Source organism: Nesoenas mayeri (genome assembly GCF_963082525.1).
Source record: "Nesoenas mayeri genome assembly, chromosome: 13".
In the NCBI taxonomy this organism is placed as follows: Eukaryota; Metazoa; Chordata; class Aves; order Columbiformes; family Columbidae; genus Nesoenas; species Nesoenas mayeri.
This window is the reverse complement of record NC_137550.1, coordinates 12,325,263-12,389,708: the sequence shown is the minus strand read 5'-3', so window position 1 is coordinate 12,389,708 and position 64,446 is coordinate 12,325,263. Positions and strand designations below refer to the sequence as shown.

General features: G+C 44.5%; 3 protein-coding genes across 7 annotated transcripts; all 3 read right to left on the bottom strand.

The window, feature by feature from the left end:
• Positions 1-9,372: 9,372 nt before the first annotated feature.
• Positions 9,373-23,489, bottom strand: RLIM (ring finger protein, LIM domain interacting). Of its 5 annotated transcripts, XM_080352871.1 has the most exons (5): positions 23,352-23,445; positions 19,364-19,444; positions 13,310-13,498; positions 12,412-12,495; positions 9,373-11,579 (listed from the first exon to the last, which is right to left on the bottom strand). In XM_080352871.1, exons 2-5 carry the CDS (start codon positions 19,377-19,379, stop codon positions 10,027-10,029), a joined length of 1,842 nt encoding a protein of 613 aa, XP_080208997.1. In that variant the 5' UTR covers positions 19,380-19,444; positions 23,352-23,445; the 3' UTR covers positions 9,373-10,026. The 5 variants fall into 5 exon arrangements, with proteins under 5 accessions (XP_080208997.1, XP_080208998.1, XP_080209000.1 ...); XM_080352872.1 differs by lacking the exon at positions 19,364-19,444 and having other exon boundaries at positions 23,352-23,489; XM_080352874.1 differs by lacking the exon at positions 12,412-12,495 and having other exon boundaries at positions 9,373-11,561; positions 23,352-23,444.
• A 6,069-nt stretch (positions 23,490-29,558) lies between these two features.
• LOC308045451 (uracil phosphoribosyltransferase homolog) lies at positions 29,559-32,974 on the bottom strand (the record flags this gene model as incomplete). Its single annotated transcript, XM_080352737.1, is given in 6 exon segments — positions 29,559-29,639; positions 29,641-29,666; positions 29,698-29,796; positions 30,574-30,735; positions 31,541-31,637; positions 32,936-32,974. Coding segments are annotated over 6 exon segments (504 nt in total).
• Positions 32,975-48,814: 15,840 nt separating this feature from the next.
• On the bottom strand, positions 48,815-59,008 carry NEXMIF (neurite extension and migration factor; the record flags this gene model as incomplete). The annotated part of the gene is made up of 3 exons (XM_080352848.1): positions 48,815-49,573; positions 50,291-54,584; positions 58,933-59,008. The coding sequence occupies 3 exons, from the start codon at positions 59,006-59,008 to the stop codon at positions 49,369-49,371; spliced, it is 4,575 nt and encodes a 1,524-aa protein (XP_080208974.1). The 3' UTR covers positions 48,815-49,368.
• Between the last annotated feature and the right edge of the window lie 5,438 nt (positions 59,009-64,446).

Genomic DNA, 64,446 nt, shown 5'->3' with positions numbered 1-64,446 from the left:
GCCACACGGTGCCTCATCTGCAGGTAGCAAAAAAAGCAGCACTGGCCTAATATGACACCAATATTCTTGGGACAGCTGCAGTTTTGGAGGGGGGACATGAGAAGGAGCATGAGTGTGTGCTAAAAGTGGGCTGCACAGCCACGGGGACACCCAGTCAGGTAATGGGGGACCCTGCCCAGCAGCAGCTCATCACAACCCATCTCCACAAGTGTCATATAAATAAATAAATATACACACATACATATATATATCTCGATAAGTGGGTTTGTACACGAAAAAATGGGGAAAAAGTATTTTGGATCAGAGCAAAACCCTGAGTTTTTCAATATAAAGGCTGCAAACAAGAAAAGACGAAAACAAACGACAACAAAAGAATATTTTCATTACTGTAACATAATTGTTAAATATTCATATCTCTAATCATACATTAAAACTGAAATATTGTGCATTTAAAAGGCTGATTATGTATAATAGCTTACATTTGCACTTACATAGTGCAAAATTTACATGTATGTTATATATATTATGAACCACGGGTCAATGTTTTATATTTCACAGAATCCCAGAGTGTCAGGGGTTGAAGGGCCCTGGAAAGCTCATCCAGTGCAATCCCCCCACGGAGCAGGAACACCCAGATGAGGTTACACAGGAAGGTGTCCAGGCGGGTTGGAATGTCTGCACAGAAGGAGACTCCACAACCTCCCTGGGCAGCCTGGGCCAGGCTCTGCCACCCTCACCATGAAGAAGTTTCTTGCAAATTTAAGTGGAACCTCCTGTGTTCCAGTTTGAACCCATTGCCCCTTGTCCTATCACTGGTTGTCACCGAGAAGAGCCTGGCTCCATCCTCCTGACACTCACCCTTTACATATCTGTAAACATTAATGAGGTCACCCTCAGTTTCCTCCAAACCAAAGAGACCCAGCTCCCTCAGCCTTTTCGATGTTTTATATTAAATACTTACAAATTACATATATATTTTAGACATATAGATATGAATTACATATATGATATCTATAGTTATATTGAGGGGGTTTATATATAGATATATGTATATATATAAAAATATATAAAATGTGTACACACTGCCATTGGGTGAGGCCGACCCCCTGCAAGTGGTTAATGGGCATTTGGAGGCTGTTCCCAGCCGCTCCTTCGCTACCCTCCCTGGGGGCTCTGGGCTGAGCTTGTTTTCTTTCATTGTCTTCTCCATCTGTTTTCTTTTTGCAGGACTTCAATATTGTAATGCTTAAAAAAAACAACCCACACCACCACCACCACACAAAAAGCCAATACAACTCCATCTGCAAATGCCTTTGAAGGACTTGAAGGATGCGCTGATGAGTGGCAGAAGCTTCTTTTTTAAATCATCTTTGCCTCTAAATGCAACTATTTCCTAGAGCTGTTGCTTTGGTTATTTGAAGCAATAATTCAGGAAAGATCCCAGCCCCAGGCTGTCCAGCCGTATCCAGCTCGGCAGAGCTGTGGGGCTTTGCTCTCTGCCCAAGAGTGGGTGCCGCATATATATAGATATACTTAGATCTGAGGCAAACATAGTGCAAGGGTGGGGGAAAGAATGAGGAGAAGGGAAAAGCAGAGCAAGATGTGTGAGGCTGGGAGGGAGAGGAGAGACCAGGCTCCCCATGGTCCCAGAGCCAGGGACCGGCTGACACCCGCACAGGCTGAGCCTGAGCCCACCCCACCAGGGAGGGGATGCAGCAACACCATGGGCTGCAAGAAGCACCGATTGCTTTTGGACCCGTTTGCTTGTGCGTGCTTTATCCTGGCCGAGGCTTCAGGGGATGCTTTTGTTATCTTTTTTTTTTGGCACGAGAGCTACATCAAACAAGTCCCTCACAAACACCTGTAGCCCCGCTCCATCCCACGCTGGAAACACAAGCAGCATTCAGGGGCTTTTTCAGCAGGTTGTGTAAACAGCGCAAGTGAGGGATCTGGAGGGTTCAGCTTGGAGAACAGGAGGTGGGGGAGACCTTCTGATCTCTGAACTGCCTGAAAGGAGGTTGAAATGGGGAGGGGGGTGTTGGTCTCTTCTCCCAGGTAACAAGTGACAGGATGAGAGGAAATGGCCCCAAGTTGCACCAGAGGATGTTTAGGTTGGATACGGGCAGTGGTGGAGTTACCATCCCTGGAGGGGCTGGTTTAACAGACACATAGATGAGGTTCTTAGGGACATGGGTTAGAAGTGGACTTCGTAGTGCCAAGTTAATGGTTAGACTCGATGATCTTAAAGGTCTTTTCCAACCTAAACAATTCAATGATTCAATGACCCTAAATAGCCCCTCTCACGGCTGCAGGGTGGGGTGCAAGTGGGGTCCCACGTGTGTGTCCCCCTCCTAGACCTCGCAGGCTCCAGCTACTGTTCTGGCACACACCTGGTCTGCCCAGAATCGGGATTTTACCGTTATGAAGCTGTTGTGATCTCATCTGGAGCATCGTTCAGGCTGGGCCAGCCCTGGTGCACATGGCCAAGGCCACATGTCCCCAGCAGCACCTGCTCTCCTGCCGCTTGGCCCCCAGACCACGGTCCCCAGGTCTCTTCTTCTGGACCTGCTCTGTGTCCTCGCAGCCAGACTCTGAGAACCTCCGTGGTTTTGCTCCCACCCGTATTCTTCTTCCACCTGTGTTGATGTTTTACCAGCCCCACTCAGATGAGCACAGTTCAAAAGCCTTTTATTTTTTTACCCCTCCTTAGTTTTCCTTCAGTTTAACTCACCTCCTGTTTCCCTTCCCCTCCTTTGTCCTTCATCCCTTTCCATCATGTCCCACCTCCCCTCCTTCCCCAGGGAAGATGGACGAGCGGCACTGCTGACGCCAGCCGACAGCAATCATCTTTCAGGGCAGTTCCCAGCTTTTCCGCCCTCCCACAAGTATTTCAGTTTCTTTAGATCCATCTTGACAACCTAAAGCAAGATCACTCCAAAGGTGCCAGTAGCAAAGGCCGAGTCATTTCCAAGTTTATCTAGGATTTATTTCGTGTATTTAGAAGTCAGCGCTAAATAAAGAGATTAAACTATTTCTTCCACTGCGTATTTTCCTGCCTTTCACCTGCCTGGCGCTGCCTTCCCCTGGGCTGGCAGCGAGCGGTGCTCACAGCAGCAGTCCCACCTCCGTGTCTCAGCACAGATCCTGGCTGTGGGCTCAGGAGATGAACCCCGTGGGCTCCTGAAATAGCTTTGTTTCAAGAGCTTTCAAATCAATCACTCTCTCCAATACCCACACAACCACCAGCCAGCCTGCGGGCAAGGTCTGGCTTCACAGACACAGGGCAAAATGTGGAGTTTCTGTCCGTGGGGTTTCTGTACAAGACCCATCACAATGGGCAGAGCTGTTGCTCCAGAGCAAAATAACCCATCGGCCTCAAACTTTCAGTCTGAAGAAATCACATTCTGCAAATCCTTCCTGAGAAATCCAACCAGTGCAAAAATAATCTACAAAAATCATCTCTGCTGGCAAGCAGGAGCCCAGCCAGCTCCCATCTGGCACTGCACAGGGCATCGGGGGCTTTTTCCTTGAGAAAAATGGACCTTGAGGGCGTAGGGTGCCCAAACTCCAGGAACTCTCAGCAAATATGGGATGACTCCTATTTGATGAAGTAATCACTGCTGAGGGGACTTGACGGCTGGATTTTCATATGCTCGGCTTGACAGGGGATGTATTCAGGGGAATAGCTGGAGCATGCAGCGTCAGCATCTCATTAGTGTCAGAGACAATGCCCCAGTTTAAGACTAAAAAGTGGGGTTAGTTTTCCCTATATAACTTTACTGTAAGGGTTTAGGGAGCCACAACAGAGCTGAGTTTAGATTCATCATATTAAAAGCCCCAAAACAGGTTCAACCACACTTAGAACAGCTGGGAAGGTCAAGCAAGCAGGAGCAGCCTGTGCTTCCCTCCCTGCCTCTCGGTTCCCAAACACTCAATCCCACCACCAAGCAGTCAGCAGAGCCCTTTTGGAGGGAAGAAGCCTCTCAATACATGGTTATTTCTGCACCCCCATCGCTCCGGGATGGACGGGTTCATCAAAAACAACCTTTCTTTTAGCACAGCAGCCAAACACATTCCCCTGTGAAGGTCTGGATCTGCCACAGAAACATACCCCGAAGGGAGGAGTAGGACAGTGCAAAAGGTTACAGGGTTTAAGCACCAAGAGGGAGGAACAAGGTTATATAAAGTTTTGCAGGCCAGAACAAAGACCTCGAATATATTAAAGAAAACAAACACGGGGGTGAAGTCAGCCACACGTGCTCCAAGGTTGGTTTAGACTCCTTAAGCAATTTGGGGGCTGATCAACAGCTTTGAAGGAACAAATACAGGGCTGCCCAAACCGAAGAGCTTCCTACGGGGCTGGAGTTGGCAACCTGGCCAAGAGCTCCTGGTGCCAAAGTGTGGGAAACACTTTGTGAATTAAGTCACCAAAATAAACGTTAACATGTATGTTAAATACTCAATTTCAGATTGACCTGTACACCTGCAGAGCAAGAGAGGACACAGAGCTCAAGAAGCAGCTTTTGGGAATGGGGGCAAAAAAACGCTCTTATCCAAGAGCTCTGCCCACGGAGAGTGAAGCCGGAGCAGAATCCCGACTCAATGCATCCCTGAAGAATTCCATGACTTTCCTCCTCGCCGAGCAAGAGCATCACTCACAGGGCTGCCAAGCACCGACCTGCTGCCGAGACACCCAAAACATGGGGCACATCACCTTCCTACCCCTGCTTTTGTTTCCATTTCAGCACACCCCTTCGGGCAGCTCGAGGAATGGAGTTGAGGTGAGGGAAGTGTCGGTAATACAGAGCTTCCCACTCAAGCAAGCATTCGCACGTACATCAGCTACTGATTCTAGGAAGAAGCTTTTAGCCACATGTGGGAGCTTCCCGTGAAAGCCACTCAATTCTGCAAGGTGTATTTCTAGAGAGACTCAGCCCTGCCAGCACCGACCACCAGGCCCTGGTACTGACAGGCATCTGGAAAATTCACAGCTACTATTTGAAAGAACCTGCAGACCTTCAGTAACCCACATTATCCACTGATAGATTTACACAAGTCTAGGACAGATTTATTTCTTCAGTTTTACGTACTAAGGAGCAATAAATTCTTCTGAGAACTCTGTACCATGCCAGCTCTTTCCTTTCTGCCCAGCCTCAAAGAAAAAGGTGTACTGAGGAAAAAAACTCCTGTCACATCCACCATCATTTCTGCTCCAGTGCATTCCCTCTGTAAGAATAAACCCAAGGAGTGACGATCAAGCACAGAATGAACACTTCATGCATTTTATTGAGTCTATTTAAATTTGCATTATGACATCTTACATAGGGAACAAATGCCTCCTTAAACGCTAGCTATCAATCAAATCCAGTCAAACTGTCATCCAATGACCTCAGAGTACCATTTGGTATTAAGCCAGTCCAGTATAGATAGATGTAAAGCACTGTAAAAAACAATCAAAAAAACCAAAACAAACAAACAAAAAAAAACCCCAATAACTACAAAAATCAGATACATTCTCAGTTAAATTCAGGGCTTCCCAACCAACAGCCTTACTAGCAGACTGACATTCAGGAAGAGGTCTCAGTTAGTTTAGCTTAAGGGAACAAAACCAGAGAAAACAATCAAAACAAATTCAGTGGTATGTTTCCCCATAAGAAAAAGAAGGAAACAAAAAAAAGGAGATACCTCATATGAGAAATAGGTTGGGAAGCCCTGGTGTAACAGATGCAAACTTCTTTTTTAACACAGCACAACCTATATGTACTTTGGGTAAGTTACTGTTGATTCTGTCTCTTTACCCTCCTTCTTCCCTCCCTAGTCAAGGATAAACAAACAAAAAGCCTGGTGTATGTAAAGGTTGGAAACATTCCTTAATTTGTTATAAATTCCCCACACATGGCTCCAAGCCAACCCTGAGCCAAAGCACCTCCTGCTGGGAGCAGACGGACATTTCCACAGCGACCGGCCACCCCATCAGCTCCAGCACTCGCTTCCATACCCTGAACAAAGCGACACAAGCTCCTGCGGTAGGAGCGAGTTTGAGCAAACTGAGACATGGGACAGTGACACGAATGGACACGTTAATCAAAAGGATCCCAAACTAAAGAGAAGGCTGCGGCTTAAGCTGACAAGACAAAGCTTTGTATTGCAGCGTGACAGTAAGGATCACACCGGGCAATTCAGAAGGGCCCTCACGGCGCTGCTAAAAGTCAGAGCCCGACAGTCCGCCTTCACCGCCGTTCCTGTCACAGCTTTACATGAAACCCTCGTTACTACGAGACCACTGGGAAGCTTCTCTTTGTGTAGGCACCAATTCAAGATAAATACCAAGGAAACGGTCCCTTGGACTCTGTGCATTTGCATAATGCAGACAAGTGACAGGAGACGGGAGTGACAGTCATTATGGTCTATTGTGGAAAGTCCGGTGGGAAACTGCGTTCGTTTGCGAGTTGACACAATGGACAATTATGGCTCCTTCAAAATGGGGTATATCATGTCAGTGCAGCTGCTGTGCCTGCACATCAATACTTCCTACAAAACGTCTTGAAACTTTTAATGAGTAATTTCTATGCATGCAGTACCTACACTAATCAAATAATTCTTAAAACAAGTCAATTAACTGCCCTGAAGGTCTTCGCAAAAAACCCAACTTGTTCAAAGAAATAAAAAAGCGCACGTGAAAGGGAAATCTAACAAATCCCAGGAATAACTCTTCACAGTCTTTTAATGGATAAAGCCTCAATTAAAAAACCATGAAGTCAGCACCCACAACTCTGTATCAGTTCATAATCTGAGTTAAACTATCAAACACACTCCTTAAATAAAAAAGAAACTGAGCTCACACACCAGATATTCACAGCAGGAGCCTGGGTGGTTTGTGGTTTGAAAACATCCAACACGATAACTGCTGAGGCAGGCAACAGGGAACCTCCTTCAGAAAGAAAAGCAAGCAACAACCTTCAATGCCCCAGAGAGCACCTGCTCACAGCGTGGAGGCCACAGCTGTCCTGGCTGTGGGGACATGGAGGCTCCCAGGAGGTGGCACTGTGACCCAGGCGGCTGATGGCAGGGCCTCGCTGCCTCCTCCAACTCATTTCTGTACAACCAGCCTGTGACAGTGACAAACCCAGCCAGCATCTGGCTACAAGAAGTTGAGCGGTTGTATCCCTCCTGTAGCACCAAGCAAGTGTAGGTGCGCACAAGCGCTCAATACCAAAACGATTCACGAACTGTAAATTAGGCTAATTGTGAACCTCAGAGCGTCTTTCGCTCTTTGTTAGCAACCGAAGCGTTAATATTGGCTTTTGCTAATCTCAATCTAACCGTAAAAGAATAGAAACTGAATAACCAGAGGCTGACAGATGACTCAGCCATTTCAACAGGTCTTTGCTGTACCAGCAATTTCAGTTCAGCCAACTCCTCCAGACGTCAGGCAATGAACCCCCAGCACCTTCCGCACGCTCAGTGTTGGAAAAGGTGTGTATTAATAAAACATTGAGAACATTTAAGGTCTCCTGAACTCAGGTTAAATTATTTGTTCTTGGTACCATTTGGGAAACCTCCAACATTTTATTAGTTGCTCTTGTTACAGAAAGATATAATGTTAAGGCATGCCACTATTAAGCTATAACAAAACCGTAAAGTTGATTCCACCAACGTGAACAGTTACTGGAAACTCAGAACATTCAAAAGAAAGCGATGCTGAATGACACGTATCGCAGCCGTGCTTCACGTTAATTAGCACTAGTGGGCTCCTTTCTCGCTGGTCACCAGCGTTAGTCCTCAGAGATGTCAGACTTTCAGAGTCTAACACAGTATTAATGTAGAAAGGGTTTTTCTCCTCCTAATTCTATGCTCCAGTAAGTCAGTAAAGCTCCTGGAAACTGCAACTGCTAGCATGTATTTGCCATGCGAATGCGACTGGAAGAAACTCAGCACTGTGATTTTGTCAAGGAAATTTTGGCATAGAGATTCCAGCACCTGAAATTAAGAGCTACCTTCCAATTTGAGAGTGATGTGTGCGAGAGGGAAAAGCAAAAAAACATGAGCTTATTTATTCTTCTGTCGAAAAAGAATACACGTATTCCCTCGGCCACAACGGCGTGTCCCACCAGGAGGAAAGTGAGCTCAACAGCCAGTCAGGCTTTCCCACTGAACCAAACACCACAAAACGCACACATAGAAAATAATGTGGAATTTGGGGACATTGTGGAATCCTTAACTAGCTGATGAGATGTTAAAAAGGGCTCAGAGCAGAGACTAGAGCTTATGCAACCACCACTATAAAACACCCAAAATGTGTTTTAATTAGGAAAAAGAGATAGGCCGGCTTTGGTTTTGTCATCTGAGGAACAAGCCACATTTCCCACATAGCCAGCAAGAGCAGTTCATATCCCTTCATAACTACTGCCCCGGTGCTGAAATAAATATTGCTGTCCTTGTTGCACACATGAGCTAGGAAAAAAAAAATAAAGAACAAACCAAAGAATTGGTCATTGAGGTTGAAGGATTTTTCCCCTGACACGGATGAGTCAAGGTACATTCTCTGATTCTTGATTTTGATATGTCACACACATAATTTTAGAAGTAAATTCAACTCATTTTAATCTGTGCAATACAAGCATAAAGAGTTTGATGGGTTTTTTAAACGCTATTCTTAGAATTTGCTACATTTCAAGTGTGCTCCCATAATCAATTGTAATTTTAAAAGTTAACCTAACACTCTACTAATCTGTTTTTCAGTAAATACTTAAGTTATTGTCCAGTGGCACTTGAGCCACAGGCTACTAACACCGGCTAGAGCAGCATGTTCACTCACCAGGGCCAGAGGTTACTCATATAGTTAAAGTTGGTGGGGAAGAAAATAGAAACTCAAACCTGTCAATACCTGTCTGCTGAATAGTTATAGAGTTGCTGCAAAAATTGAAAGTAAAATTTGATAGAAAAATTGGGCATAAACTTCACTGAATTGGTACATACGGGTTTGTATTATTACATATTAGCAACCATACCAAGAAGTAACCAGCCATTAGTGCAGTTTCTAATTTTTATCACCTTTTTTGGTGGCATTACCGAGCCAAAACACTGCAATTATAACATTTCATTTCTGATTTTGTTTTGTTTTGTTTTTTAATGCAATTCAGATGTCTGATTCAACTGTTTTTATATTACAGTAGCTGTTCACATAAATAGTACAGATATGCACTGCTCTTGACAGGTACACAGTTACAAAAGCAGCTCTCTCGTATTTGCGCTCTGTGTGGTGGGTTTTGTATGAAAAGCGTTCTTGATTTCTAAGCATGGTACAATTTTAATTCTTAATGCGTTAGTACAACAGTGCATTGGAAAAGTACTGAGCTTCTACAAAAAAGCTTTACAATTTTAAAACAGATTTTTTTTTTTATTTCAACAAGCATAGGCAATTCTTATATTTCCACAACAAGATAAATATCCCAATTAAGCTAACAGCTCATCCTACAGCGTGCCATAGTGATGGGGAAAGGGCTAACATTAGTGTTATTTACACAGCCATGTCCAATATTAACCCAGTATGAAAATTAAAAGTATGTTCAAGTGTGCAATTAAGTTCAGATTCTTCTTCCAGATAGTTGGATTTCTTGCAAAAATTCCTCTATGACTCATGTACGTTTAGTCAGGATGACTTCTCAAAGAACTCCTCATAAGCACAATCTTGAGGACAAAACGTTTATTAGACTGCAATGGCGGGGGCTGGGTGAGGGAAAGAACTTAATACTCTTCACAAAGAAAAACAAAATATTTTTAAGTGGGTAGATGTCTTTGGGACAAGTGGAATTTAACATCCAAACTGACTAGAACTTGAAAACTCTAATTAAAGAAATTTTCCAATTTTAAAAGCTTGAATCCAGAGAAAAGGCTTTCATGATGGAAGATTCACTCCAAGTCATTACTATACATTGAGGTACCACTCAAAAAGTGGCCATAAAGGAAGTGACTTCTTTGCCCATCACTATCACACTAGCTGCTTGGCCGAAATTCCAATCGCATTTAGACAACACTCTCTCTGTTACCAGAAGCTAAGACTGCTCTGCGACAAATGGGACAAGTGGAATTTTCTGATAACCAGCGATCAATGCAGTGGACATGATACTCATGCGAACAAGGCAATTTACGGAGCTTGTTGCCTTCCGTGTACTCTGTGATACACACACTACAGGTTTTCAGAGCATCGCTCTCACCAAAATTCCTCATCGCTAGGTTGTCAATTTGTTCTTTGGTGAGTCCTCTTGGTTGGTCATCGTCATCTTCATTTAGTAGGAAAAATTGTGCTAGGCTAAGGAATGGCAGAGAACCACTTTCTTCAAACGTGACTGATCCCCTCGTATTCCGACCTTCCCGTCTGGCACCAGATGTTGAACCACTGTCATTACCACCTTCATACACCTCCCCTGAGCTAGCATCTGTACTTTCATTGCTTGAAGTACCACCACCTCCATTCTGGGGCTCAGAAGCATCCACGTTCTGATTTGGAGTTGGGCCACTCGGATCTGCATCACTATCGCTATACATAAAGTAACTCAGCTCTCCAAAGCCTGTCATTATCTGCCTGAGCATAGTCTGAATAGCAACTGATGTAGTCTCGCTCAAGCCTGTGTTTAAGATCCTACGGATCGGAATCCTAATAGTACTGACGTAAGTTCTCACTCCAGCCCGTTCTGAACGTGAAAATGTGCGCCTAAACCCTCCTCGTTCACTTTCGTATGTGACGGTGTTGTTGGGTGTCTGGGACCTGGACCGTGTTCTGTTGGCTATGCTGTCTCTTTGCCGATACTCTCCTGGCCGAACTCTTCTCACCTGAAGATCAAGTACTATGGTAGGAGGCCTCTGCCCAGGAGCTGCGGTCTCACTGGTGCCATTGGTTTCTGAAGAACCTGCCGCTTGAGGAACAGGTCTTGTTTCAGGGGTTGAAAACAGAACTGCATTTTCACTTGGCACCTCAGTTCCCACTGTGTGCTGCCTTAATGTCACGTGCTGCCTAGTTCTAGAGCTTCCCTCAGCTTCATTCACTGAGGAGTGGTCAAGCGTTTGAGATGATGTATTGTGATGAGACCTGCGAGGAGTCTCACTCACTGGATTAATAGGTGACCTACTTCTATCAGTCCTAGCCCGTGTTCTCCGCTGTTCTGGACTCCTGCTTCTCGCTCTCCTCTGCCCTCTAGGAGGGGAAGCTTCCTCAGTTGTCAGCTCCTCCGAAGTGCTCCTTTCTGATCCAGGCTGCCTTACAGATGGTGATTCAGACCTTGGAATTTCAGAGTCACTTTGGCTGTTTTCCAAATCCTCCCCACCGGAAGGCTCTACAGATGGCTCATTCTCAGTTTCTGGATTTGTGTTCCCATTATTACGGTTGACATTTATTTCCAAACTGAATCTGAAGTCACCACTATTTGGGTTAGTCCTGCTCACTGCTCTCCAAGACTGGTTTCCTCGTTGCCCACTTCGTGTTGTATTTCCAGTCTGTCGGACTGAATTAAGCCAGTCTATTATAGAATCTCCATTTGAAACATCTTCTGCGGACTCTGCACCTGCAAAACGACAGGGAACTACCAAAATTAGAGTACTGAGCTAATTTTGGAGTGATCTCTTCCAAGAACATAATTGCTTAGTTTAACAGGTGACAATCTAGAAGTGCTTAATCCTACCAAGCGCTATTGTGGTTTCACGCATAGCATCACCATTCTTATCTACCAGAGCTCTTTTAAGGGAGTGGGAGTGGACATTTTTCTAATATGTACAGATAGACTGCATCCATCATGTAGCAAACAAGTCATCAAAAGAACAAATATTGTTTATCGTAAGTAAATGGAAAGTCACATTTCAGGTGTCATAACACATCAATAATTTGTGTTTTCCTTTGCAAACAATTAAGTGATCTATTGAGTGCTAAACAGAGAACTAAGTTTGTCCTGACCCTTCACTTGAGGAACACCTTTGTAGCAAATTTACCTCACTAAAGAATGAACCCCAGTGGCAAGCTCCAAGCATCCTCCACCAATCTCTATAGAAGGGTAATAACAAAAGAAATATAGCATCTTTGAAAGGGAAGAATGGTGAATAAAAAAAGAGGGATTCCAAAAAGCATCCCAGAAGGGAGCAGGCAGAATGGCACCTTAAATTAAAAAAACAAACAAACAAAAAAACCCCCACCACACACCACTCTAAATTTGACTTTATCTTGATGCAAGTATCAGATTTGTTATGAGTGAAATCTGTCCCAAACTGACCTCTGCAGCAGATATCAGATATAATGTTCGCTTAGTTTTGAAACAAAGCTCACCTTGCACCTGCCTAGGCTTAACTTGTTCCACTCCTGCACTCAACTTAAGGTCCGTATGGGGTGCTAAAGTTAAGAGTTTTCACAAATACTGTATATACCTCTATTCTCATCACTGTTTTGCTGTGGCGGACCTTCTTTAACTTGGTGTAGCCTTCTCAGCAACTCTTCTTCAGTAATTTCACCTTAGAAAATAAGCAAAATTTTCCAAAAATATTTCCAAATCACTTGTATGGCAAGCATTACTAAAAGCTTCTAGAGAAGGTACAAGCCACTGCTTGTCTTATTTACTAATGAAATCCTGCCATAAAGAGACTGTCAAACAGGTTGCTAAGGGGAAGTTCGGACACTTCAGCAACACTGCCCCAAGTAAGTTTTACTGAAGCTGAAAGATGCCAACAGTTTCAACCTATTCAAGACAGATATGCTTTCTGGTTCTATAACCTCTACAGCTTATCAGCAATTTTCATCATCCTATACCAATTAAATAGCTGTCCAGAGTGAAATATTTAAGGTAACCCCTTCACAAGCATGAAAAAGGTTTAAATTAGTTGGAGTCACGTTTTAAATTAGAACTAGTTTGAATTAGGTATCAACCTATAGTCAATTTAAAGTATTAAGTCAATTGAAAACTGATATAAAAATGCCCATGCAGAATCTTGCACCAGACTATTTATTCTAGTTACAAACTCTTAACCTCACCAGCACAAAATTTTCACAGAGATGCTTAAGGGAGGTTTACTTTTCAATCAGAAGTGTCTAAGGACCCATAACTGGAACTGGGTCAACTCTGGGTGCACATCATCCTAGTTACTTCTCTACTAGTCAGGGGACTGCTCAAATTTGAGTATGCACAAATGAGCAAGAAGCTACTTCCTACCATGGAGCACAACTGCAGCACACAAACTATATGGGGAAAACAGCTTCAGGAGTACAGAAAATGACACAAATTGCCTACAAGCAATTTGAGTAAGCTGTACATACCCAAGCATTACCTACCTGGTGTTCCTAGCAAATTGTTATCTCTCATAAGCCTGTATTCCTCTTCACTCAGGTTGTTTACAAACTGATAGAAAGCTTCTTCTCGATCTAACCGATCTAGTTGACTCTGACGTTGTGCTTCTGATTGATCAATATTTCCTTTATCGCTAGAATCTGAGCTTTCCATCTTGATGTGTGGAAGAGTACCTAAAAGGAAGAAAACAAACACTTCATCCAGCATAGTGAAACATGGCATGAAATACAGGCATGTTTGACCTGCATGACATTCTTCATTGTTATCCTTAAATTTGGCGAGGGGTAATAAGTTTGCTGATGAAGCTTCAGTTAAGATAAGCTGCATAACCACAGGGATCACAAATGAAATCATTCTCAAAGCATGAACCTCTAAGAAGTGCAAACAGAATCTATACCTATTATCAAATACTCAACAAAGCGGCAAGTACGAGCACGTAGAATACTATCAGTCATAACTCTTCATCCATCTTTACATTGTTGATGTGTCCATGACTACCTGCTTTTTAGTGTAAAACATTCCTAATACTTGCACACAGCATGCCTTGGCAGTGCCACACAACAGCGTGGAACAAGGCAGAAAAGCAAACCGGCCTGGATCATGCTCTCTAACTCTAAACAAGCAAGGGATTAAGTGTCCATCACTTCTTCCTGCCCTGTGCTACAGTAAGGAAAGCAGGAATCAACTTAATTTACTGCCTGCTATGAGAAACACCCTCTTCAAAATCCCAGTGAATTTTAACAGAATGAAACGTTACAAAGAATTCAAACATATAAAACAGAAGATGCCACGGATACCATGCGTGAGGAAAGAAAAAAACAAAATGAAAACCATATTATTAGTTTCCTAAAGAAAAAAAAAAAATGGTTTGTAAAATCAAATTTGTAGTTTTATGTCAAGAGAAGAATTTGCTTGCAAATTTCAGCATTTACTGAATTACTGACGGTGAGGACTGGAATTTCCAGGACAAAACTCCACAGTGTATACCAGGTATAACTTCTGCTATAAAATGCAGTCTTGTATCTTGTGTATTTTTTAGTATAATCTTCTCATATTGTTTTTCATTTGCATGACTTCCCTGAGGATGTCTCTCTCTCAAAAAACCAAATTATCCATGAATGCCATGTCTATATAAATATTATAACAAAATACATGCAAATGTGGGAGACGTTCTAGAACTAGTTGTGTCATGCAAATATATCAAATGAAGTTAAAATAATAACTAGTTTCCTTAATCACTATGCCTTGCTATTCACAACATCAAGAATTTTCCTGTACAACTGGTAGAATTTACTCAGAGAGGTGATTAGCAAGCTAATTCCCTGCATGCTAAAAAGCTCTGCAATAATATTCCCCATCAGAAAACATTCCTTTCATTTAAACCATACTTCATGTGACATGAAAATACTGGAAGAATAAAGCTTTTCTGCTTCTCACTGGAAAGTTTCCAACACTTAGACATCTGTCTAGTGCAAAAAGCATCTTCTTTTGGTTTGTCAGCACAGCTGTCAAGTCAAGACTGCCCACAGTTTACATTAGTGCAGCCCCACAGAAAAGCAGCATTGCGTGATCTCTGGAGGTAGTTTAGTTCAGCTGCTATTGTGAAAATTAAAGTGCGCTGACAACCTCAGTGTGTAACAGCAGAAAATTCCACAGGATAGGACATCCCATATTGCAGACTTGCAGCTACTCCAGCCCTCTTTGTTTTGAATTGTGACACAGCAGAGCTTGTTTTTAAGTTAGTCACATTAAGACACAAATTACTTGTTGCCGCTCAGTAATACAGTATGCAAGGCTACTGGTATTATTTGGCTCTGTGAATTTCTGCCATTTTACCAGAGAAATTAGGCTTATCTTCCACCTTTTCATCAGTAAGCAGCAGCCATCGCCAGGGTTACTACCATCTCTAATGGAAGCCTATCAGCTTTCTCTGCATTGCTAAATCTCTGGTGCAATCTAAAGACTGCATGGCCTGTCTGAAGACTTGCATGTGACATGTTGTCAAATACAGCAATAAACAAACCCATTCAAAGTAAGAGTTGTGCAATGGCTTCAGCAGATACATTCAGCTCAGGCCGGGCTCAGTTATGAAATCTGTATGTCCTTTAAACCTCAGACATATTTCTAATGAGAACATAGCGTTGTTTGAAACTCAAACAACTTTTAACAAGCTTTCTGTAGCAGAATGACGACTCCAAGTAACTTCACTTAAAGATATATTTCTGGTATCTTCTCTAGAATATAAAGACAGTTGCTTATAAGAGAAACATCTGAATAAAGCCTCAAGCAGAACAAGAGACTTGCACCCAAAACAAAACCTTGAAAGATACATTAGTTCTCTGGGGATACACAGCAAAACTCCAACCACCACTCCATTTTTTAGGACAACAATGAAACAAACTTGACAGTAAGATTAAGAAAATAAAGGATTGGAATAAGATGTTAAGGGACAGGTGCAGCATAAAGTTTTGTAAAATATTTTTCCCTAAACAACCTGCCACCTTGGTATTTAGTGACTTTAAAACACATAGAATGTCTTCATAATGGTAATATTAACATTAGACTAATTCTACAACAGCTTTTAAAAAAGAAAACTGCACTATGCATACAGAGCATGATATTTGTTTACTGCTTATGCTTTGAAATTTTCCTTTTAACTGCAAATGCCAGTGCTTGCAGGCACCTTAGCTATATAATACCTATTTGATTCAAAGACATTTGCCCATTCAATTTCAGAAGATGAAGGGACATCATTCGTGGTCAGGGAAAGAGGGAGCGTCAAAACAAGTGGAGAAAAAAAAATAAATAAAAATAAATAACCTCTTCTTTGACAATAGACTGATATACACTTGGAGAGGGGATCCTTTAAGAAATAATCAGAATTATTTCCAGGTTTGCTCCTCTTTTCTCTTCCATCATTTCATATCTTCCCTCCCAAACCATAAAGTCAGTTACTGGTCAAGACTCAAGGGATGTTAGTGCTAAGAAGAAAGCCTCAGAGCATTAATATTTTAGCTGACATTAGGACTATTTCTACCAGTGACAAACTTGCTGTATTTTCCTATCGCAAGCTACTGTAACAGATTACACTAGCCTGTTGTACCCCAATTTCAGGCTGTGTAGCTTCAGTGTCCTAGAAATGCTATATATCTAGATGGGATGTTTACACTGATGGAAATACAGACGGCAAAGAAATGCATAAACGCACATCGACACATTCTCCCTGCCTTATGGTTGACAGAAAGTGGGACAATACTCTTCAAACTAGAGCTCTGATATCATAACCAGTACATGGAAAACAGCATTTATACTCCAAGGCTCCTGTTACTTTTGTCTCTTCACTGTGCACTCAGCTCATTGTCCACATTGTCCATTTTAAGCTTCACCTCCCACACTACTGCAGAGCGCTACACATTACCAGGCTGAACTTACTAGAATATTTAGACTACGACTGCCTCAGCACAACTACATAGGTCCCACCTGGCTGTACAACAGGATTCCCATGGTAGCTACTACGTCACCTCACTCCTATTTCAGCATGGTAGAATGTTGTAGAAATAATTTGCAAACCTGTTCCCCATGCAGGATCCTGCTATGAGCTCATACACTGCAGGAAATTAAGACCGGTTTAAGGAAGCTGACTACAGTAACACAGGGACACCTAATGAGAGAAAACCAAGAGGTTTACTATTCAGTTACAACAAAATAACCCATATTTGATTATCTAATAAACAGGTATGCTTCAACTCCGTTAAAAGATTCAGAATTTCCTTCTTTAGTGTCCTCCCTTGCCAGCACTGACTTGACAAAGGGTGGGGAAGGTGACATCTATGAGCAGGAAGTTCAAATCTCTTGATTAACACCAACTTCAGCTGAGATATACAACAATTAAAATATCTCTATGGGAAAATGAGGCAGGGGGAATCACCTGAAGGTTGCACAAAACAACAGAATAAGAGATAGAATAAATCACTTTCTCCTAAAAAAAGAAAAAAAAATATTCTTCAGCAGCTGAATATCCAGACACGATAACTACAGTGAATTCTTAATTGGTGTTCCCATCCTTCCACAAGTCACCGAAATATCTTCCCTGCAGTTATGCTTCAACAAGCTCAGAGATTTCAGAGCACAAGTGATGAGCTGTCTCTCCACTGCTGCTAGAGACTGCAGGAGCAAAAACCGTAAGCTCACAAAAAGTACCGTTTGTTACATTATTTTATTCAAGAGGAAGTAATATTATGCTTCTTTGGATAGGAACAATTTAAGAGTACTAGGTATTCCCTCAACAACGCAAAGTTATCGTTCTTGCGGTGAAAGATACATTTTACATTTTCTCTTTTGCCAAGTCGTGTGCAAACAAAATCTAATCAGTCAGGAATGTACTACTGCTTAAAAACAACCTAGTGGGACAGCAGCTAGCAGTGATAAAACACTTGCATTGTCCATTTACCTTCAGCAATAACACTGTGTATCTCCATACTGCTTAGCACTTACGAACTACAGGAGTATTCCCAGAAAAAGTACTAATGGACCATAAGGCACAGTGATAAATCACCAGCTCTTCCTCCTTCACAAATGCGTAGTATCTCCTGACATTAGTTATCTGTATTGAACACCAAGAGACACCTTAGCCTGAATTCCTGAATTTTTTAAATTAAAAAATACATAAAACATTAGAACTCTCATTAAACTAAGTAAAACATAGATCTGACAAATTCAGAAATCATTCATTTGCAGGGTTAAAAGAAAATAAATACCTTAAAGTTATAATAATCTTCATTAGATTTATGGGGCAAGTCTCAGATTTTCACAGGAGAAAGGCACTGAATTAGTTAAACTGCAGAAACAACAGATGCTCATGAGCTAGCTGTGCAGTAAAAATTTCCTCAAAAATTCCCCCCACTCAGGTGTTACCGGTATTTCAACATTATATGAGAATGTAGTGCCCTGTATGTTAGGAACATTTCCTGAACTAACTCACGTCCCAGCAACATAATTAATACCTCTGCACAAACAAAAAAGGTGATGGCAACATGAATAAGTGTTCCATAGATGTGCTCAGCAGAAGGCTAATTTCTCATTTATGATTCATAACCTCACCTTAATTAGGTACTTCGACCGGTAGAGCACCTAGCTTACTTCCAGTCTGCAAAAATTATCAAAGCCTTCAACTACAAGAAGTGACTCAGTAGTGGAAGCCAGAAATACTTATTTTCTGGTTTGAGTCGTTACAGACTAACTATTTTTTCCTCCCCTACTTTCACTGATCATACCTCAAAGACATTTTAGCCCTACAGCAGCAGTACAACACAGCTGTCTGTTCAAAGAGCTTTCCACGAACTCTGACTTGAGCAGCCCCAACACACCACCCCGTTTGGCAGGACCAGTCCCAGCCACGGTCTCTCCCATTCCATTTCTCAAATGACACAGGAACAGCAGCCAGAACAGGCAGTTCTGTTACTCCGGGTTCTTTAGGCACAAACAGAACCAGCTTCACATGCGGTATTCATCTGACCCATCCCCACCTCCCAATCACCAGATTTTCCTAGAAGAATTAAAAGCAGAAAAATAGTTTCCATGCCAGTCAGTATCCATCTTCTCAATACTCAAAATTAGCAGAAAGACATAACAGAAGCTACATTTTCTTCTTAAATATTTCATCATTCAAGTCTGCAAGCTCAAAAGCAGAAGCGAGAACTGTCAGTGAATCCTGTCATTAAAGGAAAAAGACCATAAAATAGTGAAATGCCACAGGTCTCTGCATTATACATGGAGCTTCATTATGTCAAGTTTGGTATTTTTTCCTTTTTATCCAGGTGCACACGTTTCCTTTTGTGATCACCCCGAAGGCTTTGATAGCAATGGTACAAATCACTCATCTACATCTTAGAGATGGTAACAAGTAACAAACTTTACTAGTTTTCAAAGTTGTTTCATGAATTTTGGATATACTCTTTTTTTATCTGCTATCCTTGCTTTCTATTGACACTCTGAGCAACAACCAATCTACGCTCTTAATAGATTTCTACTAAACTTACCAGAAATTTTAAGCATCCAAGAACTCTGTAGGTCCTCTTTGCCTCAAAAAATATCATGGAAAACATATGACTTTTGGAAAGCTGAAAGAAAATTTTGGCTTCTATGAAGCGTTACGTGTAAACTGGTATAAAATTTATATGCCAGCTTAACAAGGAGTGTTAAACATCAATTCTGCTATTTCACTATCCCAGCACATTTCAAAGCAAAGTCTGTAAAACAAGATGTCATTCTGAACATACATTTTAAACAATAGAAAGCAGATTAATACTTTTGCAGAACAGCTGCAGAAAATTCAATGGAATTTAAAAAAAAAAAAAAAAGAGGAAAACATTCTAACAGAACCAACTGGTGAGATGGAGAAATATCATTAGATGTACTATCGACTCCTGTGAAGCCAGAGAGAAGTGAAGGGTACACAATCTCTGCAATTTCCAAAAGCCCTACAGTATCTAAGGCAAAGTAACCATCTTACAGTATAAATTCTCAACTCAAAGAGATCTAATTAAAAAAGAGGCAAAACTAATTAGTTTTCCAATGTTATCTTCCATATGAAAGAGCAGAGCTTAGCAAGTCCAGAATACTGAGAGCATGTGGAATGAAGACAGAGCTCTGAAAATAAAATGCAGTAAGAACTGCCAAAACCCAAGGCTCCACATTTTATCATCTGCACTTACTAAAACAACGGTTTTTACATACAAGTTGAGAAGAAACGTAAGACAGTACTGCCTTTTGCCCTCAAATTCAGATATCCCAGAAAAGAAAGCTTAGCATATACAAGGTGCAACAAATTTCCAGCATTAGAGTCCCATGGAATTATGCTTTTTTCCCCTAAGCATTGAGGTTGCTGGTGGGTCAGCAAGCACAAAGTGCACTCTGAAGCTCAAAGGAAGAAGTAAAGCTGTATGCAAGTAACCAGTATTGACACTGAAAAGACAGCAGTATAAACAGGATTGATATTCAAGAAGTTGTACCCGCAAAACTACAGGATGACCATGAAGAAACAGAACTTTTGGCTAGTGAAAGCACTAAGCCAATCATAACTCAATGAATTTCAATGAAGAAAGAAAAACATCTTCAAATTTACTACCAAATCTCACTGTCTATGCTAAACTGCTGCTAATACAGCAACTACTGAAAGCAAAAGGCCAACGCAACAGTAACAATCATTACAACCACAACCCACGCAGGAATTCTGCTACACGGATTTTTGTCGTTTATGTCTAGTGCCTAACAAATATAGAAGTGGAGAATAAAATCAAGTAACATTTATCTGAACATAAATAGATATCTGTTAGACTAGAATTCCATTTCTGATGATATACCAAAGCAGGCAAGCTCAAGCATTTTAACAAGACTATGTGCACATACATCTTGCATATTGAATTTAAGAGTGCTCTAAGCAAAATGCTTTCAAGTTGCTAAATTAAGAGAAAATGTGTGCTGGCTTCTCCTATATATTCAATTATCATTAGATGGTTTTATGAGACAGTTCAGCTCTGCAGACCACCTTGAGTAAGAAGCTGAGCTTGAATACAGCACATCAGCAAAATTTATTAATGAGTACCTCATTAATATAAACCTGAACACTTGGAGAGAGACACAGGCTTGTGTGTTTCTATGGTCTTCAGTGCAGCCAGGAACCTGTGCAAAAGCGAAATGGAGTCTCTGTGATGCTGCTGGACATGCCTGCTCACCACACCAAGGCCCTGGCTCAGAGTTATTACACTCCTATGCTGTTTAGAAGTACTGGTTTTGAGATAAATGAGATCACCATAAAAATACTTCATGTTTGGTTCATGTTTGGTTTTATCCCTTCAAAATTAATTTTTCTAAGCTCAAAAGCTGATGAGTTTTCATCAAGACTGAGATTAAGTCACAAAAACTTGGATAAATACCCAATAATCTTGTTTGAATTCAAGCGTTTTAATATATGGAAACTGAGTTCTCTATAAAAAAAACAAAACAAAACAAAAGCCAGAACAGCCTAGTAACGTGTTAAGCTACATTAAATTGAACTTAAATGCAATCTTTAGACTCAAGTACATGAAATCATAACATTATGTTATGGCTATAAAAACAACAACCAACCAATCAAACACCACGTACAACACCTCCACTGCAACTAGAAACATTCTACTAAGATCAAGGAATTTATTTTGATACATTCTCATAGGGAAGAAGAATAAAGAAACAAGCTAGGCACATATATCGATATAGAGATGTTTTAAAAACATTTCCACTTAAGGATCACATTATCCATTCCCCTAAAAATACCAGTAATAATACTAATATAAAAAGACACGGAGCAGAGACCAGTCACTTGCAGTGCTGTTTTCCAGTATACTCTGGCACATTTAGTAATTCAGTAATACGGAAAATAAACATGATACAGATGACAACCACTACTTGTTTGAAAAATGCTGGTGCGGTTATTTCAGCGACAGCGTTACATAGTCAGAACTGCTGGTGAGCTGTTATGCTTTAGTGGTCTAACATAACAAGAAGCCCTTAATTTTATAATGTGTGGTCTGTTTCCCCTTCTCGGGAACAGGCAAGACAAAATTCCAAGCTATAATTCTTTTAATTCCAAAAGGGTAGACCTGGAGAGGGAATACAGTAGTTTAACTGCTACTTGACCACTACAACAAAACTAAGCATCTGACTCTCAATTAGCATAATTAACTGCTCAAGAAGCGGCCAAGTGTTTATTTTTTAAAAAGACTTGACAAGTCACTGCAATTAAAATTCAGGGACAAATTGGTGTCAGAGCTTCTTTAGCATTTTGACAACGATTTTCAACTTGAAATTAACCCATACTGCCAAAATGGACAGGGAAAACAATTATATGTGTGCCAGTACCGTTGGGTAAAACCAAGTCTGAATTCTTGTTTACAAGCTTCTCTGTATAGACTCCACCTTCCTGAAAAATGGTGAAACAAACAAAACTATTGTAAATAAAAAATAAAATCTGAATATTTTGCTGTGAAACGTTTTAGAAGGCTCCTTCTACTACACACTAAAATTAAGACACAGAACAAATCTTAATAACTACATTATATATATATACACTACTATATACAACCTGATATTGCTCCTCCTTTAAAGCAGATCACTGAACATAAAATAATAAATACATCTAGCTGGACTTGACAATGGTTTTGAAACACAGGAAACATAAACCTTAAATGCCGAACAAACAGTATGAAAAAGGGAAGGAAGAATTTGCACAGGAAACTAAGGTGACAGAGCAACGATGACGTGATTAACTAGAGAAAAACTAACAGGATAGGAATGGCAACCATCACCGGTTTTAACAGGTCACAAGCTGATTAAGACCCTTGCAATAGACACAGCAAGATGTAAAGAGTTCCTCTTGCCTATCTGCCACAACTGGGCTTCTTGTCGCAACAGCCTCAAAACACAGTCCTAAGAGCTGCGACTACTTAAGCAGGCACTAAACTGTATGGCGAGGCTCAAGATAAGGGCTACAATTCCCCACGCTCCACTACTCCAAAAAGGGGCTGGTTTCAACCCCTTCTCTAGCCCAACCGGACACCTGAAGGGTGAGGGGCCCGAGGGGGAAGCACAAACCCTTCTCCAGCTCCAAATGGAGGAACAGGTTCGCCCCGCTCCGGCGGGAGAAAGGGGAAAAGGCCCCCGGCTGACAGAGCCCGGCCCATCCGGGGGCCGAGGATCCCCGCAGTGCCCCGGGCACACCCGCCCGCCATCACCGCCCGCAGCTCCATCACGGCACCCGCTCCGCCTCTGCCGCGGGGCGGCTGCGGCCTCCCGGCCTCCGCGGAGCCAGGAGCCGCCCTGCCCTCCCCGGGACCCCGCACTCCGCACGGCGGAGGCCCAGAGCAGGGGCAGAGCGACCTCCGGCCGCCCCCGGTTTCGGGCGGGGGCCGCAGCCGCCGCCTCCCCTGGGCCTGGGCCTCTCCCTTCTCCGGGCCATTTTGAGAGTCCGCCTTCGGCCTCGATACTCACCGCCCGCCGCCTGCCGCCGCCTCCCCAGCTCTCGCTCCGCTGCTCTCCTCGCTCCTCAGGGGACTCGGTCCCGGCTCGCCCCGCTCCGTCCGTCCCCAAACAGCCGCAGCGTCGCCCTCCCTCCCCTCTCAGGCGGCCATTTTCTGCTCCATTGTTACCAAGGAACGGGGGCCCGGAAGCGGCCGCCGACAAGCGGAAGTGTAGGCGCACACGCCTCTGCGCAGGCGCCGCCACCCCCTGCGGGGTAGGCGGGGAGCGGGGGGAGCGCGGCCCAACGAGATGAGTGTGGAGGACCCGGCGGGTAGAGCGGCCCCGGCGCGAGGGGGCGCCGCCATTTTGAAGCGGGGCAAAGGCCGAGGGCCGTGGGCGGGTGTCGTGGAGACGGGGCGGCCCCCGGGGCCTTCCCGGCCCCTCCTCTGCCTCCTGCGGCCCCGCGGGGGTGCCGAGGGTCCCGAGACTCAGCAGGGCCTGTCCGCGGTGCTCCCCAGTGGAGCCCGGCCTGGCAGCGCGGGGGCCATTTCGTGTCACCTCACAGAGTGTCCCAGGCGGAGGTGCCCGCGCTTGAGGCCGACAATGGCCAGCGTTCCCGAAGGCTGAGGAAGAAACTGTCAGTGAGGAGCCGTGTCTGACGTTCGCTCTCCTCCCCTTTGAACTGTGGCTGCATTTCGCCTCATGCTGGGTTTTTGCTGCTGCTTAACCCAGTGTCGTGTATTAAAGACAACTGGCACATTGTATAAAACGTAAGATGCACCCCTTTTCCAATATGAGCCTTAATTAATTGAACAGTGTTGTCCAAGTCCTGTTCCCAGGTTAAACTTCAGGGAAGCCGTGCCAGACTGAGGATCAGCGTAGAGGGGTTTCCTTCAGGGTTTGGAAAGATCCCACTGAAGAGTCTCCCTTGAAAAAGACTTTAAGGAAAACAGAGGTGATTTTCAAGAAAGTCATCTTCATTTTCAAGCAAGATCCCGTATTTAGAGAAATAACATATTTCTGAGGGTTTACGTGGTTTCAGGAAGTCCACAAGACACCTTTGCTTCTCATTTTGGCTCTTTATTATCATATTAGTGAGATTACCGTCAAGCTAAGGGTGTGTTGCTTTTAAAGTTTGTTGAACCATAAATGATACAAGCCTAACTTTAAATGTAAATGAAGTGTTTTCAGATATTCGCAGTTTAAATGTCCTTCAGACTTCAGAACTTAAAGGCAGCTACAGTGTTCATGCTGGAGAGAATGGAGGGCACAGGGCATATTTCTCATCAGTTTTACTTGCTACAGCACGGGACCAGAAACGGCAGAGGGTTAGAAACTCACTGAGCTGAAGGCCATGATACCAAAATAATGAGTAATGCAGAGCTACCATAGTTTACCTGTATATTCCCCACTTTTTTATTGGTGCAGCTACAGTATTTTACCCGTATGTTCACCACATTTTTAGTAGTGCGTGTACAGTATTTTACCTGTATAGTCACCACGTTTTATAGCGGTACAACTACTGTATATTACCTGTATATTTGTCACAGTTTTAGCGGTGCAGGTACCATTTTTTTCCTATATATTCACCATATTTTTAGCGGTGTAACTACTGTATTTTTCCCGTACATTCACCAAATTTTTAGCGGTGCAGCTACTGTTTATTACCTGTATATTTTCACATTTTTAGTGGTGAAGATACCATATTTTTCCTGTATATTTGCCACATTTTCAGCGGTACAGCTGCCTTACTTTACCCATATATTTGCCACATTTCTGGCGGTGTAACTTCTGTATTTTTCCTGGATGTTCGGCACATTTTTAACACTACAGCTACCATTTTTTGCCTGTATATTTGTCATAATTTTAGTGGTTAACGTACCGTATTTTTCCTATATATTCGCTGCATTTTTAGTGGTGCAGCTTCTATATATTACCTGCATATTTTCACATTTTTAGTCTTGCAGTTACCATATTTTACCTGTATGTTCCCCATTTTTTATTGGTGCAGCTACGGTATCTTACCTGTATGTTCACCACATTTTTAGTAGTGCAGCTACCGTATATTACCTGTATATTCACCATATTTTTAGCGGTGCAACTATCCTGTTTTACTTGTATATTTTCATATTTTTAGTGGTTTTAGCAGTTTTTTCTGGAGGAGATGTAGGTTCCCAACAATATTTTGGTTGAATTACCCAGAACATAAAACACACAAGTTTATTCCAGCTGCAGAAGGACTGATGATACAGCATATAGTTGGAGTGACGGAGAGGTGATACCTAATCCCACATAAAACTTGCTTGCAGAAGGTTAACTGTTATGTTTTTAAAAGCAAATTGGGAGTTGGGAGGGTGAGTTTAAATCAGGTCAGTCCTTTGCATCATTACTGCAATACAGATCCTGCATTGCGGTTGGTTTTACTGTAGGGTCAAAGCATGACCTAACATCTGGTTTGAGTGCTCAATGTGAGTAAAACTTAAAAAGAAAAATCGGGGAGGGTAGATTTAGTGTCACAAAGGACTTTTGTGGTTTTAATGAAGCAAAATATTTGTCATTGGGAAAAGTCGCCTCGTTCTTGACCCACAACAAACAAACCGCTCCCACTTCTGACAGATTCCAGAGGCTGGAGAAGGTTTTTCCCCCAAAGAGAGAGACCCTGTGGCTGATGGTGTTTGTATGTTGCGTCTTGGAAGCAGGCAAAAAATTCTGCTGCCAAAAGTCAATAACTGGGGAGGCAGATGACTGGCGCACAGTTGATCCAGTTCATCATGGAAAGCCTTGTGCCAACAATTGGTGATACGGCTGTTGAGTGTGAATGTTGGCAATTAGTAAATGAGCGGGATGTCCGTTGGGGTGCTCCGGTGGCAGATCTCAGAGAACTGAAGAAACAGGAGATGGTGTGACTGCGACAGAGTGATTTATGCACCAAAGTGAGTCCTGGTTTTTCTCCCAGCCGTTTGTGAATACCAGGCAAGAATAAAAGTGGCTTTGTTATACACCAGTAACCTGAGCAGGGGTTATTGAGCAAATGGGAGGTGCAGCATATTCTACTATTTGAACGGAGGGATAAGATGATGGCCTGTGCTCCTGGAACAACTTCTCGGTATTTTATCACATCTGACAATAATTGTGTTTGTTCATCTCTTTCTTTTCCCCTCAATAAAATACTTTTATTTGCTTATTCTTCCCAAAAGTCTGTAAGATTATCACATGGCAAGCAACAGAGGAATTAAAACGTTATTCTTTACCTCTGTGGGTGAGTTCAGGCTCTTCAGGCAGCTATTTGCTATTTTGTTGGGAGATGAACATCCAACGATGTGCAGATGGCAGCGGGTTCTGCTGATTCATGCTTTCCTTCGGTGGGAAAAACCTGTAGCTGAGGAAAAGTTCCTCCCTCCGTGTAATTTGATGGAGTTTCTTTGCAAATGCCCTCACAGCATCGATCAGCGGCAGAATAAGCTCCGATTTTCCCAAATGACTTAGTGGATTTCAGTATCCAGTTGACATTAATAGCGATTAATGGCCTGTGCACACATATCTCCTTAACAGCTTTGAAAAAATTAGGATCGGTGTAGCAGTGTATTTCAAAAAGCTCGTAGGAGAAAATATATTTGCATAGAGAACTTGGCAATATAGGGAAAAACATCCAAAATCTATAGCAAAAGCATAGTGTAATTCATACTTAAGTGTTTTCAGTTTGCTAATGTTTGTATAGCTAAGGAGAATTATAACACCTTTCCATGGTAAGTTTAATGTCATTTCTTTCAATGAAGGTAAATAAATTTGCTTTAAAACCTCCAGGGTTGTAAAAAGTGGTTATTTGGTAGGCAGTGATAGATGACAAAAATATTGGTGGTTTTGGCTTTCTAAAAAGATATTAAAAGAATTTATTCACAATATAGATAAGTAATAATCCAAATGCAGTGGCGTGAGAAAAATCTGAACCTCTTGGGAGAGCTTCTAAACCTGAAGCAATAAAATACAATTTAAAAAATAAAATTAAAAAAAATACCTGATAAACTCAAATCCTTATATACTCAAAGTATTAGCAGAGCCAGGTACTGAGCAGGCAAATGAAGGTAATTTGCACTCCTGTGCCAGCCTGGAACAAACTTAAGAGGAAACCTAAGGATAAAACCATTCCTAACAGCCTGACTTTGCTCTTTTCCCCGTCTCAGTTCTGTGCCGACGCTGTACTGCCTCTTCTCTTGTGCTGCGGAGAGAAGCCCAGATTTACGTCTCACCCAACCAAGTGTTTTGCATTCAAACAGTATCTCAGGAGGTTATTCCAGATGGTTATTTTTAAATCAGCAGGTCTGGTCTGCTGGAGTTTTAAACAGATGGAGAAGAATATTGCAGCTTCAAGAGGCGTTTTTAATAGTGTGCAGTAATTTGCTAAATTTGAGCTTGATCTTGTTTGTCTGTCGGTGCTGTGCTCCTGGGAGAACTTACATTCTCATGTACTGTCCCTCCACATCCGAGCTTTTAAATTCTCAGACTGCTTGGGGAGCAGGCAGAATCCTAGAATCATTTTGGTTGGAGAAGACCCTCCAGATCATTGGGTCCAACTGTTACCCCACCCCTGGCACTACCCTATGTCCCTGAGAACCTCATCTCTCTATCTGTTCAACCTGTCCAGGGATGGTGACTCCACCACTGCCCTGGGCAACCTGGATCTGGATCTGGAGAGGAAGGCGGCAACAAAACACAGCAGGAGATGTACAGGAATTCAGCACCAACAGAGGTGCTGTTGGTGCCTTTGAAAACTCTGAGTTGCTTGTTTGTGAAGCCAGGGAGCTGATTTGGTGACTCCGTGTGGCTCTGCCCGCTGAGCTGTGTGTCTGAGCCGGGGGCGGCAGAGCTGTGTCTGAGCCGTGGGGGTTTACAGGAGTTTTCTGAGCAGGCTCTTGGCTCTGTGCTGGATTTGGTTGTTCCCAGCCCGGTGGGTCTCTCGGTGCCGTTTCTCTGCCGAGCGGCAGCAGCAGCAGAGCTGCCGAGCAGATGTGCAGGCAGCGTCCTGCCGGCTGCAGCGCCGCGCCTGGGGTGGCATGGAAAATCAGGCTTTGTCTTCTAATGATTGTTAAAACACGTTTTTATGATAACACAGCTCTCCAGCTCAGATTTAGAACCAGCTTTAAACGTTTCCAAGTAACTTACTCAGTAACTTCTCGTGTGATTAATTATGGCTGATGTTTTCTTTTCTCGAAGCAGCTCAGCCTCACTTGGTTACACCAAACTCTTGCCCAGGTAGAAGCAATAAATAGTTTGAGCGCTTCTGAACCACTTCAAATCGATGTTCACACGTCAGGTTTTTGAGAGCTTCGGAATGAAACAAATACAAAAGTTGTGTAAAAACGAGGCAGAACAAAACATGGACAAAATGCGTGTCTGATGCCTGAACGAGCTCCATTTTGTTCCCATCTGGTTACTTGAAAGAGATTTCCCTGCGCTGCACCGGCACTTGTCCTGTTGGTGTTCAGGGCAGTCAGAGGTTCCTCCACACCCTGTGAGCAATGTGGGTGCAGGAGCCGCGGTGCAGGGGGTGTCCGCGCTCTTAACTAAGGATCTGGGCAGCATAAAAGCAGTAATTTACTTTAAAAACTGTTCTTTTAAACCTAGACTGCTATTTACTATTTAAATTGACTTTTTTCCTTAGCTCCTGAAAGAAAGTTGCATACAAGGCACGTGATAAATGCAGGATGCACATAATTCTGTCAAACATGCTGGGGAAATGGACTGGAAAACAGCAATTCCTCAGGCTGGCTGTGGCCACTGCTGAAGGTACCAAAAGAGATAAAGTTTTCAGCCAAGTGCAGAGTCGTTGTTTTAACGTGCAAATAGTTCCTTAAGGGGTAAAATCCATTTCCACTTTCACTGGTGCAGGATGGGTCTGTATGGTGCATTGTGGAAAAGGCCCATAGGGTTTCTCTCATGATGTTTACTGCCAGCCTCTGCCTAGTTAGGTGCTGTAAATCCAGTTGCAAATTCAGGCTATCAAAGGATTAATAAATTAAAGCAGAGAGTGTTGAGATGCTTGACCGTGCGCTGACAGCTTTGTTACTGTACCCGATTCAGTGGTCAGGCAGTGACGAACCAGAGCTAATCTAAGTCAAGTATTTCACCCTTTGGCCAAAAAGATTTTTAAACATGCCCTTGATCAACTCAACAGTAATAAAACGTATTAAAAAGCTCTCTTGTAACATCATATAGTCATATCTGTTTGTTCCGAGTGTGTCAGTCTGTTCCAAAATACTTCTGTCCAAACTGTGTTGGTGCAACAGGATGAACTTCTGTGGTTAAAATGATAATTTTTGAGGAATTCCTGAATGATCGATTTGGCACCTTTGGAGAGAGGGCAAAGGCCTCGACTCACCGTGAGGTGTGGAGAACAGGCTCAGCAGGATGATGACGCTGGGTTGGACGCCGTGTTCTACAAGAACTTTAACAGCCTCAATGACAGTGTTACCAGTACCTAAAAGGGGTAAATCTGAGATTTTAACTGTTTTTTTTCACTCCCTTGGTTGAAGAACCTGTCCTGGGCCACCCGAGAATACCCGTGTTAACGTTGGTGTGTGACTGAATGGTGGTCCGGTCCTTTCCCACTGGGAAACGATCATCTCTGTGGGTATTAATTGTAGAAAACTTTGGTCTCCCGATGAAGGAATTTCATCTCTACTCTGAAACAGCCAGCGCTGCCGGGTTGTAAAGCACTGGAGTCGGTGCATTTTATTAAAGCCCTGAGGCAAGAAAGCTCATCTCAAGTAGTAAAATGGCAATTAAGAGCCGCATGTGTAGAACCAGAATTAAACCTTACACTGGAAAAGTTACTTCATCCTGACAAACTCCTTACCACGCTTAACAGATTATTTATTTTTTTTGTAATATTAACGGTATTTAATTTTAAAATAATTTACTTCTGCAATTTAGTATTAACAAAAAAAGAGTCTTTTAAGAGGTTGAGAAAAATACTGAGTCTTTTCCCATGGCAAAATTTTAAAAATTAAATTTATATCAAGTCTTAATGCTTCAGCCTTTCTCACAGCCGCAGGCTGCCCAAATGAATTGCTCTGCATTTGTGCTTGTGCCGGCTGACTAATACGTGTTCTGGCACAGCCTGATAAATGCCCTGTGACACCTAAATCAAGGAAAAAACCTAATCAAAGGCCCTGAAATTTGGAAATTTTCCTTTAAATTCAGTGCACTCCCTATTCAGATGGGCCGAATGGTACATAAAATGAAAGACACTTACTGAGTATTGGGTACATAAGAAGAACTTTTCTCCTGTAAACGTCTGGAGGAAACTTGGCATAGTAGACTTTCGCTCTTTGCGTCTCCTCGTCACTCTGGATCAGGATTTTTCCTATGCGGATGGACCGGCAGCAGTCTCGTAAACCTTGTTCCATTGCCTCTCCTCAAAATGAGCAGCAAAAGAAGCCAATGACAAAGTGTTACACGCTAAGAAATGGCACAATCAAATAGACAGTCCCCAGTTACTGTGTTGGTGAGGAGTTCTGAAATGGACTTTTTTTTTTTCTCAGTTCTAAGTGTTAAAAACTTGTGAAGCTGTTTTCCTTTTTCATCTGTTTAGACAGAAAAATGAGTCTGCCTGGTATAACAGGTTATTGTTCCCACACACCAGTGCTGAGCTCTCAAAGGCGAGAGCTGGACACAACAAAACGAACTTGTGGGGCTTGGGGAACATCTCTGAGCTCTGCCCAGAGACACCCCGGTGCAAAATGCAGCACGAGAAAAGCTGTGGAGCCGCTGATTTTACATCACAGACACAAAGGTTTCCGCAGAATTGGGCAAAATGAACAGAGACTCTACCACCACTGAGCATTTTGCAATAAAGCCAGGCCCCACAAAAGATGCAACTAAATGCTGAGCCCATCGGGATGGGAGCAAAGTGTGGTATTTACTGGAGCAAACGTGATGCCTCTGTCATGCTGACCACAATGGCAAGCGAAATAATATAGAGTAAGGTAAGTAAGAAGTCTCACTAATAAATCATTTCAAGAAGATGCTGTAACATTATGAAAAGTGGGCTTTGTTGTGTTAACCGGATACTTTCCTTAATGTCATGGTTTAAAGTAGTAGTGGCAATAGAATAAACCTTCAGTTAGTGAGACATCTGCTTCTCGTCTTTCACAGTATTTTTGATTGAGAAAGAGGAACGATATAAGTCTATATGACTATTAATTGGACTGAAAACTCACTGACAGGTCTCCAACTGTAATTGTAAGCAGAAGCAGAAGCATCGTCTCCCTTCCCGTTGGTTCTTGACCCCACATCGCTTAATGTGTGATCAGTGACCTACAAGAAAATATAAAATCATTACTGGTGATCTGTGGGTGCACAGAAGTTGGGGCAGGCCACTGATGCCAGACCTAATCTGGATCACTTAATGAGCTGAGCTTAAGTAAACAACATGTTTTTCCGTGCCACCAGATGTAAAGTCATCAGCCTAAAAACAGAGTGGCAGCTGGACTATGGGGCGGGTGACAAAGTCATAGAAAACAGTGATTCGGAAGAGGAATAATCAGCTGAACATGAGCTCCTAATGAGATGCTCTGGCAAGAGGAGCTAATGCTTCTGTGGAACCAAAAAAGGAGACACCAAGGAAGACAAGGAAGGTTTTATTACCTCAGTTGTGAGCCCTAGGAAGACATCCCCGAGGACTGGAATACACACCTTCATGGGAAATGCCCAAGGAACACAGTTAATTAAGAAATAAAAGGTTAAAGGACACTTTAAATGTGGTCTCTAGGAAGGCACATGGCAGATTTAACTGGCAAAGTGGTGTTTGGGAGCTGGACCTCAAAACTAGGTTGCTGTGTATTTTTAGCAGTGGGGAAAGTTGTCCCCTGAAACAGTCCACCCACAATTTGCTGAGTGCCCATCACTGAGGGATCACTGGAATTACTTAATGTGGTTTTTATTTGTTTGGTTTCCAAAGGAAACACTCTATTTTGAACAAGAATTAATTCAGAGGATTCCGGTGGCCTCCATTAGGTTGGAATTGGGAGTAGGTTATTAGAACAGCTCCTGCTAGATTTCTTCTGAATAAAACCAGAAAGGCTGCGGCTGCAGGCAGGGGTGAGGGGAAGAGGCAGGTGCAGGCAGTTGCACGTGTGCTCCCAGTTAGGTGCAAAGGCCATTTTGGGTAATTTCTCCTCCCTTTTCAGGTTTAGGCCACATCTGTAACAAGCTGCAGCTTTCCAACACTTTATTTTTGCCAGTGTAATGTTACATGTGAGCCACAGCTGCCCCAAGCAGCACCAGCTGCAGGGCAACCAGCATATGCAAAAAGCTACCAAAATGTGCCTCTAACAGTGTTATTGCCTTGTTATTGTTTAGGAGAAGCAAGGACCCTGGGCAGGCTTTGTTATTATCATTTGTGTTGAAAAACTAGAATGGAGGGTCAAAGTCCTTAAGAGAAAAATAGGGCAAAGAGAAAGCGGAAAACTGAGGATGGGGTTGGAGGGAAGGGAGATCGTTCGAGGACATTTTCTTGTTCAGTGTTGATGGTCGCCCCCTTATTTACATCCCAAACAGAGTCTTGGTGGTCACTCACCAATCCTTATCTTCAGGTGTCATTTCTCACATCTCACCTGCAGCTGGAGCGTGTCGGTGACTTTGGGTGCTGACATCTGGTTAATCACAGGGCTAGAGGGGGGACCTGCAGTGGGTTTCTGCATATTCCTTTTTTTCTTTTTTTCCTGCAGCTGTTTCAACAGCAAATGCTAATTCCTCTCTCTTTCTGGGAATTTAAAAATAACTTGCCTAATGAAGCAGTGCTGAGCAGCTCATATGTCCAGACAGATAGGAGTGAAACACTTCAGTTCAGAAAGCAAAGGCGTCCGTGGTGGCAGTGCCTTTGAACAAGTCCCCCAAGGCCCTTTTTCAAATAATCTCAGGACTGGCTGAAATTAATGCAGGAAGAAATTCAGAGAAAGGGGGGAGAATCACGTCAAAGGGCCTGGGACCTGGGAAGACGTTTCTAGGCGAGCTGTAATCAGTCCCATCCTATGACATCCCTTTAGCAGTGCCGTTTAATTACTCCATTACGGGCAGGGTTTGATATATGTGTTCTATAGCAGGGACATCCAAAACATGAAAGGAAAATGTGCTTACAGAATGCTTTACAGAGATCAATGAAGTTCCCTGTCCCTTGTTAGAGCAACGAGAAGCTTAGCACAGTGACAAAACTGCCTGTCCAAGGGCAGCCACCAAAGCACAAGCAGAGATACTTACAGGCTATGGCAGTTTACAGTTTCTCCCTCCAAATCACCTTGCATTGTTACTCATCTTTGGTTTTCTGTCCTCTGGACCCAGGGTTCAGCATCCCCATTTAAGTTGACTCTGCTATGAGCACATCTGCCTCATAGGGCAGGACATGTGAGAACCACAAAGGGTGAACGTCCATATATTTCCAAGCATAGCTGCAAGAGTTATTACAAAAAGCAGTTGGGCACGGTACCCTGGGCAGCAAAATTGCTATGGAAAGGCAGCCAGATACCTGGCTTCTTACTTTGGGCCAAAGCTGGAGTCAGAAAGCCTTCCCCTACCCACTTCTAGCTTTCTTAGCCTCCTGGATTGATTTGCAACATTATTGTGTTCTTGTTCTTTAGGATTAAATCATTTACAGTGCAAGTCCTTGAGGTTTCTTCTGTGGGTGCCATAATGCTTATCAGAGAGCAAATGTTACTCTTTCTAATTTATCAGCTACATTTTTTTTTTCCCAGCTAGATGGATGATTATCGTGTTCTTCAAATCAATTACAATTTTTCTTTAATTGCTTCCGATGCCCTTGGCACTGTGGAGTGACAGGGTCTGCACTCCAGCCCAGGAGGCTACGGGGGTAACTCAGCGACCTCACCTGCATGAGAGGAGATTATTGATCCTCAAAGGCTGGTGGTTTCATGTGGGGCACAGTGTTTGAGGAAAGCATTTGTCAGAAGAGTTTGCCCGGCAGACACTCCTGCTACTACCTATGTTAAGCCTACAAAGAATGTAAGAGCTCTATCATATCCAGAATGTCCACATGTTTTTATTGAATTGTCCAGCTGTAGAATGCAATTCATCATTCCCTTGAACCTTGCATCAAAGATGCCGTACTGTAAAAGGATGAAATGAAGCCAAAGTGGGAAGACTGTGTGTTACTTGGGCTCTGTGCTTGTGTCAGGGAAATGGAAGACTTCCACCACTGGGATGCAGCTTCTAAAAACCCGGGAGCTTCTCTCCCTCTGTACAGACTAATGAATTTCATCACCACTGTTCATCCTTCAGCCAAGAATGTGGCCTGTGCCATGTCCAGAACAACCCGGGCAACAGCATCTTTCCTGTAGGTTAATAGACTTTCCAGACTTGACAATAACGGAGAGATTTGCACGTTTCTGTTCTCAAATCCTAGCCCTAACTTCAAGCGACCTTGACCAAAACTCAAGAAGCAGGAGCTCCTGGGACTTTCAGATTCATGATAAAACTTAAACTCTTGTTTTCAATAATCCCGACATCATAACCCAACTGAGACTGGAATTTCCCACCCTCCAAGAGAGAAACTCTCTTCCCCTCTACCCCAAAATCCCTGAGGGTGTTGAGCCTGTTCATAGAGTGGGTCTATAATAGTACAGCCCGTCCCTGTTGCATCAGGGCGCATTGCAGAGGGGTCATGCCACGCACCCCCCTTCAAACAGAGCCAAGGCCAAACCAGCAAAGCCAGGACCCATCTCACAGCCAGGAGCAGACGATGTCCTTGAGGGACTCGGGTCAGTGCTAAACCTCTGACACAGCTCCAGGTGCTGCCGGACAGACTCTTGCTGAACACCACGCCAGGGGCTCATTTCAGAAAGAAAGATCTTAAATAGTCTCCTTAGCCAATGCCAGCATTTTGCAGCATTATCCAGCAGGAGATGAAGGAGGGATAAATTCCTTAAAAATAATCCTCATGGTGTTAAGTAGTGTGATTAAGCAGGCTGGCTAATTCTCCTTCTTGGTGTTAAACTGTCCTGTTTGTCACTGGTTCCAGCTCGGCCGCTCCTGCCCTGTCCTGTGCCCCCTCCTCTGCTGCAGCGCGGGGCTGGTGTCACACACCACTGCATTAGCAGCTGCCCGCCCTAAAAATGGGCCCGTACCTCTCAGTCTGCACTTTATGCTCAGTCTCTTTACTTTCCTTCAAGTACATCAGACATTTCTGCGTTTCGTCATGATAAATAGCACACTGTTGAATCTCTGGGGCTGCCAAGAAATGCATCTCAGCATAGCACAAATAGAGCTGCCTTTTTTTTTTAATTCCTCCCTTTAGTTTAACTGCTACTGTTGTCCTTAGAAGGATAAATAGGGCTGCATCTTGCTAGCAAGTTGCTCCAAATACATTAGATGAAAGAAAAATATAACATGATGTACTGGCGGCTGTGAAGACTAAATATGTTATATTGAGATAGTCAAGCAAAGGATGCGATAATGTGCTGTTCATTATACAGGTGCACCAGTGCTCACTACAGGATAAAATGAGATTGACTCGTGTGTAGGTCATGTACCTTACACTGCTCAAAACTGGCAGAGATTTTCTTCTCTCTGTGCATCCAAACAGGAGCATGGCAGCCATACCCCACACTCCAAATAAAGGTTTCCCTGATCACACTGGATTGTAGAGGAAGGCACAAAGGATCCTGGTCATCACAGCTTTGGTACCACATCTGAAGACATCTTTTCCATTTCCATTTTTTAAATGCCATAAGTTTCCCTTTCCCCTCCTCTCAAAGAGGAAGAGAGATGTGCAGGTTGTGAAAAGATAAGAAAGACATGACATCTGATAGACGGGTTGGTTTGTCAAGCATTACCCAGGTTGTTTGCTCTAGATCATCATCTGAAGGTACGTTTGGTGATGCTGAGGGACTCTCTGAAGTGGCAATAATTTGATAGGCAAAACCAACTCGCACGAACCATCTCTGCTGCTGCAGCAGCTCATGCTGTGGTTTCAGATGGCAGCACAGGCTGAGCTCAGTGTGGTTCTGTGTTTCCTCTTTTCCTTGATTCCCACACTGCCACTGTTTTGGAGACACTTCTGCCACACAAACTAGCTATAAAATGCCTTCTGCGCCAGAGAACACATCCCTTGAGTGCTTTTCTCTTTGCAAGTGGGTTTGCTGTCTGAAGCTGCCTTTATAGCCACCCACCCCTATTGTTATTTCCATTTGAAGGCTGGAAGCCTAAACTTGCATAATCATGCAGACTAGAAGATCCCTAAATGAATTCCGATGGCAAAGAAAAAGAAAAGGTGTGGGTATAGACAAGAAGAGGTAGAAGTGTCTATGCTTTGTGCAGGAAACAGAGGGATGCCAGATTCAGCATTCCACAGAAACTCACTTGTGTCTAAGTCTTTCTGTCCTCCACGTTCAGGCACTGCGCTGAATGCTCCTGCAGCTAATTGTGGTCACTACAGGTAATTATGGGCTGGCCGTGAAGCCCTGCCACCCTGTCCCAGCAGGACCAGTTGGCTGGAGCACACCATGATCATTTCCATGGGGCAGCACCCAAAGCCGTGGCAGGCTGTGCTCTCCATCTCAGCTACCTGCTCACAGCCAGAGCCATCTTCGCTGTCCATAAGCAGCAGCTATGGGTAACATACATCTTCTTTGCTTGTTTGTTGCCTGCTACCAGCAAAAAGACATAGCTGTCGTTCTGTGAGGATTCTGTGTGGCACAAAAAACCCTCCATGTCCTTAAACACAGAAATGGATGCAGAGCAGATTAGAGACATTTAGGAGAGCAGTGTTACAGCTGCTGGTCCTCTCATAGGGCACCCAGTGGGACACCTCTAGGGTAGGACTGAAATGAGATAAAGCAGATGACATTTTAAGGGATGCTGCAGAATAAACATGTTTTGTGTGGCTTGGATTAGTCACCCCAAACAGCCAGGAGCCCAAAGAGAAGATATAAGAGGGGGTTGGAGGTGTGCATGGACTGGGCAAGAGGATGAGTCGAGATGGCAGACAGTGTGGGGATGGGCAAGAAGCCGCAGGTGTGTGGATGGTGGGCAGGGATGGATGGGACCAACGTCCCGGTCCTCCCACAGCCGGGAGCAGCGCTGTGGAAAACAAAACTTCACTAAGCAGGGCAAGTGGAAAAGGTGAGCTCGTATGGCAAGGGATGAGGCAAAGGTGGGAAGTGAGGACAGCCTTGAGGTAGCGATAGCCAGGTGGGATGAAGATCAAAAGGGAGGAGGGCAAATGGCTGGTCCAGGCCCTGGTACCTTTCAGACATAACAACTATTACTGTTTTGGGAGATGTGTTGAGTACCACCAAACACTGAAAGACAACCTTTCTCGCATTGCTAGGACTTAGGATCCTTCCTTTTTCTTAATTTCCTTCAACCCTTCTGAGTCTTGGCTCCTTCTCTCACCTTTGCATGTGTTTATCTCTTCCAAACGCTTGTAGACAGCTACCACATCTTCCCTCGCATTGCCAACGACTAGCTAGGGACAGTAAAATGACCAAAAAACTGCAAACAAAAAGGCAAAGAAACGAGAAGGGTGTTTTGCTGCCTTGAGCAGTAAAGCACAGTGACTCCTGTACTTCTGAGCTGTGTCACTATTGCATGTTTAAATCAGACATACTTTCCAGGCATGCGGTAGAATAAACATCCTCACAAATAATTCAGATAAGGTTGCAGACCTGTATGTCTTCTGAGCTTCAGAGCACCATGAGACATCAGGGGTGCAGGAAAAGCAGGAGCAAAGTGTCAGTCCCATGGCAAGGTGGGCACCATCCATCTTCAAACCTCAGCAGCCGTCCTACCTCTGTCCCAGCACCGGGATGGAGAGAGCTCTGGAGAAACAGAAAACCAGTCACTTGTTTGCATTAAACTTGTTGAAGCTTGGTATCTTCTATTTTTTTTTTTTTCCCCAATTAGATTAAATTTATCAGAGAGTTCAAAAGTTATGGAAATGGCCCAAAAGACAGGCTGGCAATGCAATTGCAGAAGCTTGCTTTCCTTAGGAAATCAGCTTACAACCCTAATGACTGGAGAAATGGCCTCGCAGCCCATTATTTGGTGGCCATTTACATTTCAAGGTCCCTGTCTCCAATGAGAGAGAGGATGTCTGAATCTTTCCTTTCTCATAATTAAAGCTTATGAGCTGGAGACTCATTTTTAAGCTGTCCCTTTCTCTTGATCTTTAATGCCACTTTAGAGGTTATAACTAATAATATTAGATTTTAATCAACTCAGATTTGGTTGTGGATGCTACTTTCAACTGGAGGAATTGAGTTAACTGCTTCTTGCCTTTTTCCTACTTATATTTTAACTGCATTGTACAAGAATAATGCAGCATCTTCATTCAGATATAGAATTACTCATTTGCTTTGTGTAGAAATCTTCAGCACGTAGTAATCTCACCCATATTCAGCTGAACAGGTAAGCACATACTGAAGTCTACAATTAAAATCCTTAATTAAATCCTTAAATTAAGCACATACTTAAATGCTTTGCTAAAGAGGGATGTAATCTCTGACATGCTTAAGATAAAGTGTGTGTTTAAGTGCTTTATTGAACCAAGGCTTTCACTGCAACACAAACTATAATACATTTGTGAAGCAAAAGCTGCTATAGGTGTAATCCCACAAAAAAACCCCAGTAATTCGATGGGGTGAGTGTGTGTGCATTTATCAACTTAAACCACATGTCACCCATTCTGGCAGTTCGCACCTGGCATTTGATGATGCGTAAGAAAGGACGGTCCCAGTCTGGGTGACTGGCTGAGTTTCGCACAGCTCGGTGGGCTGGGGAGGTGCCGCTGACATCTGAGATTTGGGACAGGTTTGGTCTCTCTGTTGACTTTGGGCGAGTGCGAGGGCAGGAAACAGAAGGCAAACCTGCTCTGCTGCACCAGTCATAGAATGGTTGAATCATTTCAGTTGGAAGAGACCCTCAGGATCATTGAGTCCAACCATAGCACCGTATCAAGCACCGGCACCAGGACACTGGTGGAAAAGGGGATTTATGGGGCGGGAGAAGAGACAGGCTTTGGAGATGGCTTCAGGGCTAGGGCTGGGCCTTTCTGCCAGGGTTTCTGAACGGGATGAGCTGAAGAGTGTACCTGCTTTATCTGCTCACAGGGTGAAGGTGATTGATTTTCGTATGAAATGGCTCTTGTTTCAGGGCCAGGATCTGTTAGCTGGCTGCTGTGAAAGCTAAGTGAAGTTAGGTTTAAAGCTGAGCTCAGGATTGAGTGGCTTTGCTTCATAACTGGGGCCAGAGTGAGCCCCGATGCCTTGAGTGCACCTGGGTCTCCTCCATCCCACCAAAAAATCTGCCAATAGCCCCAGTGCCAGCCTGGATCTGCTCCAGGAGTCTCAGCAGATGTGACATTTGGGGATTGTCAGAGCTACGGCAGGACATTAGCTGGGGAGGTCGGGCTCTTCTGGCAGCAGCTGACAGCAGAAAGGGAAAGCAAAAGGAGGAAAAGCAGTTTTTGTTGTTCAGAGAATAAGGGAAAAGGGGCTGGATCACCCAAATCTCCTCACCCTGTCTTTTGTCCACAGGTGGGTCTGGCACTTACCCAGCTTCAGGTTGGAAGCAGCCGGGTAGGAGCAGCCTGGGCAAGCTCAATCTTGGGCCAAAAAGGAGACAGACACATCCTTAGGCCACAGTCAGGTCCTTTCCCTGCAGACTGGGCTTCGCTAGACCTGGCCAGGGGTCAAACTCAGCAGCAAGACTCTGCGAATATATCTCATTTGTGCCAGAAATGGTATTAAAAGAATATTATGCATTGCAATTACCGTGGCACACGCTATTCCTGCTTCAGCTCCCAGCATCACTTGGTGCCCAGAACAGATGCTGCCCAGCTGATGAGCAGCAATTTGGTATTTTGGTTAAACCTCATGGCCAGTATGGGACTTTGGGCTTTATTTACTGCCTGCTATCCAAACTGAGCTCCAAAGACGAGGTTATTAGTTTCCTCACGCACTTTTCTACCAGAGTTCATCACACCAATACCCAGGAGTGACATACATATTAACGAATTTAGCATTGTGGAAGGGTGGGGGAAGGATTATTTCCATGTTTTAGATTTGGAGTTTAAGTGCACTCACTTGAAACAACCTCTCATTTTGGCTACGTGATTTGCAAAGCCCGAGACTTTGTTTTAATTCCATTTGCAGCAAACCTGCGATGCTGTAGAATTGTAAATCATCATGAAATCAGAAAAGCCTGACTCTGTAGCATATGGGTGTTAGCACTCCAAATCCTTCTGAGAAACAATTGCTCCAGTGGGCAGAGCTTGGAAGTTTAACACAGAATGCATGTGTAATATCTGAGTTTATTAGCCATACCCCCAGTTCCTGCTCCAGATGGGGTAATGCTGCCTGCGTATGGCACAAGGCGTTGCCTGCGGTTTGGCTCTGACTTTGCTGAGATGGGATCCTGGCACCGCCTCCATTCGGGCATCGGTGCAGGGACGGCCGCGTTTACACTGTGTGCAGCTGGTCAGAAAGCCCACAGACACTGTCACAGCACTGCAACAGTCCAGAAACACTGTCATTTCTAGCTTGAAGTACATTTAAGAGATGCGCTTACCAATACCTGACACAAAGCAGTTCCCAGGGTTTTTTATTTGTATCGACTTTGTTTGCATGGAGAAAAATACATCCACAATTTAAACTCATTACCTGACACCCTCTAGAGGCCTCCAGCCTGCAAACGCTTCAGCACGAGCTCATTTTATGAGAATATTCCCACCTGTTCTAACTCGTTTTTGCTAATGAACCCAGGAGGGCCAGCGGCATGCGTGCCCCGGGCTGGTGGCACAGGTTCTATTAGTGAGACAGACACCAGCCCATAGGCATGGGACTGGAAAAAATAGAGTTTTGAGTCCTCGAGATGTGATGTTACCAACTCAGGGAAAGGCTCAGCAGAGGGAACAAATGGTGCTGCAGCCCACCCAGCCTTTTTTCTATTGGAAATGTGGGTAAGGAATCCAGCAAAGGTGCCAGCACAGCATATGAACGGAAACGCTCAGAGCTCAGGCTGCACGCTCTCTCTGGTGTCTGTCCCTCTGTGCAAGACCCTTCAGACTGGATCTACATGGTCCCTATGTGCTATGGAAAGTGAGCCCTTGGGATGCAGCCCAGTGCCCAGTTGGCTGGCACTTCTGAGCCTTTTGGAGTGGTTTTTACTAAGCTCACTGGGCAGTTAAGCAAAGTTTAGGTCGGATTATTTTTCCCAGCGCTGCTTCTCTCACACTCCAGCTTCTCAGGTTTTCAGCACATTGCACATCTTCCCCCGGCATGCTCGGCAGCAAGAGGTGGGTTATATCAAAGGAAAAACCAAGGAAGAAAACATAGAGTGAAAGCTCAGCTTCCACATGTAATTCAACCCATGCCATTCCCCAGTGTGTGAATACCCACATGTGGCCACCCGTGCGTTGCCTGTCATGGGGGAGCCAATGTGGGGGCCCCCAGTGCGCCCATAGGACGGGCCTTTCCATCAAGCCACTCCTGGCATGGCTGGCTCTGGTTGCCAAAGTGAAGCAGGGAAACGGGCTGGCGCAATTTTGGGGAGGCAGAGATTGTGTGAAAGCAGCCCATGGCCATAGGCAGCGTGTAGAGGTGCCAGGTCTGCTTTTGGGGGTTCATTTCCCAACGCCTCACTAAGGGATCTGGGAGCCACTGCAGTTGCTGAACACGACACCAGATTAATTCTCCTCTTATTGTTCCTATAAATGTTAAGCACTAATGAAAGAAATGTTAATTAAAAAAAAAAAATCTATATATTTTTAAGGCATTTTCCACAAGAAAATGCAGAGCATCTCACCGTACCCACCTGCTCTTTCCCAGGAAAAAGCTGCACCGGGGGCTGCCAGGCACTGCTGGGACACCGAGGGGTTGGGGACACAGCTGGACCCAAGGTCCCCACTGTCCCCTTGGCCAGCGTGGCTGTGCCACCTGCCCCATCCCTCCCTGGCAAGGCAAACCAGTAACTCCATCAATTTGAGAAAATACCCATTTTACAATTAAAAATATCCATGTACTTACAAAGCAGAAGCAATCCAAGCACTTTCTCCCACTTCTTCCCATCAGCAGTGGCCCCTCCGCCTCTAATTGGCTTAAGGGTAACGAGCATCAGCCCAATTAAACCGTGATTGGGAGCATGTGTGGAGGGGGCAGCCAGCTCCTCATCTATAGTAGTGATTTGTTTAAAGAAACAATTCCTAATATTCAGTAAATGGCAGTTTTAATTTCTTCTTCATATATGATCTTAAAATGAGATTTTAAATTTTTTTATTTATTCCATAAACAATATAACAAAACTCAGCAAGTTAACAATATGACATTTTCACCATACAGAGTCAGTCACAAATATTTAAAACCTTTGCAACAAGAACAACAAAACCCAAAATATTACAAGAATAATTTACAAGAGGATCTATAAAACAGCAAAGCGCTCACAAATTTTCCAGTTTCCTTTACACAATATCACTACACTCTTTCACAACATCTCTTTTTATTACAAAATTCCCAACAAAAGTTTAATTTTTTTCTTTGTATTTTGGTTTTTAAAACCAGAAACTTTTAAGTATACATCCTTTTATTAACACCCGAAGGTGCAAAAAAAGGGAAACCTCACACATACAAACACTTCACAGCACTTTTCTAAGAAAAATATACACTTACAAAATATTTTACAAATTGGCACACTTAAAAATATACAAGATTTTGTAGGCGTCTTAGAGTGATCCTTAAGAATTATACTTCAATTGACTCTACAGAATATTTATAAAGCTTATTCTAAAAGAAAAAAGGCAAATCATTTCCAAACATGTTAAAATCGCAGTGTAAAATGTGGAACAGAAATGGATATGTTACATTCATAAAAAGGGCCATTTAATAGTTCTTAAATGCTCGAGGTGGGGGAGGGGGGAATAAAAGTTTTCTTTAGCACCATAAAACAGGAGCAACTTCCTAACGAGGTGCCTCTAGTTCTATGGAAGGGAACTCAAGGAGCAGTACATTCACATCTCTGGAGGCAGCAGTCGAAACGCCCCGGCCGGGGCGGCAGAACAGAGCAGCTCCTTGGATTTCTACCCTGCTTCCCACTGGGAGTGAAGAGACAAAAGGAGTTTCACTGGTACCTTTCCTGTGTGTGTGGGGGTGGGTGTGTGTGGTTTAGGTTCTGTGGTAAGTCTTCCCTTTGTGCTTTTGAAATGGACGTTTGTCTATCTAGCGAAGGGTAGTGGCGAATATCAATTTTATTTCTCGTTTCCTTTTGCACCAAGTGTTCAAAGGCTCAGTAAACGTGTCTGGCAACCCAAGCGTCCTGCGAGATGGAGGGCATCCTCCTGCTTTAGATCCCAATTCCCTTAGATGGCTGTTACTCCACTGTCATTAGTGTCACTTGTTTACCTGAGAAACAGATTTGAAAAGCCTTGCTTCTACCACAGACATTGTACTTTGTTTATTTTATATATTTTTCTTTTTTTTTCTTTTTTTTTTTCTTTTTTTTTGCATTATTTCACACGCTGAAGAGATAAAGAGGCACATTCTCACACAGATATCAGCGGCTTGAACCATGCAACTTCCACTGGACCCCCCGGGAGCTGCACAGGCAAAGTCCAACACACCAAGTTGAGAAAGTTAAGACCGAGGGCCTGATCCTGCACCAACTGAAGCCCACGCACCTGATCCCCTTCTCACCTACGCTGACTTCAAAGGAGTTTTTTTTCTGACTTAACGCCAATGGCCGGCTGCCATCCGGGTGAGCAGGAGCCCGGAGACAAGCTCCCACCCAAGTGCTTTGCTAGATTGGGACCTTAGGGAAAGAGGAATATGGTCCAGCAGGTGAAGGATGAAAATGCTTAAAACATCTTTATTTTGGTTAGTGGCTCATTCGAGCTTTAATGCTGAAAAGAAAATAACAGCGATCCTGACTATTTAAAAAGCAAGCCTTGGCTTTTTGTCTCTGCTCAGACCTGGCCTTGGCAGGACAGTGCAGTGCCAGCGAGGGACAGCCCTGCGTCCTCCTCCTCCCGCAACGCCTGCCTAGATCTGGTCCGTAAATCATTGTTCTTGAGCCATTTTTTTAAAATAAAACCCTCTTAGGCTTATAAAAAGAAAAGCAAGATGTAAACCTGGTTTTTGTTTTTTAAAAAAACAATTACTTGAATCCCCATCATGGATATTTTTCTATTTACAAAACCTCTATATGCAAGTACCTCCAGCAAAACTATGGCCATTGGGGTGGGCTGTAGGGTTTCTTTCTGCAAGATGTCCCCTGCATGATGCAGTCACCGCTGGGAAACGGCTGCTTTCCCCAGACCATGGCAGACCTGCGCTGCTGCTTCCCTGCCCGCAGGGACCTCCTGCCTCCAGCCCACAGTGGGCTGAGCGCCAGGGGTTCACGCTGAACTGCCCCGCGTTGTGCTCCTCTCGGACAGATTTTGTGACCCTCCTTTGCAAGGAGATGCTTTCTGCTTTCTAATTTTGCTACTGGTTATAAATTGCCCAAACCGCGGTGTGTCAGCACAGAGCAGCTTAGGAGAGCAGCATCACTGACACTAGTCCTCTCATAGGGCACCCGGTGGGACGCCTCTAGGGTAGGACTGAAACGAGATAAAGCAGAAAGGACATTTTAAGGGATGCTGCAGAATAAACGTCTTTCGTGTGGCTTGGATTAGTCACCCCAAGCAGCCAGGAGCCCAAAGAGAAGAAGCAAGAGGAGGCTGGAAGTGTGTGGGGACTGGGCAAGGGGATGAGCGGAGTGGCAGCCAGTGTGGGGATGGGCACGCAGATGGTGGGCAGGGATGGATGGGACCAACGTCCTGGTCCTCCCACAGCTGGGAACAGCGCTGTGAAAAACAGAGAGTTCACCAATACTGACAAGAAGGGTAAGTGGAAAAGGTGAGCTCGTATGGCAAGGCATGAGGCAAACGTGGAAAGTGATGACAACCTTGAGGTAGCGATAGGCAGGTGGGATGAATTTTAGGAAAGCCAAATTCCAGCTCTTCATGGAATCAGTCAACAAGACCCCCTGGGAAACTGCCCCCAGGGATAAGGAGCAGAACAGAGCGGACAGATCTTTAAGGATGCTTTCCATTGAGCATAAGGGCTCTCGATCCCCAGGTGTAAGAAATCAGGTGAGGAGGGCTGAGTCAAGACCTGCTGGTCAAACTAAAGGCCAAGAAGGAAATGCAAAGAATAACAAGAAGGGCTGTACAGGTATGTCAACCAGAAAAGGAAGGTCAAAGAAAGCATGTCCCTCCTGATGAGCAAGACTGGCAAACGGGTAACAAGACGAGGAGAAGGCTGAGGTACTCACTGCCTCCATCTTCATAGGCAAGCTCTCTTCCCACACATCTTGAGTGGAAAATGAACTGCACAACAGGGACTGGGAGAGCAAAGTCCCTCCCATTGTGAGGATCTGGTTCATGACCACCTACAGAACCTGAACACACACAAGTCCACGGGACCTGATGAGATGCATCCCAGAGTCCTGAGGGAACTTTCTGATGTAGTTGCCAAGCCACTCTCCATGATATCAGAGAAGTCATGGCAGTCTGGTGAAGTCTGGTGGCAACATTGGACCTGTTTTTAAAAAGGGTAGAAAGGAGGATCCTGGGAACTGTCAACCTATCAGTCTCACTCTGTGCCTGGAAAGATCACGAAACAGATCCTCCTAGAAGCTCTGCTAAGGCACATGGAGGACAGGGAGGTGAATCAGGTCAGCCAGCACAGCTTCACCAAGGGCAAGTCCTGCCTGACCAACCTAGTGGCCTTCTACAATGGAGAAACTACATCAGTGGACAAAGGAAGGGCTATGGATGTTGTTTATCTGGACTTCTGTAAAGCCTTTGACACGGTCCCCCACAACATCCTTCTCTCTAAATTGGTGAGATACAGATTTGATGGATGGACTGTTCAGTGGATAAGGAATTGGTTGGATGGTCCCATCCAGAGAGCAGCAGTCAATGGCACAATGTCTGGATGGACACAGGTGACAAGGGGTGTCCCTCAGGGGTCCGTACTGGGACCAGTACTGTTTAATATCTTCATCAATTACTTAGACAGTGGGATCGAGTGCACCCTTAGCAAGTTTGCAGATGACACCAAGCTAAGCGGTGCAGTTGACACATCTGAGGCACGGGATGCCAGCCAGAGGGACCTGGACAAGCTTGAGAAGTGGGTCCATGAGAACATCATGAGGTTCAACAAGGCCAAGTGCAAGGTCCTACACCCGGCTCAGGGCAACCTCTGCTATCAATACAGGCTGGTGGACGAAGGAATGGAGAGCAGCCCTGCAGAGAAGGACTTAAGGAAGAAATTTTTTACACTGAGGGTGGTGAAACACTGGCCCAGATTGCTCAGAGAGGTGGTGGATACCCCATCCCTGAAGACATCCCAGGCCAGGCTGGTCAGGGCTCTGAGCAACCTGATCTGAATGAAGATGTCCCTGCTCATGGCAGGGGGCATTGGACTAGATGAGATTTGAAGGTCCCTTCCAACCCAAACCATTCTATGATTCTATGAAGATCAAAAGGGAGGAGCTGGCTCAAGGCAATTTCCAAATTTTGGGGTCTGTCAGCAGAGAGATCACCTTTTCAGACACAGAGATGGGCCAGTGCCAGACCGTGAGGGATCTGGCTCTCTAACATCTCCCCAGTCAGAGATTTTTGGGGAGGATGTGGGATGACCACAGAAGATGGCAACAAAATCAGAGCAACGGAAGGACTGAAAGAGAGAGCAACAAGGCAGCTGGTATTTGTGATTAACACTGTCCTGAAACACCTAGCTGGGTATTCATGGATTTCCAACATATAATAAAATAGTCAATAGGTTTTATGCCTTATCTTTACGCCCTATTGCACATTTCTCAAATGCAATAAATATTGCTATCTGGTTCCATACAAGATATTTTGAGATCTATATTCATAGTATTAAGCATAATGAAGCACATCCGAAAGAAGGGAGCCAGCAGCCCCTCGTCCTGCAGCACAGGTGGGGACTGCTGAAAAAATAGGGTACGCCAACACCACAGCACTGACCAGAGCTTGTGGTATCTGATGACCCTACGAATAGAAAAGACAGCTGCTGGGGAAACAGGGGAGAGCACAGTGGCTGCAGGCAAGCCAGACACCCAGGGATGGAGCCCTGGCACAGCTCTCCTCCCCAAAATAAACCCTGAGCATCTTCTGGATCTCCCTCCCGCAGCCAGAGCCAGGGTGGGATGCTGCACCCCAATCCTGCTGCTGCAATGCGCGGGCAACTCACTCCAGGCAATGCCAGCGTTTCATTTTATCATGAGATAATGAACTTATAGGATGGATTTCTGAATTACTATTTTTCCAGAGTTCCTTCTTTCATCTGTTAAATAAAATGCAACGCAATTACCGTGCTGTTCTCTGCGGGACTGCAGAGCTGAGCCTAAGCTATACCTGAAGATCTGCAAACGCTAAGAACGTTTTGATTCTAAATTGACACTCTGCAACTCCAGTTCAAGTGTTCAGTCTGCTTTTTTACTAAATTAACTCAAAACCAATTCTGCTGTTCTGCCTGACGTGTAAGTAAAAAGAAACCTGCTTGTAAGGAAACGCGAGTCTAGTCCTGTCCACTGCAAAACGCCACCTCTGTGCTCACCACCGCGTCGAGAACGAGATCTGTCCCGCTGCTATTAAGGCTCCTCTTCCTCACTGTTTGCTATTGCATAACCGTGTCCAAGCCTCGTGCCCCTCTGCTCCCAACAGCTCCCAGTCAGCAGGGCTCTTGCATATCAAGGTTTCATGAGAAATCAGCAGCAAAATGCACAGGCTCTCAGTTGCACAAGGAAAATAGATATTTGTTGGGTTTGTTATTCTCTTGGAGGGCGAGGGTGTGGTGAGTAGGGTTACAAATAAGGCCTTTAGAAAATACATTTAGCATTCAATACTTAGCACTGTCTTAATAAAGTCCAGGCATGTATGATCCGGCCCTGATCAGTGAGATCACAAATAGCTCCATTTATTTATTTGTTTTTTCTTATCTTACAAACTGAATCAAAGAAAAGGTTCAGAGTTGTATTTAAAACTAAAGAATTCGCTTTTGAAAGTTCAAACTATATTGGCATCGCAAGGTTAGACATTTAGGAAACACCAAAGCTATGATAGGAGAGCAATTTGACAGGCTCAGCATTGGAAATGTTTAAGAAACTACTCAAAGGAAAAGTAAATAGCAATAAATGTATGAAATGTATTAGTCCTGTTTTTATAACTATTTTAGAATTTATCCCAGGTTCTTATAAAATATATAAAACTGAGATACAAAGAATTAGCAACGTAACTTTGCATTTCAAATGATCCTCAGCTACAGGTTTTGCTTTAAGAAAACAGACACTTGAAAAGCAGCTGTTCTGTAGTCTCTAGATGCAGACACTTGAGTTCCTGGCAAACTTACCGTCAGTGGTTTTCTCAACTCCTCCACCATTTCAGCTCTCTCCTATAACGAAACTCAACATTACACCATTAAGATTTCTGCTCATGGTTTCAAAGAGAGGACATTAGCATTTCCCAGCATTGCTTTCAAAGTTCCTTTTTTTTGTGTGTGTTTTAATCCTTTTTTCATTTTTTTTTTCATTTTTTTTTCATTTTTTTTTTCCCTTTATGAGCTTTAAACCACAGGGTGAATCCATGAAATGAGGTAAGTAAATTTGGCACACTTTTAGTCATGTCCATAAAACTTTTGGTAAGTTGTATAAGTGAACAATATCATTTTCATCGTGAGTTACAGGTGCTTTCAAGGGGGGGTGGTTAGTACTTAACAACTGGAATGTTTCTAGTCAAACCAAAAGGCATAGCTGAAGGAAACACTCACAACCCAATGTTGATAGAGAAGTAAAAATATATACAATACAGTCACTTGTTCATAGTTTGGCACAATTTTTTGTTGTTGTGGGTAATAGTGCATAAACTACTGTACAACAGTATGACTTTTTAAAACAGTCTTTCACAGAGAATACCAGATTAGGTTTGCTTTCAAAGAATAAAATTCCCACAATTTCAAACTCTTCATTTCAGCACTTACATTTCAACATAGCACAAGGCAGATTTCGAAAAGGAACCGATGGGAAATAAAAACCCCAACCAAAAAAAGAAAGAAAAAGGATAAAGAACAAAAGAAAAGAAACAAACATCAACCGTCTTTCTAGAAAAGGGAGTCTCTTCTTCAAATACAGGAAAACCCAAAAATGTTGTTTCTGCTTTAAGAAGAATGAAGTCTGATTCCCTGCAGGAGAAAAATCAAACATTTGATGCCATCTTAGTTAGCTCGTCTGGAGTCACCACGACGGAGCGACGCGCTAAAGGCAGGCGGGCACAGAAGATGCAGCTTTAGATGATGCAGGTTAGGAGATAAAACAGCAGAGGGGGCCAGAAAGCACTCAACATTGCCACGTGAAGCTCAATTAGGAACGAGTTCTCATTTGCAAAGTAAGGAGCCTTTAAGTTTCGAGATCTTGGCTTTTGGATGCATAATCTCTTTTTGTTTTTGTTTTTTTTTTTTCTTTTGTGGTTTATTTTTTACAAAACGTTCCAAAAAAAAAAAAAAAAAAAAGTCTTTCCTTGTCAAAATCATTAAAAACTGTGTAATCATGGTGTGTTTTTTTTTTTTTTTCCCAATAAATAATTAAAAACTGAAGAAGCCAAACAGCAGAAAAGAGTAGCCTTGTTAGTTTTTTAACCCCAGCCAAGCCAGAAAATCGGTCATTCTTTTAGGTAGCTTGCAAGTTATAAGTGTTTTCATGCATTAAAAAAAAAAAAACAAAAAAGAAAAAAAAGACAAACCCAAACGGAAAAACAACCCCCAAACCAACCAAAACTGTAAAAGGGGAATGTCTTGTACTCATGCAACTTTTGCTTTCAGGAAGGAAAAACTGAGGAGCAGCGGGCTTAGCAGGTGAGAGGGAGGTTAAGGGGCATTCCAGCCAGTTTGGTGCAGCATTACCTCAGTTTCTCAAAAGCAGCTGTCACGGGGGGGTCCTTGTGGGGCTGTTCGCGGTCCATTCGCTTTATTTTACAGTTCTCATCCCGCAGCGATTTTGAACTGGATTTGTGACGGTAGAGTTTTTTATGGGTAGGTCCGTTATTGCCTAAAGTGCTCAGGTTACTATAGTTTTTATCAAAAAAGGGAGCGTGAATGTCCGTGGCGTACCCGGTTGAGCAGTTGGGGCGACCAGGGTCGCAGGTTGCGGCTTTGCTGTTTTTGCTCGAGCCCTTGTTGTTCGACTTGTGGTTCTTCGCCGTCCCTGGCGAGCCGCCGTTCGCCTTCTTCTTTGCCTCTTGGGACGTCCCTGCCAAAATTTTAAGAGTTTTCAGTTTCAGGCTGTTGGATTCTGGTGACCGGAATATGTCTGGAACACTGTTGTGGCCAACAGGACCCCACAAGGGCTCGATGGAGGCCATCATAAACCTCTGGACGTCTGCCATTCCCGACGCGATGTTGGACAGGATGTTGGAAGGTTCCTCGAACTCCCTCTGATCGTCGTCCAGGAGGCTGGTGGCATTGCCCAGGCTGGCTTCCGACCAGCCCGTGCCCCCCTCTTTGCCCAGCGCCCACTCTCCAGAGAGCCCGTTGTGCTTGCCCAGCTTCACCCCGGCCGGGCTGCAGTGCTGGGTGCCCTCGGCAAGGCCCTTGGTGGCGGTGACCGCGTTGCTCAACTGGTTGACCACCCTGCCACCAACCACAGGAGCCTTCTCGCCGTTGACTCCCACCGCGTTTTTCCCTTTCCTGGCAGTTTTGGGCGCCTGCCTGGAGTTTTTCCCTTGCGGCTTATCGGTTCCTTTGTTGGTTTTGGGCGATTTTTTCCGTGTGGGTTTCTGGGAAGAGCTTTGGTTTGTACCCACATTCTTGCTGGATGAACTTTTCCTCTTTGATTTTGACACTTTGCTATTGGTGCTAATTTGACCAGATGGCTCATTAAATGTTGACAAGCATGGACTCTTTTCGAGAAGGCTGACAGAATCTTCATCATTGAACATATGGAACTGGAATTGGTGATTATTTAAAGCAAACCCATTATCTGCCTGATCCTCGGTCTGCAGGACCCCGCAGTTCCACTTGACCTTCTCGGAGCTGTTGAGGGTGGCCTGAGGGTTCTCCTGAAAGCCCTTCAGGGCGCCCAGGGGCTTGGTGTCAGAGCCAGCGATCTGTGGGGACAGGTTGGGAGTGTCCGGAGGGGACATCTCCGAAAGCGATGACTGGCGGAACTTATCAGGCGTGAAGTTGGAAATGTCTAAAAGGTCCGTGGACTCCTTCAAAGGGGTGATTTCATCTATGCTCTGCTGGATCACTAGCTTGGGACTGCAGTGGGCCAAGAAGTCATCATTAATATCATCCTCGCCGTCCTTTTCACAAGACTTTAAACTTAAAGAACTGTAATTGCTAGAACTAACTGACAATGAACCCACTGAATCAAAACTAATGAGCCTGCCATCATCTGTACTTAGTGTACCTCGCTGGAAATGAAAGCGCCCCTCTCCATTATTAAAATGACATGACTGATAAGAATCATCAGACTGCACTTGTTGGCTATCCGGCATGTAATTTTTTTGGTATAGCAATTTGCTGCTATTCAGATTGACTTGAGTGTATCCAGAGGCGGGGAGACCGTCTGCACCCGTGGCACCGCCAAACTCGCTCGGCAGCCCAGCCGCCTCCCGCATGTCACCGGGGAAGTCTTGGCGGTTGCCACCGGCAGCCTTGCTGGCCGGCCACATGCTACCGAAGCTGCTCTGCTCCATCTCCAGGTGGCCAGGTGACTGCTGCAGCTCCGACTCGGAGGGCGGGGAGAGGACGCAGCTCTGCGCCGGCTGCAGAGCCGGGAAGGGCTTTTCCGCCGGGACAATGCTGGGGAGCGGGTGCTGCTGCTGCTCAGAGGGGTGCTGGGCGAAGTATGAGATACCGGTGTTGCTCGACAAATCAGAAGCATCTAACAACGTCTGCAGATACCCTCCGGGGATCAGGGGTACATTGGTGGTGATATTAGCAGATGGCAGAGGCTTGTCTGAAGAGGAGGTGGATGGTAGGAAAGGAGAATTTTTAGCAACCTTATCCTCACGGCACTCCGGGAGATGGGAGCTGTCTGAAGCACAAGGAACGTTTTCGTCCTTCAGACGCGCTGCAGAGTCCTGGTTTTCCAGCAACGGGGAGCCCTCCGCCGTACTGGTAGCAGCTTTGATCTTCTTGCACTTCAACCTGGCTTCACTTTTGAATTTGATTCTGCGGAGCACTTTCCTCTCCGTCCCCTTGTGCTCCCGTTCCTGCGATTTGCATTTCACGGCGGCAATGCCTGTGATGTCATTTACGTGTAATCCGTTGGCACAGCTGGGGGTGGCGATGGCTAACGCCGGCAGCCCTTTCAGGCCCGCGTCCTCTTTACTGCTGCAAGGCTGCTTGTGATCAGACGAGCAAGAGCCCAGCTTGTTCACTGATTGCTCGATGGCTTTAATTCTTTGAATCCGGTGCCTGTTTGCTAGCTTGCATTTTCGCTTCCGTGGGTGAGGGAGGAACGAAGCATCTGAGCCATTAAGATAGAAATTCTGCTTGTGGTAGAGAGACGATCTGAGCAAATCCAGCCGGCTCTGCTGCCTCTCTTGCCAGAAGCCCTTCAGTGGGGCCAGCTTCTCGTATTTGCTGAGCAGCTCCTCGTTTAGGGTAACAGTTGTCTCGTTGGCATCCACTTTGCTCAGCTTCACCAGCATATGCTTCTCCCCTTTAAACCTGTTAATGATGATGTACTTGATGATAACGGGGGGCTCCTTGCGAGAGACTTTTCGCCGTTTCTTCGGGCACCACTCGTCGTCATCCTCTTCCTTGGGCCCGTCCGGGAGCCACTCCTTCTTGTCCAAGATCTTCTCGTTCTCGATGGAGTCCACATCATACAGGTAGTCGTCGCTGTATCGCACTTTCCTCTTTGCCCGCAACCCATAGTTCTGCTGAATGAAGGAGCCAGAGTGGTCCCGGGACAGGTACCGGCTGCAGTCCTTGATATCCCTCAGCACGTCGTAGGAGGACTCTGTGCAAGTGCTGTCGTCGCTGAACTCCCCGGAGTCCTCCGTGGAATTCACCGAGTCCAAGAAGTGGCTCCTCTTGGAGCCCACGTACTGCACCATCTCCGTGCTGTTGCAAGATTTATTTAAGGCAGCTTTCTCCTCCTCCTCACCGTCCTCTTCCTCGCCATCCTCCTCCTCCTCCCCCCAGATGATGCCTTCCTCAGATTTGAATTGAGAAGGGTCAGCAGCACCACTGGGCCCCCTTTTCAGGGTGCTCCTGCTGTCTCTTTTGGTGCAGTTGCCGAACACGCTGGGGAAGAAGTTGAACTGGGCATCCTCTTGTAGTGTGGTGGTCTTCTCCCGCACGTTGTCCTGGAAAGATTCATATCTAATCTTCAGGGAGCAGACATCACTTCCCAAGGTGGAATCGTCGTCATCAAACATGTAATTATCCACGTCTTCCTCAGAAAACAGATTTACAGAAAGCTCATTTTTGGAGCAGAGGTCAAGCAGCTCAATTTTACTTTCACTAATGAAAGATTCAAAATAGCCCCATTCCTGGTTGGGATTTGTTAGTAAAGGTTCCTCACCATTGCATTTGTCTAATAGTAATCCCTCATAATAATTTTTCTGAGTGGGGTCCTCTGAATCACTGTCAGATTTTTCTGCATCTCTTTTGTCCGCTGCCCTCGATTTATGCATAGGGAAGCTTAAAAGCTGGTCTGAAAGCAGTTGATCCCCATATCTCATGGTTTCTCCTGTGCTCATGCAGTGAATCCCTATATCAGAGACCGAACAGGTGTCATAATCCCTATTTATATCCCCCACTTTCAAGCTTATTCCCGGCTCTGCATCAATGCCGTCCTTTGATTCAATAAAGCAGCCCAGACAGGTCCGACTCGGCTGCATCAAGCAGTCGCCCGTCAGCGCCGACATGCCCCCGGGCTCCATCATGGTGAAGGGAGCCTTCTCGCAGTCACCCGGCAGCGACCAGGAGCTCATGCCCTTTGTCACGCAGGACGTGAGGGAGATGGCGTGGGCGGAGGAGTCATCCGAGGCGTGCTCGGGTACATCCGTGAGCCTCAGCGGCGACGGGGGGCTCAGCAAGCAGGGCTTCTTGGAAGTCAGGGGAGGCAGCGCCCGGTGGCACCCGTGGTTCTCCTTCGGAGCTGTCGTCAAGGCTGAGAACGTGACTGCGGCCTCAGAGGTGGTGCAAGGCCTCTCATCACCGTCCAGGGAGTGTGATTCTGGTGGAGATTAAGGGAGAGGGAGGGAGAAGAGAAAGAGAAAGAGAAACAGAGAGGGTTTACAACCCTTGTGGTTCTGCTCAGGCTCGCTACCCCACTCCTCTTCTTCCCAGAGTTTGGTGGGGACTTTTTCCAACCACTTCTTTGGGAAGCAGCAAACGCCCTTCCTGTGAGAGCGGGATCACAGAATTATAGAAGCATTTTAATTGGAAAAGACCCTCAAGATCATTGAGTCCAACCATTAACCTCACACCAGCACTAACCCATGTCTCTAAGATCCTCATCTCCATCTGTTCAGGCCCTCCAGGGATGGTGACTCCAGCACTGCCCTGGGCAGCCTGTTCCAATGCCCCCAGCCCTTTGGGGAAGAAATTGTTACCCAAATCCAATCTCAACCTCCCCTGGTGCAACTTGAGGCCATTTCCTCTGCTCCTGGCGCTTGTTCCTGGGGCGCAGAGCCCGACTCCCCCTGTCTCCAAGCTCCTTTCAGGCAGTTCAGAGATCAGAAGGTCTCCCCCTCAGCTCCTGTTCTCCAGCTGAACCCCCCAGGTCCCTCAGCCGCTCCCATCACACTTGTGCTCCAGCCCCTCACCAGCTCCGTTCCCTTCTCTCAACTCACTCCAGCACCTCAAGGGCTTTATTGTCATGAGGGGCCCAAAACTGACCCCAGGATTCAAGGTTTGGCCTCCCCAGTGCCCAGCACAGGGGGAATCTGGATTCAGTTAATGTGGGGATGTGCAATGAAGGGAGATGGAAACACTCTCCCCCATGCAGCCAGCTGAAAGAGGTACAAGAGTGCCTTTGAAAAAATAAAACCATCCGTTCTTTCCTCCTCATATTCATAGCGTTACCTGGATACTGCCTTTCAAATCTGACAAGGTTATTAAAAACAAAACAAGCCTAATAAAAATGTTCCCATTAACATTGAAAAAATTAACGGAAAAATACGATTCTTAAAGAGACAAAGCATCCCCCACCCCATGGTGTCTGCAGCTTAAACACACCTGGACTGCATTGCTGCTCAAGAGTCAGAAAGTTATGGCTATTTTTAAAAACCCAGTAGTTTTTTTGTCACTGTCCATGTTGAGGGAAAGTAGAAGGTAGCACAGAGTTTAAAGCAATTATTGTTAGAATTACTGTGGGTTTTGCTCTTTTTCTCTAATCCCTAAAAATGCCTTTTTAACAATGTAAAGATTTTTTTCTTTTTTCAACCTAAGGATTTTTTTATTTTTACCTCATCAGACTTTTATGGCAGAATAACATTACGAATATACTTTCATCTGACTTCTGGCTCAATGGACGATACGACCCTTGAAATTTAAATATGATGTCTTTTCATCCACGAATACTCTTTGATATCTCTTTATTAAAAAAAAAAATATAGCAATGTGTGCATTCACACCAGCTGGAGACACCAGAGCTGAGCCCAGTGCTTTTGTGGTGCCTCACATCTTACCTTTCTGGTGGCCCCACTGAAGGCCGGGGAGGTGAGAGAAGAAGCTGCGCAGGCTTTCCAAGGAGGGACAAGTCCTTTAAAACGCAGCTGGAGCCCCAAGCTGTTGCAAGAAATGGGGCATCTGAAGGGATCTGGCACCTGCATGGTTGTTGCGACCATCCGCAACAAGTGTTTTTATTCAAAACCAGTAGCATCGTGAAACACCCGCCGTGCCACCACACTCTGCTGAGTAGATAGGAAAAGGAGTGGGGTGGGATAGGATGAGGTGGGTTAGGATGGGTTGGGATGGGGTAGGATGGAGTGAGAAGGGTTGGGATGGGATAGGATGGATTGGGATGGGATAGGATGGGTAGGGATGGGATAGGATGGGTTGGGATGGGGTGGGGTGAAGTGGGTTGGAATGGGTTGGGGTGGGATAGGATGGATTGGGACGGGGTAGGATGGATTGGGACGGGGTAGGATGGGGTGGGGTGGGATGGGGTAGGATGGGTTGGGATGGGATGGGGTGGGATGGGGTTGCCTGCCCATGCGAAGTGTAAAACAAAGAGAAGGTCAAAATCTCCCGAATCTCATCCCAAAAGCTCCCAACTCCTTTGTGCTACTGGGGACCTTTGGTGGCAGAACCCTTGATGAAGCCACTCAGTGCTCTAAGGACTTTAAACAACGTTCCGAACACTATATAAATCAAACCAGCGGTGCAATGCAGTGCCTGTAAACATCTTCAACACGCGTGGCTTGGAAAAGACCAGACTGACTTGCTTGAAATCTCAGAATGGGTTAAAAATTTCAAAATGCGTTAAAAATAAATAGATAAATAAATAAGTTGATTTTTGAGTCCCTCCCACCAGTTTTTAGATCAGAAATGCAGGGGTGGTCTCTTTTTCCTTAAGCACCAAAACAAATTAACCAGTGCGGTTCCATTTCAGAAGGAAAATGAAATAAAAATCAGCTTGGAGCTGACAGGAAGCGTGGAAAATTTGAGGATAAAAGAAGCATGTCTGTGAATACTGTAAAACTCAAAAAAAGGGGGAAGTAGAAAGCTGAAATTCAATCTCAAATGCCATATTCAATACACAGAGATGCTATTATATAAAATAAACTGTTTCTAGGAGTTTTTTGAGGTTTATACTTGTATAAGTGCACTTTAATCCTGTGAAATACAAATGCCAAAACTTGATTTTCTAAGGGTGTTTATCATCCGAAAATCAGGCGCACCTTCGATTGATGTTCTAAAGTAAACGATACTCCAAAAAACTCCAGCTGAAAAAGAAAACGCTGGAGAAACAAAACCCCCTTTCCCATTTCAACTCAACAGCCATCAACGGTTTAACTCAACAGTTTAACTCAACAGCACATGGGGAAAAATACTGACCCATCCTGCTGTTCATCAGGTCTGAAGGGAGACCAGTCCCCAACTGGGCACTGCAGGAGCCCAAGGACCAGCACTCACGTAGAGTTGGGGTGAAAAGATGTAAAAAGCATGAGCCCAATCTCCAGTGCCATCAACGGGGAGGTGGTGGCATCAGAGCTACTTGCCGGCTCACCGCTTTGGATTCAGCAGCAACTCCTACACAACAGCATTTAATTAAAGCACTTTTTAAGCCCTGTTTCATTTCGCAGAAGCAGTATCAGGTTCTAGAAATTGTCCATCTCTCCTGAGGAGGTAAGCACTGATTTTACCACCTATCCCACTAGATGGGGAGACCACGGCTAGAAAACATCTTTGCAGCTCCAGCAGCTGGCATCAGCTGTGGCTTTACCACATGTAGTCATGAAGGAGATGGACTGACAAAGATAGATACCTCCAAAATTACATTGTAGGGGCGAGTGTAAGCGTTACGCTTCACCTACCACCAGCATATATTGCGGGGATCTCATGGGCCTGGAGTTGCTCCAGGTTTTTGGTCGTGAAGAAGAACAACATTTGCCTCTACGGACTTTTGCTAGAGTAAGCCTTGTTTTGAGGAGATGGAAGGATTTGAACATACAAGATATCAGAGGACCAAGTCCTTGACATCTAGCAGGGTCAAATTTATACAAATATATACATATATCAAGATTTATAGGCCCATACACAATGTAAAAAGCCATGAAATTAAACATAAAACCGTGCTGAAGAAGGAAAATGTCACGCTCTGGCCCAACACCGGACTGCTGTTGCATTTACCGTGGCTCACAACTAAAGCCCAACCGACTTGAGAAAATGCTGAGAGGAATATTTATTTCAATCAGGTTTTCAGGCAGAAGAGCGCTGTTACTCCTAATGAGCTATTGCTTTTGAAAGCGAGTATGGAACAGATTAAACAGATAGAGCCCAAGTTAGGTATTTTGGCTGATCCTTCCCTGGATGAGTTGGTGGCTCCCAGGAGCAGGACTGTGGCCAGCAGTGTGTGCCACAGGCCAGGGGATCCCCGTGCTGGCAGAAAAGCCAATAACGAGCTAACACGTCCGACCTTCCCACATGTGCTAATCTGGGGTTTCCTTCTTACACCTATTCCCTAATTTTTTCCCCAGTTTGTAGGGACTAAGTATCCTTCAGTCAAATTTTGCTGAGATTGGATAAGTAATTGAAAAGAGAGGCAAAGATGGAGGGGCTACACAGTCTTCTATGACTTTTCTCCCTAAGAAAGCAAACTAAAATCTGTAACTCAAACTGCGTGTGCACATAAACATCTCCAACCATGCATGGGGAAAAGCGGTACTTGTTCAGACCTAAAAAGGTGTACATTCATTGCTGGAGTGTCACCTGTGCAGAAAATATACAGTTACCCTACTGCTCCACATTGCAGATACCTGCAAACTGCTAAAATTAAATACACGAAAGGAATTAGGAAAATAAGTTGGCTTGCAAGTTGTCACTGCTCCCTCATGTACTGTAATTAAGTTCCTTACCATTTTCCTTCACCCCATTAATCAGGATAGTTTCTTGGTCTTCTGAGGCACAATCCTGATCTTGTTGGTCATCCATCAATTTAACCTCTTTCTGTTCACTCCATGCCCCACTGCATCTGGCCAACCTGCACATTTCCAGAAACATAACCACAGTCAGTACCATTCCCAGCATCAGCTCAAGGAACTGTGAATAAGAAAGCACAATAACAAAAAAACCCCGCACAGCCTCACGTGCAGCCCTTACCCTGCTTAAGAGAACAAATACCATTTACTTTTCCACTCCGAAAGTCCAAGGTATTTCAGCAAGGTTAAATACTATATATCACCATCTCCTTCCCCAAAGTCCTTCTTTAGAAGGTGGAGTGGTGCTGTGCACCTCCGCAGCACCCTTTGCATCGCCCAAAATTGCTTTGCAAAAGCAGCTTGGCCTTATTATCTCCAGACGGGTGAGCGGAGACACAAGAGAGGACTTGTCCCAGGTCACACAACAGCAATCTTGTGTTGGAGTTGGAAGAGAAACGCAGATATCCTGAGTGAGAACGGCTTGCCCTAGCTACCAGCTACTGCTCTCACCTTCCGTGTGCTGGCAGGTATAAAAAGCTCCCCAAAAAGCAGGTTTTGGGGAAAAATATCTTTAGTCTCATCCTTTACTCAAAACACTTCTTCATCACGAGAGCTCCTTTTGTGGAAGCCTCGTTCCTCAGCCACCTACCACCACCCTCACAGTCCCTGCTCATTTCTGTCGTATGACCCCAAGTCGAGACTGAGTGGACTTAATGGTACTTCTCCAGAGCAACAAAACCGAGATCAGAATCAGGCCCAGATTTTCTCCTTTCCTCCGTTAAAGATGCCCCCACGTTAAAATGATCACATACCTAAAAAGGAGGAGATTGTGCCATGGAGAGAAGCAGGGGAGTCCACAGCCATGGTGGCACAGGACAACCCTCATTGGTGCTCCCAGTGGACACAATTTCACCTCTTTGACTATAAATTCAAGTCAGAATCTATTGTTTTCCCTCTGGCAACTTGAACTCAACTTCTTCTCTCTCATAGAACAGGTACTAGATCGAAGCATTGTTTGGCATGGGTTTTTTTGGTTGTTATTGTTTGGTTCATTGGTTATTTTATTTTGTAAATCAACATTTGCCAATGTCTGATCTTCCCAGAGTATTCACTGCCCTGGGTTCAGCAGCCAAACTTCATTCATATTCAGGTTTTCAGTGGAGTCCTCTTAATTAACATGAAATCTTTAATACCGTCTTAGAAAGTGAAACCTTCACTGAACTTAAAGATGTTGTGACACCGAGAGTAAGATAAGAATAACAAGCATCAGTGACTCTATTCCTTTGCATATTTAGCGGAATATTTGACTAACCCTCAGAGTTTTACTTTGATGCAAATCCGTATTTCAAAGCTCTCGGGATGTGAGTTGGTTTGCTGCAGTAAGACCCCTCTCTCCCATCAGCATCCGCGCGCTCCCCACCACCCTGTGCTCCCGTGGCAGCCGAGAAAAGCTCCGGCCAAAGCATCGCTGACGTGTTGTAACACAACTCAAAACGCCAAAGTGCAGATCAGCCATCATTGGGAGTTATTTCCATGCAACTTGAAAAAGATTAACTTCTAAGTACGAAAGCTGCTCCGCGTTTTCCAGTAACGGTCTACAGCTTCATGCCTCTTTGATAATATCTCCTGCCTATTAAATGTATCTTAATTAATAGAAATATTAATAAATCAAGTTTAAAAAATCTGTTAATGAAAATATTAATAAAATATCTTAAGCTTCAGGAAAACTAGAGGCTTCTCGGGAGACCAGAAAAGCAGCCCTGGCCCCACACATGGGCCAGCATGACTTGTGGGGATGGGGCTGTTTGCTGCCTGAGGAAGCTCTGGGAGAAGGAAAAGCTGAGTTGAGTAAGGAGCTTCAATAGACTGTGACCTGGTTTGTGCTTTGCACACCCTTGTGGTTTGCCAGACGGGAGAGAAATGTGCAAAGATCTTCCATTTTAATCAGCTGCGGGCAGGTAGGTCTGGAGGACGGCGCGTTGGGCTACACACATTCACAGATCTGAACCTGCTGCTCACTTCACTGCACTCAGTGTGGATGTTGGGACCATCATCTTCAACGTACAGATGCTCCTAATCAATGCTCGTGTATACTCTGATCTCTACCATCTTTCTGAAGTGCAGAGGTGATGCTCTGATAGAGGCTGATTCATGCAGGATTGGGCAGGGGCGCCTCCTTCTTTCCTCAGAGCAGCAGGGCATAAATCCCAGCACAAATCAGCTCTGCACCACAGCCCAGGCCCTCCTGGCTTCCCACAAGTTAGCCAAATCAAGGTACTAATGAAGTTTTCCTCGCTGTTCACTGCTTAACCTACAGGAACCAGCTTGAGGAGTAAGAGCCGATCCATTGTTGCTGTAGAAAGCTTCATCCTGCAAGTCAGGTCTTTGCTTTATCAGTACAATAAGCTGAGACCCACAGCTGTAAGCTCAGAAGCACAAGCACCATCTCTGCACAGCTTTGCTGACCTGATTTTTGCCTGGGTCTACTGGTTTAAAGCAATTTGGTGTTAAATGCCACAGGTGGCCTGTTTTCAACCGGTAACATAATCACAGTCATATTAAAGTAACGGCTTGCAATGAATAAAACATAGGACAAAGCAGAAACAATAATTCTCCAATAATGTAAATTTGTCACTTCCAGCGCACAGAACATCTCCAGAGAGAAAATAATGACGCGGATATAAAACACTAGTGAGCTCACCAAGAAAGATCCCAAGCATTTTAAAGAAGGCATCATCCTATTACCGCCGGGATTTGCAGCGGAGGAGGAGGGAGCCCGGTGCTGGGCGAGGGCTGCACGCCTCTGCCTGCTGCTTCCTGCTCTGCCAGCTCGCAGAGTCGGTGCTTTGATGCAGTTTGCAAGCAGGTACGTGAGGGAGGCTTCTGCCTTTCCGTACGTCTGACCGATGCTCAACAGCCGACCTCCAAGGAGACAGCAGGGCTCGTTCGGGCAACAGGCTGAGACAGCAAACAGCAGCAAGGTGGCCAAGCAAATGGAAGCAGAAAAAGGTTTTGGTGGGATTTTTAACCTTATTTTATTATTTTTTGGGATGTGTGCGCCTAAGGAGAAGTGCGGAAGAGACGCTGCCGGTGGATGTGCTCCAAGGGCTGGAGAATACAATGAAGGTGACAAAATGCAAGAATGAAGCGGATGTACCTGTGGACGACTATTTGCCTTGACGGCAGTAACTCAGAAAGCAGAGCTGAGCTCTAGTGGCAAGATGGAAAGAGCTGAGAAGAGTTCAAACGGGGGATCTTCACATATGGTGAGACAGAGGTGAAGTGTGAATGAGACAGACAACCTGAAGCTTGCACAGACCTGCTGAACAAGAGGACCTTTTGGGAGTGGTGTGGCTATGAAGTGCCAGATCCCAAGAGAGGACAAGGAGAAACACAGGTGTCTGTGAAAGAAAAGCTGACAAAGGGGCTTGACGTGATGCAGAACAAGAAAGAAAACCCAAAGACTAGGAATAACAAAGAGGAAGAGAACAGCTGGGTCCCTGGGAAGAAAAACTAACCTGAGAGAGGTCCGGGGTATAAAGGTGATGGGCAGAGAATACACCGGGTAGCAGAGAACACAGAGCCATCTGTGGACAGAAGAATAAAAGGGAGAGAATATGGATTTCAGACGGTGTCAGGCCATTGAATAGATACGCGACTGGGGTCACACTATTATGAAGAACCGACAGGAGGAAAATCAGTCACCAGCTTGAAGTTTCTGAACTTGACTGGAGCTGGAGTGGATGGAGGAAGAGGACGGCAGGTGGAAGACAACGGTCAAAAACACGGAGTCAGATGAACTCCAGGTCTCCGGGGGAGGAGGCAGGAGCACAGCTTGGCAGGCTCTGCTTCAAGGACGGTCACAGGTGGTTCAGTTCTAGGGAAGAATTCGGAACCATTTTTCTTGATTGTACCACGTACTTTAGGGCATTGGTCTGCTGAGATCACAGCTGGCGTAACTGAGAAAGATACAGGCTAAGGAAATCAAAGGGAAGAAGTCGCAGAAAGCAAGCAGCGAAGCTAAAAAATAATCCAACTACTTTTAAGCACAAGATGGACAAATTAATGTACAAAAGGACAGGACGCAGCTGCCTATGACAGCAGTAAACAGGACTCAGTGACCTGGAGAAATCCGTTTCAGCCCTACGAGTTGTGTCATGTGAAAGGCTGCAAGTGCCTCAAAGAACCCCTCAGCATCCCAGCTGAGAAAATGCTTCATTCCTCATGGTCCCTATCAGTTTTCCCACTGCTTGGGCTAATGGGCTTGTCCAAAAGCTGTGAGCGACTAGACTGCATGCAGGAGTCTGGGAGAACCCAAATGCAGCACCCAAACTGGATCCTCTGATGTAAACCTCCCTGTGATATTTAAAGGCAATATTCTGGTAGAACATGCCTTCATGGGTTCTTTGGATTAAAACCAGATTATTCCTTTTCCTATAAATTCAACAGGGTATGCAAAGCAACAGCAACATGATCGATGCTCCCTATAGGAAATGAAAACAAAGGGTGCCAGTTTTTTAACTAGAACAGAAGAGGAAATGCCCGAATTGCAAAGCTAAAACATCTGGACACATTCTCACAACCATCTCCAGTCAGGAGAATGATGGGCCTTATGTTCCCTTAAAACTGGCACTTTTTTGTACAGCTTGGATTTACTCATGTTCCTATGAACATTAATTGGCTCACAGAATTTTCCAGCGCAAGTGGTGATGGTCGCAGCGATGCCCTGGAGGCACTTACAGGGGGTAAACCAGCCAGTTAGCCAGGACTGCTGTGCAATCTAGTGCTTGGCTGCAAATATATACACACACATATATATATATATCTCCACAGCTAGTTGAACATCTGTCTCCTTGTTCATATTTCCTGGGCACCAGCATGATACTGTTGAAGTTTAATACACCCCTCCCAAGCAAAGGAGAATAAACAGCCTAGGAGACTGATTGAAAGTCCACCTACACATACAGGAATTCTATTAGATGGACTAGATTATGGGTTAGCAATAGCTGTTCCATAATTAAAGTTGAATATACGAAAGGTCACTAGCACCCAGACAAAATCCAACATGCCAGTTCCTATTTACACACAGCTTTTACATATCGAGCGCTTCTATTTGGTGTAGATCATGAGGGCAGAGGGAGAAGATCCGAAGTGAAGGAAAATCTTTTTACGGAAAAGTGGGGGAAGAAAGTGAAGAAGAAGATGTGGTTCATTTTCTTGCAGAGCTGTGAATAAGCGCAGGTGTTCTACATATGCAGTTGTATCTTTCAAAAAAAAAAAAGAGCTTTAAAGAAATTAATTACATGTCAGAGCCTCTGACAGGTCTTTTAAGAATTACGATACTTTTGAATGAAAACATTATATACTTAAAAAGAAATACCATGTAAATGTCTCCAAGATATTTACATTCAATGGAGTGATAGTAGAAAAGAATTCAGCTCTACCCGTGGT

Bases quoted from the DNA above. Each gene is read 5' to 3' on its own strand.
- RLIM (XM_080352871.1), bottom strand. The intron at 12,496-13,309 runs GTAGGTAATGCT...TTATTTTCTAAG, and splicing joins CAATTTGCTAGGAACACCAG to GTGAAATTACTGAAGAAGAG. The intron at 11,580-12,411 runs GTATATACAGTA...TAATTTTGGTAG, and splicing joins AAACAGTGATGAGAATAGAG to TTCCCTGTCGTTTTGCAGGT.